This window comes from Mustela nivalis, assembly GCF_964662115.1.
Source record: "Mustela nivalis genome assembly, chromosome: 3".
Lineage (NCBI taxonomy): Eukaryota > Metazoa > Chordata > Mammalia > Carnivora > Mustelidae > Mustela > Mustela nivalis.
In genome coordinates, this window is record NC_139022.1 from 82,032,353 (window position 1) to 82,102,834 (window position 70,482).

The following is a 70,482-nucleotide window of genomic DNA, read 5'->3' on the forward strand; positions in this document are numbered from 1 at the left end:
AATCCCAGGACCCTGAGATTATGACCCGAGCCAAAGGCAGAGGCTTAACTGAGCCACCCAGGCACCCCGCTTAGTTAATTCTTGATCAGAAATGCTTCAGTCCAAAAGCAAATGTTGTACTGTTGATTGCTCTATGAATTATTATTATTTTTATTCATTGAAGAAATATCCTACAGTAGAAAGGGTCAAATTTTATATAAAATGAATGAGTCAATTACTCACCATAAAGATAAAGGGTTCACAAAGTTGACTTAGTCAACAAATACTTTCTGAGTTTCAATGCTAAATATTCTTGAGCAACAACTGCAAGGGGAAACTGGATGTTTTTCTTGTACATGATGTCACTATAACAAAATTAAATTTAAAAATTGAAAGAGGAGACTTACCTGATCACAGAGACTATAAACCATTCGAGTCAGTTCATTCACACTGATAAAAATTTTGCAGAGAGTAGAGAAAGAATTGGTTCTTACAAATTGATGTAGGAAAAAAACATCCTCTGCCAGAATGATCACTGCATACCTCGTGTCGGCAGCTACGATGATTTGCTCCGGCTAAGATCTCCACCTAGAACACCAGCTACAATTGAGTCACCACTGGATTAAATTTATACACAATCATTCTTCAAGATTCATCTGCCTTCTTTACAGGCCAAATAGGTGAGTTCAACAGGAATGTGAGAGGTATCATCACCTCTGCTCCTGCACCTTTGTCTTAGATGGTGACATTCATTTCTGCCATTCCCCCAAGAAAGTGGCATTACTTTTGTATTTCTTTCATAATAAGGAAGAACTTCTACTTGACACTTCCTCACTCCATAGGTTAGAGTGTCAATTGGGGGTTTGCCAGTTGCCACATATTTTGTGTTCAAGAACTAGTGAAATAAACGTGGATTAGACTCATGTAGACTTATAGACCCTATTGGCACCTTTTTCTTTTAAACAAGACAAAACTCCATGTATCACCTGACCATCAAAAGCCCCCCTCACCACTTTTGGACCACAGTGGCATTTTGGGTCCCTAGAAATGAGTGTCTGTTCAGAGTCAAGGTATATCAATTCCCAAGAAGTAAGGGCAAATGGCTGTAGGTCCTTGAGGGGGTAGTTGGAGGACAACTTAAGGAATATCCTTGATGGGGAGCCTGGGTGGCTCAGTAGGTTAAGCCTCTGTCTTCCACTCAGGTCATGATCTCAGGGTCCTGGGATCGAGCCCCACATCGGGCTCTCTGCTCAGCGGGGAGCCTGCTTCTCCCTCTCCCTCAGCCTACTGCTCCCCCTGCTTGTGCGCGCTCTCTCTCTCAACGACTTCCGTTTAAGAAAATGCAGAGGCAGTTTATTTGGGGGTGGTGTTCTCAATGAAGGCAATGGCTGCTGGAGACATTTCAGGACCCCCATCCTATTGCAGATTTCTGTGTCCATTGTTATGTGACCACCTGGGCATGTCCTCACAGACAACATTATAAACCGAAGCTGTCCCCTCTGGGCTCCATGTGCTCTGCCCCTCCCTCTGTCTCCACTTGCAGCAGACATGGGGCTAAATGAATCAGAGACAAAATGACTTTCTTTAAGATATAGGTCCAATGAAGTGGAGGTGAACCATGAGAGACTATGACTCTGAAAAACAATCTGAGGGGAATGAAGTGGTGGGGGGGTGGGAGGTTGGGGTACCAGGTGGGTGTGGTGTAAAAATAATGAATACTGTTATGCTGAAAATAAATAAATTTAATTATAAAAAAAAATAAATGCAGCCACTGGGGGAAAAAAAAAAGATATAGGTCCAATGACAAATGAAAACTAGTCAACTAAAACTAAGTGCTTTGAATAAGCAACAAGGTTGCTGAACAGGTCATTTAGCAGATCCGTTATTTGAGAAATTAACCCAGATTCATGACCCTGTTATGTATCTTTTGATAAGAGCTCTCTCTTTTCCATGAGGCTGACTCTTTCAACCTAAACTTTTCCCAGCCACATCTAGGGAACAGAGCCACCTCCTTCCAAAGCAGTCTTGACACTGACCTTGCGGGAAATTCCAGGCAATGTTTTATTTGCTGGTTTGATTGAGGTCTCTAATTACAATGGACTTTGCTTCTTAACACTTTGTATAGATACTTTCAGAGTTTTTTTCCCCCCTTACAACAAGCTTACACATTTTATGGATTTGAAATCACATTAATCTTTATTAGTCTTTAACTCTCTTTTTGCCTAGTGGCTCATGTCATCCTTCCCAAATCCATACAGTTTATTTTTAATATTCTCGCAAAAATGACTGCTTGGGGGCAATTACAGCTGGGAATTTCTGAAACATGATATTTCAAGATAGTAAACAGAGATCAAGGATTAAGCTCATTTTTTGCCACAATAATAATATCCTTAATCTGAATAGGAATCCAGGGTAAACAATTTTTAAAATTTGGTAATGCACTGTTGTGGCAAGAGTGTCAGAAAAGAGACCTCTTTAAACTGACTGGTGAGGTGTGCCTGGGTGGCTCAGTAGGTTAAGCGCTCAACTCTTAATTTCAAATCAGGTCATGATCTGAGGGTCATGAGATTGAGCCCTGAGCCAGGCTCCCCACTGGTGGAGTCTGCTTGAGACTCTCTCTCTTCCTCTTCCTCTGCCCCTCCCCCTGCTTGTGCTCTTTCTCTCTCAAACAAATAAATAAATGAAATCTTTAAATTGACTAGTGAGTACATCACTTGGTACAGCATTTTGAGGGGGGAGGAGAGCAATTTGGTAATATCTATTAAAATTTAAAATCCACATACGATTGAAGAAGATGCAAGTATTTTCTTCTCAGAATGTAACCTACATACATACTTTATACAAAAGAGTGTCTTCACAGACACTCTTTCCGTGTGATTTCTCCCATCTTGCTGCCTGGCTTTCAAGAGGGAGTGTTCTAAGAGTGAGCATTCCATGTGTCTCAGGTGGAAGGTGCAAGGATCTTGTGACCTAACTTTGGAAGCCCCAGAATGTCATTCCTATTTCATCCCATTGCTCAAGCAGGCTACTAAGCCAACACAGACACAAAACAAACCGAATTAGGCTCTTCTCTATGGGAAGAGGGTTGAGGTCACAGTGCAGAAGAGCCTATGGGATGGGAAATAATATTGCCATCCTCTGGAAATACAATCTGCCACAGAGAGATACTGACTTTTTCACTGTCTAGTCTACGATCCTTCTTGAGCTTTTGTCCACGTGGACGTCCAAGTGTGTTTCAAGATTTTAGACCAACTGCATTTGGATACTCATTCAGTTATGTTTCATTAATAACCTCATCCTTCTTCACAGGCAAGTTCTCCAGGGGACTCACAGGGCAATGCTGTCACAGTCGTCAATGATATCAAGTTCTAAATTTTCCTGGGCTTCCTTTCACATTTTTATGGTTTGTCAGACTTACCCATCATACTTCCTGTTTTTAACCACCAGCCCACATTCTCAGTTAAAAATTATAATTTTGAAATGATTATAGTTCGAAGAAATCAATGAAAAGTGATGCTAAAACCACAAAAACAGCTCTCAGAGGTTATCAGAGAACTATTGTGGGAAGTGAAACTAAGCATGGTCACGCATTTGTTAACAAAACATCTGATTGAACACATTGTGGGTGGGAAGGAAATTGCTTTGTGGGAGCTCGTGTGTGTGTGTGTGTGTGTGTGTGTGTGAGAGAGAGAGAGAGAGAGAGAGAGATCCAATGCCTGGAACCTCACCCTTGATAGATGAACCTGCACTTAAATGTCAGGTGTCTACAAATCAGTGGGAGGTGAGTATTTGGGAGGAATCTCAGTTTGAAGAATTCTCTACTGCTGACCTGTTTTATTTACTCGAATTACAGCTGGGACAGCAGGTAGTTCTATTCCTCTTTTACAATAAAAAGACACAGTGGTTGGATCATAGCTGTATGGTGGTCGTGCAGAAAATCAAAACCATCCCCATGTATTTTACTTTGTTACAAGAAGAATAAGAATATTTGGAGGGTGGGACAGTTGCCCTGTGGATTCTGTACATTTATCCCATCCTGTTGCGGGTGCTTCCTAATACCCACATGAGGAACGGTACCTCAGTTTTACGGATGATTAATCCCAGCAACAGGCAAGTATGTTATCTGACAGACCAGCAGTGTGGGAAGACGATCTGCTTTCCTCAACTGTTTTTAAACTGCTCTTCCGTGAAGGGCGCGCACCTGCTGATGAGGGATCGCTCTGTGTTCCTCGGCCAGGCAGCGTTGGCTGAGGGTCGCTGGGGCAGACCGTTCCTAGGATGGTTTCTCAGACAACTTTCACACTGCTTTTTCTGACTGAACTGAATGCTACCTTGATGGGGCTGGAATTTTAGGTGGCAGCCACTGAGTTTTTCACCAGGCAGGAAGGTGGGGCCCCCAAGGGCCCAGCTGCTGGCCTGAGGATCTGCTGAATGGGGGAGGCCTGCCTCCCGCCTGCTGTAGCTCCTTTCTAAATTCAGGAATTTATGGACTTGTGTATACCACCAGAGGAAGTTGTGGGCTTGTAAGGCCCCATGTGATTCAATTACACTCACCATTTTTTAGGTCACCTGTGCCATAACATAACACAAACACAGGAATGATACCACATTCCCAGGTTCAGGTTCATAAGGAGTATGGCATTCCTGGGTGGGTGGGGTGGGGTGGGGTGGGGGATTTTTTTTTTTTTTTTTTAAATCCTGACTATTTCTGGTTCTGCTGCTGGGAGTCAGAGAGAGGTATTTAAGAACAAGTGACTGAAATAAGAATGATACAGCAGGGGATGTAAGGCTTCATTAGCACTGCTAAGTATGTTTAAGTAACAATTGCAGTGGGTCTTATGGTCCCCTAGGTGTCCAAACTGTCCAATGCAGTGGTTCTCACAGTGTGGGCACAGGACCATCGGCATCGGCATCATCTGGGACCTTGTCAGGAATGCATATTGGAGGTCTCACCCCAGGCCTACTTAAGAAGGCACTCAGGGGGTGTGGTTCCCTAGATCTGTGTTTTAAACCAGGTGATTCTGATACTACTCAATTGAGAACTGTTTCTCTAAAACAAGTTCCCAGATTGTTTCTTTCTTTCTCTCTCTCTCTCCTTCCTTCCTTCCTTCCTTCCTTTCCATTGTGTGTGTGTATGTGTGTGTGTGTGTGTGTGTGTGTGTGTGTGTGTGTGTAAATCAGGCTATCTCTAAGCTGACTTCCACGTCCAACAGTCTGTGATTCTGTGATTATCACTAAAATGATTCCAGTGTATAAACCAAAGGCACATGTATACATCATCGTGTGTCTGTGTGGACGCCCATACATGGGCGGTGGTTGAGAGCACGAACTCTGGAGGTTCCTCTGTAACCAGATCCTGGCTCCACTAATCACTGGTGTGTCGCTGGGCCAGCTGTGTAGATCCTCTGAAGTCAGTTTGCTCATTTATTTATTTTTTAAAAGATTTTATTCATTTATTTGATAGAAAGATCACCAGTAGGCAGAGAGGCAGGCAGAGAGAGAGAGGTGGAAGCAGGCTCCCTGCTGAGTAGAGAGCCCAATTCGGGGCTCGATCCCAGGACCCTGGGATCATGACCTGAACCAAAGGCAGAGGCTTAACCCACTGAGCCACCCAGGCATCCCAGTTTGCTCATTTATATAAGAAGCAAACAGCAGTACCTCCTTCAGAAGGGTACGAGGACCCAGTGAGATCATAGCCTAGTAGGCTGCGTGGCTGTCGGATGTGTGATTCTTCCATCACGCTTGCTGCATTTCTTTTTTTTTTTTTTTTAAAGATTTTATTTATTTATTTGACAGAGAGAGATCACAGTAGACAGAGAGGCAGGCAGAGAGAGAGGAGGAAGCAGGCCCCCGCTGAGCAGAGAGCCCAATGCGGGACTCGATCCCAGGACCCCGAGATCATGACCCGAGCCGAAGGCAGCGGCTTTATCCATTGAGCCACCCAGGCGCCCCTTGCTGCATTTCTTTGAGCTTTCCCCTTGGGTACTTGAGGAACTGGGTCCCTAGCAAGGTTGGAGCCCCAGACTCTACATATCCGGAGACCCCAAAACCATGGCCTGAGTGTGTGGGCTTAGCTGCTACTAGGCCTGAAGGTGGACCTTCTCAGATTCCTAGGGTCAGTTTAAGCCTTACCCTGGCAGAGGGAGGCACGTAGGTAGAGTGCGTATGTAATTCTATGACTGCGTCTATCTCCTTCTCTGGGCAGCTTAAAAAACACCAAGAGGAAATGACATACTGATGTCAGATCGGCTGAAAAGGGGAGAAAGAGGCTGGAGACAGCGGGCCTTTGTGATCTCTGAAAGTCTGTTTTATGTTTGTTCATTTTTGTTTTTTAATGCTCTTGTGGCTTGTTCTGCCCCCTCCAAGGAGCAGAAGGAGTTAAGGTCTGGGTTAGAGGCAAGATGCATCTATGTGTAAAGTTTAGGGGAGGGAGGGTGTCATATGGAGAGACACGAAATACCCCTGCACACCTTGTCGCCCCCTGACTTCACAGACCCCAGCAGCTGAGCTGCGAGGGGTCTTGCCAGAGCTTCCTAAGAAGCCTGAATGGAGACAAAGCCCTTGTTGAGCCAGAAACGGGGAGAGAGGGGTGGCCCGACAGCCAGGTCTGCTTCCTCTGAGGGGGAGCTGCGTGCTGCTCAGCCTTCTGGATCGTTCTCAGCACACTGATGTGGGAGGGAAGGCAGAGGCCACCCAGTGTGAGTTGCTGCTGCCTGAAATGGAGCTCGTTCTCCCACGCGGAGGCAGGCAGTGACTTGAGAGGCTGCTCCCCGCAGCTGCTCCCCACCCGCAGCCTGTTCCCAGGCACCACATGGCTCCTTTGGCCTCAATGCCACCAAGAGAGTGGCTTAGCCTGGGAGACACCGCTCTGCTCAAAGCCACCAAGAACCACAGGAGTGCTCAGGATGGGTTGCTGGCTGGGGGCCTGTGCAGCCCTGGGAAGATGAGTCCGAGCTTGCAGTTATGAGCTCTCTTCAAGGCTGATCTCCGGTTGAGGTCCTAAGCAGCTGCCATATGTCCACCAGCTTTCTGCGGGAGACGAGCCTCCTCCCCTCACACCCCGCCCTGTGAGAGCTCCTGGGGCTGCAGATTTGCAAGGTACTGGGAAGACTCACCATTCAGAGTGAGAGGCCCAAAGGCACGCTCACAACTGCTTCAGCCGTCCCACACTTCATGTATTCCCCAGGAATGTGCTCTATGAATTAATTCATGTGGTCCCCTTCATGCAAGCCAAGGTTGAACAATTTGGGGGGCAACTAAATATACTTTCTTTTCCCCTCTGTTGCTCTAGAGAACCCATCAATAATTTGATTCCAGTTAGCTGGAATGCCAGAAAACAGAACATTCTGTAATATGAAACAATGTTAATAAAGTGTCGCGGTGGAAGGACCCTTGGAGACCAATATCCAACATCCTGAAGATATTTCTTAAATGGAGCAGAGTAAAAAAGGAGTAAAATGAAGTCTATAGCACAATGTAACGTATGAAAATTAAAAATCCATACACAAGCGCCCCCTGGGTGGCTCAGTCGGTTAAGCACCTTGCCATTGGGTCGGGTCATGATCCCGGGGTCCTGGGATTGAGCCCCAGGTTGGCCTCCCTGCTAAGAGGAGCACCTGCTTCTCCCTCTTCCTCTGCCCCATCCTCCCTGCTTGTGCTCTATCTCAAATAAATAAAATCTTTTCAAAACACCTTTATACAGAACAAAACTACGCCCTATTGAATGAAAAATATTGTTCACATTGATATGGTCGCCTCTTGGGAGAAAAAAAGATTAGTGCTGGGAATGGAGAAAGCAGGGAAAGGGGAATTAGGAGTGGAGGGAATAGGAAGGGGAAGGGAAGGGGGAGAGGGAACAGAGAGCTGAGGGGAAAACTAGTAATCAGGATGACAGCAAACCATGTCTCAAGGAGTAGGAGTCACTCTACCCTTTAGAACAAAGTTCAAACACAAAAGGTAAAAGAGGAAGCAAGCTGTGGTGTAGTTCCTTCACTTTACACTTGGAGAAACCAAGGCTAGAAAGATTAATTCTTTGGCTCTGAGGTTTCATTGCCATTAGCGGCAGAAGCCTGGTATTTTCACTCCAACTTCACCGCTCTTTCTACTATGTCAAACTGCCACACATGTATTTATAATATGTTGATCCCTACCCTTTTAATGAGTAATTCATTGAGTTATAGTTTTAACTAGAGAGGTTGATCATTGCTGGTCTAACTCATAGGTTCTCCTCAGAGAAGCTACCCCACACTCCCGAAAGATAGTAGCTTTGCTGGACACCAGCTGACCCAGCCCTCCTCCTCCTGCGGAGGGCATCTGCTCTAAGGGCAGCCTCTCCCAGACACGGGGAAGGGTGCCCAACCATGCTGGTTTGCTCCGGACCGAGGGGATTCCCAGGAGGCAAGACTTTCAGTGCGCACACAGGAAAAGTCCTGAGCCAACTGGGACAAGTTGTTCATCCCACCCGGAAGGGACTTAGGACCTGTGTGCAATCCGGTTCTCAGAAACTGGGAGATGGAGGCCGTTGCCTGAAATAGAAGCGCCGTGGTCTAGAAAGATGGCAAGGAGGGTTGAAGAGCTGCTGTATTGATCACATGTAAGCGAAATTTACAAGTAGAAACTATGAGCAAGTAGAGGACATTGATTATATTTTAGGAAAGCTGACTTTCAGTAGCTTCTTCCTTAAAAACCACCGTGGCTAATTGCAGATCCTTGTGGAGACTTTTTCCAGATGCTTCTGTTTGCTGTTGCTGCTGCTTATGGTTTTGTTGCCAAGGAAAGGGCCACAGCAGACTCTTCTCTTCTGTATTAAAGCTTATTCTCTCCAAATCATGATGCTTATCTTCCAAATTAAAAAGAAGTGAGTAATATCCAGCACATTCAGAAATCTCTAAGTTGGGAAATCCCAGAGCGACTCTTAATGGACTCCCACCTCTCCTCTTGGAGCTCATGAAGCTCTTAATCAGCCAAAGCTGAGGTGGCAGATTGTTTTTCCCAAAGGGAGCTATGGCAACATGTCCCATTTCTCACCCTCTTCTGAATTCTTACTTTGACACCCCGGAGCTACTGTGAATGTCGCTGCTAATGGCTTACAGCTGATCCCAGTCCAGAGACTTGCCCTTCGCCAGGGGGAGCCTTCTATCCCAGAGGATTAAGCCCAACACCAAGAGGACCCCCAGCCAATCCCCAAAAGCCAAGCTGACATGGGGACATAAGGCCAGTCAGGCTGACGTTGGTCTCCAGCTGAGGACACATCCTTGCTTAGCATTCCCACAACCTTGCCCTCCTCTCTCCTTTTCTCCTGAAAGTACTTCCCTCACGTATTGCATGGATAAGTATCTCCCACTCCAGGCTGTATCTGGAGGTCCCAACCAGGGACAGACTTCTCTTGGGGAAAGGAACATTTGTGGATGATTGATTGAAATCTATGAGTCATTTGTGTGATTGTGATTTTTTTGTGCTAGAAAAAGTGCCTTCTTTTTAGTAATGTGCTATACTGGTATTGGCTTCCAGACTTCTCGATGCATAAGCATTCATTCATTCACTGAGACTTTCATTTAATAGCATTTATTGGCCACCCATGATATGCATAGAGTATGGAATAAGACCTGTTTTATTTTTAAAGATTTTATTTTTTAATACATTTGAGAGAAAGAGCATGTGAGCAAGGGGAGGGGCAGAAGGGGAAGGAGAGGGAAAGAGAGAGAATCTCAAGCAGACTCGTGCTGTGTGCAGAGCCCCACTCCAAGCTTGATCACAGGAGCCTGAGATCACGACCTGAGCCAAAACCAACAGTTGGACGCTGAGCCACTGAGCCAGCCAGGCGCCCCCTGACCTGGTTTTCACCTGGTTAAGGAATGTATATTGTAGTAGTGTCACCAAAAACTCTAAGATAGAATAAAATATAAACTACAACAAAGTAGTAATCTACATCTAGAACGTAGAGAAAGCAGTGATTGATATTGACTTGGAAAATAAGGGAAGAAAGACACATGAGGAGGGAGCATTTCAACAGAGCCTCCGAAGGAGGTAGCATTTTGGTAGCTAGAGGGTGCAAGGAAGGTCATTCCAAAAACGGGACCACCATGTAAAAGGCACCCATTCCTGGGGAGACATGCTGTGTTTTCTGACGTTCCTGAGAAGCAGTCTGCCTCCCACTGTAAATGTGCTTTTATCTCTGTTCTGTTCAATATGTGTTGAATGGATTTTTTGGTAGGTGCCCTAGAGGGCAATATTATTTCTCTTATTTGTTTATTTCTGGAAGGAAGTCCTATGACAGCCCCAAGAGAGCAACATCACTAGGTATTACTTACAGCAGCCACCACAGGGATTTCCTAACCTTACGTGGTGACAGGAACCACAAGGGCCCTTGGCTGGCCATTTTAGCTTTAAGTCAGCACCATCTTCGGACAGGAGAAGCCCAGTCCGATGCCTCCTCTGAAGCATCCCTCCAGGTCATGACCACCTCTGAGCCCCCAAACCAAATCTCCATGGCTGTGTCATCTGCCTTTGACCCTGTCAGCTGCACCCCCAGAGAGCTGGCTCGCTACCACAGCACACTCACAGCCTCCCTCCAGAACCATTTGCCCCAGGGATAGAGCCTCTCTTATTCAGATTTACATAAGTATGGGTACTGTGATGGTGCTGCACAAAGGTGGTCAATTAATGTTTATAAAATAAACTTTGATCTACCTGCTAGACTAGTCTCTTCCCAATGAGAAGGGATCCCAATCAAGATAGAAGTGTTGTTAAAAAAAAAAAAAAAAAAGAAGTGTTGTTAAAGCAGGTGAACAGGACCAAAGGACACGTGTTGGCTCTAATGGCTACAAGCCCTGTGACTTTTCCCTAGCCACGCAAGGAAGCAACAGCAAGAAACTGAATAGACCCTAAAGGAGGTTATTATCCTATGAAAGTCAGCAATTCACCCAGAGGAACACTCCCAGTCTGCTTTGCCACGGAGGGGTTTGCATGCCTGGGTGACCTAACTATCCATCTCTCTGGTGAGTTTTCACAGGATCTTCCTTTGTATCTTTCTCTATTTTGCTACTTTTTCTATGTCTTTCAATCACTTTGAGGCTTGATTTTATTCATCATCTTAGACTCCCCATGTCTCTCTCTATTCTCGCCTTTTCCTTCTGACTTTCTTCCTGAATTAACTGGGATTAGGAGTACACCAGGATCTATAACCACACATAATATGAGGTTTAGGTTTTCTGTTCTTTTGTTTTTATTGAGGTATAATTGGCGTACAGCATTGTATGAGTTTCAGGCATACAGCATAATGATTCAACATTTGCAAAAGGATCGCCACAATAAATGTACTTCGTATCCATCACCATACATAGTTACACATTTTTGTTCCCTGATGGGAACTTTCAAGATTTAGTCTTGTAACTTTCAAATAAGCACTACAGTGTAATTAACTTTAGTGGCTCAGTTTTAAAGCCGTGCAAGTACCGTGCATAGTGGAGAAACTAGCTGGGTGTTACTGGTATTCCCCCCACTCCCTTGCTTCCCCTTCGTCTCAGGAAAGTCTCTTCTTGCTAAGCCTCTTTCCACATGGGTTATGATCTTATCCCCTGCCTTAACTTTCCCGTCTCCCTGTCCTAGCCTCCCCACTCAGGTCTGCAGACACTCAGACCCTCTCCTTCCTTCCTTCCTTCCTTCCTTCCTTCCTTCCTTCCTTCACAGCCATCACACTATTGCACCAGATTTCTTGAAAAATTGTTAACACGCCGTGCCTCGGTTCCACACTCCTGTGCAATCCCTAAGCTGTGCACCCCCCCATACCCCTCCATCCCTGCCTCCCACCCAAGGAAAATTACTCTGGCCCTGACCCTCAAACCAACAGTGCAGACTGATCCAGTGAACTTTCTACAGAGTGCTTAATTTCAGGGAGGGGACCACGCACCTGCATCCTTCAGGTCATCATTGCCCTCACCTGTGAAGGCGCAGACTTCCTCTCTCTCTCTCTCTCTCTCTCTCTTCCCCTGATACTCTGCTCACCTCCCCTCACTGGCTCCTCCCCCTACTTGTGAAAGGTCTGCTGCTTTCCTGAGGACAGGCTCCTGGCTTCCGGATTGCTTACCTTCCCTCCTCATCTCCAGGACCTCCCTTACCAAAGCCCTGGGCAGTGTCTCAGTGTATCACTGAGCCTGGGGTCTGAAGGGAGGCATTTTCATGCACAAATGTAACCTTTTGTAAGATGTGTGTAGCCTCCTATAAGGTGCTCCTGTTTTTTACCTGGTTTTCACCATTTAACAAATAGGGCCACCTGGGCCTTGTTGCTTCCTGGGCCTTGGCTCTGAGGCTTTGGGATTGGCCCACAGAACTCAGCTGGGAAGCGCCCTGTGCAGGCTCAGAGAAGGTTCAACCGTGGTGGGGGGCATGGGGGTAGCTAGTTAACCATTCACCTCCCTCCTACTGGGGGCATTGGCGGGGTGGCCCCAGCCCCAGTGCTCCTGACGCATGTTTGGAGCCCGTCCCTGCACCCACGTGGCCACGGAAGCCAGAAGCCTGCAGTGGCAACCCGGACTTCTCAACGTGCCTTGTTGCTGGGATTCTGTTCACAAGCACTTAGAAGAACTCCAAGAAAATCATGTCTTCTTAAGTGTCTTGTTCTAAGAAGAATGTGCGGATTTGAGAGTGAGCCATAACACCTTAACATGAGCTTTTTCCCCCCTAATTATTGTCATCATCATCATCATTATTATTATTATTATTATTATGGAATGTTGGTGGGAAATGTTGAAAAGTCAGGAAAGTTGAAAGTACAGTGAAAAGCTATAATCCTCCATCTTCTCCAACAACTATGAATATCTGCCAGCCTTTTTCATCTCTCTGTATCTGTGTGCATGTGTTTTTAACAATTCTGCGTATTACTCAGTGATCACCATGGTAAGGATAGTCGCCATCTGTCCCCATACAACCTTACTACATTATTATTGACACTGTTCCCTCTGCTGTACTTTTCATCTCTGTGACTTACTTATTTTATAACCAGAAGTTTGTACCTCTTAATCCCCATTACCTGCTTCACCCATCCCCCCACCACCTCCCTTCTGGCAACCACCATTTTGCTCTTTGTATTTATTACTCTGTTCCTGTTTTTTTGTTTTTGTTTTATTTGGGGTCCACGTATAAGTGAAATCATATGGTATTTGCCTTTTTCTGTCTGACTGCTTTCACTTAGCATGATGCCCTCTAAATCCATTCATGTTGCAAATGACAAGATTTCATCCTGCCTTATTTTTTTTTTAAAGATTTTATTTATTTATCTGACAGAGATCACAAGTAGGCAGAGAGGCAGGCAGAGAGAGAGGAGGAAGCAGGCTCCCCGCTGAGCAGAGAGCCCGATGCGGGGCTCAATCCCAGGACCCTGAGATCATGACCTGAGCCGAAGGATTCAGTAAGGCTTTCTACACTGGTTGATCAAAAACTCAAGCATCTCCCATCTCTGCATGAGCTCGAAACAGCTCTTATGTTTACAGTAACATGGTAGCCTTTCTTTCAAGTTTGTGACATCTCCCCCCATACATATAGAACTTAGTATTTAGCCAAAGACTCAGAGGGAATCCCACGGCCTGGAACTCTTTCTCTGGTTAATTTCTTCCTCAGAAATATTCTGCTATGGAAATTCCAGCTGCCCCAACTCGAATTACCTGTCTTGTCAGCTCTGTGATACCTCTGTATTCTGTTTGGGTCCCCCTGCCTGGGTTGGGAGATGCAGATGCCTCTAGTCGAAAGCCTGGGTGACTGTAGGCTTACCTTGTTTGTTTCCTTTCTCTCAAAAAGTCCAGCCCTGTGCCGCCAATTTTTTCATGTCTGTAAACAATTATTTAATGTTTTATCCAGGGTTCTAATGGTGTATGGCTGAATGGCTAGCCAGTACCATTTACTCTGTCATTGATGAAGGAGAAAAGTCACCAGTCTCTTAATTAAGAACAGAGGTCAGCAAACTTTTTCTGAAAGAGCAGGATAGTAAATACTGTAGTTTGCAGGACACACTGTTTCTGTTGCACTCACTCAGCTATGTCATCATAGCACAAAAGCAGCCACCCACGATACGTAAGCTAATAAGCATGACAGCGTTCTAGTAAAATTTTATTTACAAAAATAGACAACTGACTTGCAGGTCATGGTTTGGCAGCCTTTGATCTAGAACAGTCTCTCTGCCTATTTCCCCCTTGTCGTAGATTCTTTCAAGAGTCACCCCAAGTCATCTTCTGAATCCCCCAAATTCTGGGTTCAAGTACTTATTTTCTGAAGATACTGTGTAATACATTCCTTCATCTCCTGTGTTTTCTGTGAGCTGGTAGGTAGGACAAGAAGCTTTATAAGAGTGACGTTTGATATTTGGGGGCAAGAATTTTGTCTTAGGTAATGCTGGGAATATTAGCTTTTTTTTTTTTTTTTAAAGATTTTATTTATTTATTTGACAGAGAGAGATTACAAGTAGGCAGAGAGGCAGGCAGAGAGAGAGAGAGGGAAGCAGGCTCCCAGCTGAGCAGAGAGCCCGATGCAGGACTCGATCCCAGGACCCTGAGATCATGACCTGAGCCGAAGGCAGCGGCTTAACCCACTGAGCCACCCAGGCGCCCCGGAATATTAGCTTTTGACAAAGCAGCATCAAAGTCAGTGCAGTTGTGTTTCATTCATTGATGAATTCGGTCACTCAGCCATCTACCATCCTTCCATTGAGGATCTGTGGTGCACTCCCTCTTCGAGGTGCAGTGCTGAGTGTCCTGACACGCCCAGCGATGTTGTCCAACCTGCTGGCAGGACTGCTAAGGGGCAGAAAAGCACAGTGCTAAAAAGCCAGCCCCTTGCTCTGTCTTCCTGGCCCACTGTCAGAGGGCTACCATGACCTGAGGTAATTGTAGAAGTCCAGATTCATCAGCTCCTCAGACCCAATGAGATAGAAAGAACCTCTTGGTGAGATCCAGAAATCCAAATCCATACCCAATTCCATTGTTAAAGGAGGTCAAAGGAGGGGCGCCTGGGTGGCTCAGTGGGTTAGTCTCTGCCTTCGGCTCAGGTCGTGATCCCTGGGTCCTGAGATCGAGCCCTGCATCGGGCTCTCTGCTCAGTGGGAAGCCTGCTTCCCCTTCTCTCACTCTGCCTGCCTCTCTGCCTACTTGTGATCTCTGCCTGTCAAATAAATAAATAAAAATCTTTAATTAAAAAAAATAAATAAAAGGAGGCCAAAGGGAAGCAGATGTGATGAAGGTCACCTCGTCAGGGGGGAAGCTCTTCACCTGGAAGGAGGCTGCATTTCCTGACTTCCCACTGGGTCTACCAAGAAAGAAAGACATGTCTTGCAGCCCAGGGGTCAGGCAGCCCTCCAGTTAGAGGAGAAAAGGCTCTTGGTCTCAAGGACTGTGATGATTTAAAAATATGTCCACAATTCTTTGAGACTCCTTTGTTCCAAAGGTAGAAGTTGATGCCTCTCTCCTTGAGTGTGGGCCGGCCCTAGTGGCTTGCTTCTAGCAGACAGAATGGGGCAGAAGTGATGATGTTTGCCCTCAAGACTAAATCCTGAAAAACACTGCAGCTTCCTCCTGTCTTTCTCTGAGATCCCTCGCTCTGCAGGAAGCCAGGCGTCATGCTGTGCAGCCCTGTGCAGTCCTTGAGGAGAGGAACTGAGGTCTCCTGCCAGCAGCTGGCATCACTTGCCAACCCTCTCCTCCGCCCCCTGCGTCTCCAGCTGAGGCAGCCAGCTTGAAAATGACACTGCGCAGGGCCCCGCATGCTTTTCTGTTTGACACATGTGTCTTCTCAACCGGCTGCTGACCTCACAGTGAAATTCCCAGGCAGAAACCTACTCCAGGCCTCCAAGGAATTGGGACTTGGAACGTCCACCCCACCCCCGGGTGAACTATGTTTGGAGATGACGCTATTGCCCCTTCCTTCCCCACAGAGCACTCTTTGGAGGCTTCTGTCTGAATGGAAGGCAGCTGGGCGGCCCCTCTTCTGGCAGGGGAACAGCTTTTCTCAGTGCCGAGCCAGCAGCACGTATGGGTATCAATACTGGCACCTTTATTTCATTAACACCCTGTTCTAACAAAGCCAGCTGACTGACTATGATTTTGGAAAAATAGTAAGACAGCGCACTGATGCCAAAATACTGCAGTCAGGGCGCCTGGGTGGCTCAGTGGGTTAAAGCCTCTGCCTTCAGCTCAGGTCATGATCTCAGACTCCTGGGATCAAGCCCCACATCGGGCTCTCTGCACAGCGGGGAGCCTGCTTCCTCCTCTCTCTCTGCCTGCCTCTCTGCCTACTTGTGATCTCTCTCTGTCAAATAAATAAATAAAAATCTTTAAAAAAAAAAAAACAAAACAAAATACTGCAGTCAATTCAGTAGGGCCTGTGGAAAAAAAGTTAAAATGTAAGGACTCACCAACACCTCCTGGTTTAGAGTGAGTCTGGGAAGGAGGGAGCGAAGTACGGTGTTCTGGGGACCCCCCCCCACCCCAGATGGTCTGAGTTTGCGTTTGACATCTCTCCTCAAGGTAAGAGTGAAAAGTGACTTTGCTTGCCTCCACAGAGATTAGAGTTGATTTGTGTTTTTAATTAGATGACAACTGAGGAAATAATGTGCAAAATATATAAACAGTTCACTGAAAAAAAGATTCAAAAGGCTCCTAATATTTGAAAAGAATCCCAGTTCACTCATTAAAAAAATATAAACGAAAACTGCCCTAGGCTAGGATCTCTCTTATCAGACGGGCAAAAATCCAGAAGTTGGATTTGGGTAACACCTCTGTTGTTGAAGTGGTAAGGAAATAGGCACTTGTGTCTTTTGTCAGTTAGAGCGTGAGAGGCACCCCCCCCCCCGCCCTCTGAGGAACAGTTGGCATCATCTCTCCCAATCACACCCATGTTTCCCTGTTAAAGTGGCCGTGTCACGCAGAGCTTGCTCTGAACCTAGACCTTGTCTAATCAAAAACAACAGAAGCACAAGGGTATTCACTGGGGTATTAGTTATAATATTAAAAGATTAGAAACACACCTAAAGATCCATAATTAGAGGAAGGACTGAGCACATGGTATAGTCACACTATGGGGTACTAGGTAGCTATACCAAAAAATGAGAACAGTCTCTGCCTATGGAGTCATTGTCAGTAGATAGTATTAGATGAAAAAAGCAAGGAGCAGAGTAGCATGTATTTGTGTGTGCGCCTGCGTACATAAACACAGGCCTATAAAATTAGCAGTGTTGTATCCCATGTATCAGTATATATGTTGCAATGCATATTAGTGTTCATATATAAAATACATTATATATACATTATATGTAATGTATATACTATACATTATATAGAAAAGTACATTATAAAATATAAGAATCAAAAAGGAAACACCAGGGGGATACAACTGAAACTAATAAGAGGAATGATGACTTAGAGGGGTAGGTGGGACAGGGGAGAGGAGTAAAGATGGAACCACCCTTTATGTACACTTCTTAATATAGCATATATTTTTTAAAGATTTTATTTATTTATTTGAGAGAGAGACGGCGAGAGAGAACATGAGCGAGGAGAAGGTCAGAGGAAGAAGCAGACTCCCCATGGAGCTGGGAGCCCGATGTGGGACTCGATCTTGGGACTCCAGGATTGTGACCTGAGCCGAAGGCAGTCCAACCAACTGAGCCACCCAGGCGCCCCAATATAGCATATGTTTTATGTGTTCAAAAATAAAGTTAAATTGAGGCACCTGGGTGGCTCAGTGGGTTGGGATCCAACTCTTGATTTCTTTGGCTCAGGTCATGATCTCAGGGTTGTGGGATTAAGCCCCATGTCAGGCTCCACATTCAGTGGGGAGCCTGTTTGGGATTCTCTCTCTGCCTCTCCTTCTGCCCCTCCCCTTGCTCATGCTCTCACTCTCAGTCTCTCTGTCAAATAGTAAATCTTTAAAAAAAATTTAATTTAAAAACAAAATTAACCTAATATTAAATATAAATGGGGATAAATGACCCTAATTGTATGTCACATTAGTAATACAAAGAAAAATAATTATTTAAGTGACTTCGAATTTTCTACTTTAAGTTTACATTTGGGCTTAATGAAATATATCTTAAGGATTTAAAAAAACTTCAAAACTCTTTTCCTTTTCTCACTAATTTTATTAGTAGTAATATTGAATTATGATTCAAAGGGAAAAAGAATCCCAAAGTCAGTGGCCTACTATGGAAAAAAAGAGACTGTTTTAGACTTACAGACTCCAGTTTGAGCTCCTTTCCAGAGCTGAAGGGCACCCCAGAAACAGCCCAGCATGGGAACAGAGCAGTGACCTGCCTGTGGTCACATCTAACTGGGCATTATGAGCCCTTTGCAGTGCACAGCCACGAAGGACACAGGTCTGGTGAAAGCCATCAGGCTCTGCCAGACAGCACCCATGGGGCCTGTAGTAACTTGTCACTTCTCACAGAGTGGCAGGGAGGAGATGGCCTGTCACCTGTTGGAGCTGGGCTTCAACTCCAGCACTGCAGATTCCCCAGAGAGAGCAGCAGTGGGAGGGCGTTCAGCTCCTAGCAACTTTACTGCCTGAGCACCATGAGGTGGGAGGAAAGCTTGAGAGCCTGAGGATGAGAATCCAGGAGGTGAGTGAGTGCCTACAGGCCTTTAAATAAGTGCCCTTCGAGTGGTTGAGCACGCGAGAATGTGGTGGCTCATCTACCCCCACCAACCTACCTTACCCACCTTCTAGCCCCTTCAGGCCCAAGCAGCTTCCAGAAAGCAGATGGAGCAGTGAACTTCTAGCACTGACCCCATCTCAGCCCCCCACCCCCACCCCGCACTCCCCCAAGTGAGGTGAGGGACAGATACCCTTTTCAAACAATCACATGTGTCACCCAGCTGAAATCTGCCCCCTTCCCCACAAAGCCTTTTTCACCTGGGAAAGCTGCATCCAAGCCTCTCCTTTGCTCCTGTTGGGGCACTCGGGTTGGTGGCAGCCAACTCCAAGAATCCAAGGTATGCCAGATCCCAGGAAGGCTCGTGGCATGTAGACAGACCATGCCTGGTTCCCCACCAAGGGTCAGAGGATGCCTCACCCCTATGGCCCACCTACCACCCCTGCAGTGTGCTTCCCAACTTCTCTCTCCTTTGGAGAAGTTCCTACACCAGAAGCGCAAGGATCAGGTTTTCCTACATCCAGGGCGGTAGCAGGAGGAGCCTAGCCCACCCCTCTGACTGGGGGAGCTCTCCTAACTGAACCATTGGAGGCTGAGAGGCACTGAGAGGAAGGAAGTCTCATACTATTCTCATACTGTTACCCATTTGGACATTTTCAAGCATTTTCCATTTCAACCTGAAGAATGTTTTCTTCTGCTCCACCTTGTCAGGACAAACATCACTGATGCTCCCAGCAGTCCTGACTTCTCCCAACATAAAGAAACATGCCTTCCCGAATACATGAGTCCAAAGTCCCCCAGTCTGGAAATTCGGAAGGACCCCCCATATGAAAGAGGCAAGGGCCTCTGAATTGGTTTCCCCATGCCTCTGGGGTTGTCTCAAGCATCCCTGATGGAGTCGCCAGGAAGGCTCAACTGACAAGACTGTGAGAAGCCCGCATCCACACTGGGGTGCTGACGGCAAACCCACATTCTTTCCTTTTAGGACCCTTAGCATGGGCTGGGTTGTGTGAAGTCCTAGAAGTCACATGGGGCTCATAATCCCAGATAAATCAGCCAACATGGTGTGGCCTCTGCCATTTCTATTGTCTCAACAGGCAGTGTTTCCCAGGTTCCCAGATGAGAAGCACTACCCTCCTGGAGATGTGGATTTATTGGCCCAGTCTGCAATGGAACTCAGGATATTAACTTTTTCAACAGTTAATTCTGGTTCTTATCATTGTGGGACCTCATAGATCCCTCCAGACTACTGTCTGTCTTCTGCCCACCTGAGGCCACCTTCTGAGGTTCACTTCCTATCTTTAGACTCATTCCTTTCCTATGACTTGCCTGGAATGATGTCTCCTTCCAGGGCCACCCACCACCTGCCTGACCTCATTCCTCTGCAAAGCAACCATATCAAAGGCCAACAGACACATCACAGCAGGATGTCCCACAGGCCTCTCCCTACCCTACTGCCACCTCTCAGGTGGAAACTGGATGACCACATACTTGCTTCTTCCTCAGCTATCATACTCTGGAAACATGATTCCCTTGGCCTGTTGTGTTCCTCCTAAGCTTGTAAACTAAAGAAAGAACAAAGGGACCTTGCCTGGTCCAACATTAGCTTTCATTTCAGTAGAATTGGTTGATTCGGTTAGTCCACTTAACTGACCCCAGGAGAGGACAAAGAATTCACAAGAACAGGTTGTCGTGGCATGGAGGCAGTGTGGCCACACAGTGTGTCTGGCGTGGGTCGTCCCACCTGACCTCACAGAGCTCCTCACGGTTCTCCACAAGGTGGGTATCATGCATCCCAATACCACAGGAAGAGACTCAGGCACAAGATTTTCTATGCCACTGATGAGAATGTTTCGGTCTCCAAAAACCAAGTAACACATGTGGGAAGATATCCAATATGCTTAGTCACTAGAGAAATGGAAATGAAAACCAGAATGAGACACTATTTTATGCTAACTAGGATTGCTATAGTAATAATGATGATGGAGATCCTGGTGGTGGTGGAGACGGTGATGGTGGTGATGGTGATGGTGATGATAGTGCATTGGAACTCTCATACACGGCCAGGGGGAGTGGAAAAAGGTACGACCTCTGGGGGCAACAGTTTTCATTTCCTCAAAAACTTAAAATTAGCATACGGTCCAGCAATTCCATTCCTATATATGTAACTAAAAGAATTAGAACAGGCGCTCTAATGGATGCTTGTACACGAATGTCTGTAGCTGCACTTCTCGTAATAACAAAAAGTGGCCACAACCCAGATATCCACCAATGGGTCGATGAGTAAACTATGGCTTATCCATACAAGGCAGTATCCCTCCGCTCTAAAAAGCAATGAAGTATCGATACATTTTGTGATGTGGATGAATTTCAAAAAACACCATGAAATACCTGGAAAAGGTAAATCTACAGAGACAGAACAGATTGGTGGTTGCCAAGGGGTAAGGGGAGGGAGGCAATCGAGAATGACTGTTTAATGGGTTTTCTTTTGGGGAAATGAAAATATTTTGGAATCAGAGGAAGTGGTCATACAATGTTATGAATGTACCCAATGCCACTGAATTGTTCACCTTGAAATGGTTCGTTTTATGTTATATAAATTTTGCTTCAGTTAAAAAAAATGTTGGGGTGCCTGGGTGGCTCAGTTGTGGGGCATCTGCCTTCAGCTCAGGTCATGATCCCAAGGTCCTGGGGTGGAGACCTGCATCAGGCTCCCTGCTCAAAGGAAAGCCTGCTTCTCTCTCTCCCTCTCCCCCTGCCTGTGTTCCCTCTCTTGCTGTCTCTCTGTCATAAAGTAAATAAAAATCTTTTTTTTTTTTAAAGATTTTATTTATTTATTTGACAGAGAGAGATTACAAGTAGGCAGAGAGGCAGGCAGAGAGAGAGAGGAGGAAGCAGGCTCCCTTCTGAGCAGAGAGCCCGATGCGGGACTCGATCCCAGGACCCTGAGATCATGACCCGAGCCGAAGGCAGCAGCTTAACCCACTGAGCCACCCAGGCGCCCAAGTAAATAAAAATCTTAAAAATAAATAAATAAATAAATAAATAAAAATAAATGTTAACACATATGAACGAAAAATTGAGTGACTGTCCACTGGGGGGGTTTTCGGAAGCTGTCCACATTTGCCAGAACCTTGACAGGCATAGGATGCATCTTCCATGGCCAAATGATTTGCCCCAGCTCTGCCATCTGTGACTTCAGTCTGGCAGTAGACTTCCTCACCCTTGGGGACCTCTCACAATGCCCCAGGTTCTCCAGGCTCCATCTTGCTGAGCACTGTGGAGACTGACAGAGGTTGAATAGGCTTCTCTAACCAGAAGGTCAGACTTAGACCTGAGACTTTCTAACTGGATTTTATTTATTTCTTTCTTTTTAGGATTTTTAATTTGTTTATCTGACAAAGAGATAGAGACAGAATGCACACGTAGGCAGAGTGGCAGGCAGTGGGAGAGAGAGAAACAGGATTTCTGCTGAGCAGGGAGCCCGATGTGGGGCTCCATCCCAGGACCCTGGGATCATGACCTGAGCTGAAGACAGCCGCTTAACCAACTGAGCCACCCAGGAGCCCTCTAACTGCACTTTAATTTTATTAGCATACAAAGATAAAATACTCAGTTACAACCCCAGCTCTGAGCCATTGAAAGATCTTGGTTATTGAGGAGAAATCCTATGTGTTTAAAACTAAATCAGTCTACCTAGAAATGTCAGCTTATCATTTTAAACAAATAAAAGTAAGAGTAAGTGGTAATAATCCACCCTTTGTTCTAATTTTAAAATGTGAATAATTAACTTTCCAGGAAAAAAAGCAGCAGAATTTTAAGAGCAGTTCAATTCAATAAATGTCCAATTCAGAGAGAGAGAGAGAGAGCAGTGCTGTTGGTACAGACTGTTTCCCATGATTTATGGTGGTGGCAATTCCCATGAAATCAGTCATGACTTTGGTGAAACTAGTGGAGCATTAACGCCCTTAAGTTCTGCTTTTAGGCAATTAACTGCTGGGTAATACAGATTTTTATAGGGGCTATGGCTTATGTAAAGGCATAAAATGTGCACATTTTTGCTACATCAAATTGTGTTATCAACCACGCTGTTACTACAGATTTTCATTTTCTCAAAGTCAGTTTCTCACAGGTAGAACTGCTAACACTTAGTGGTTATTTCTGGTTTCTATCTAGAATTAAATACTTACCGTGCTGCCCATCTCTTTGGTTCATCAGTAGCCTCATAAGACTAAAAGTCCGTGGGCCACGCAGTCGGACCAGCGACCAGCACGTTGTAACAGAAAGGCATTACCTTCCTGGACCTCTCCAGGGGAACTGAGTTATCCCAGGAGCCCAAGAAATCTCTTTTCTGACATTGTCACTTCACTGTAAGGAGGCTTCCAGATATGAGTGAGCTGAAAATGCCCAGTGTAAAAGGCCTAGTTGCCTTCTTACAAAATGAAAGAAAGAAAGGGGAACGTGAGAGGAGGAAGAAGGAAGAGAGGGAGAGGGAAGAAAAGAAGAGGAAGAAGAAATAATAAAGAAATGAGAGTAATCTTGTTTCTCTGCCCAAAAGCAGGTAACACTGGAAACAGAACCTGGTTAACCACGAACAATGGCCTCTGGTCAGCCTTTGAGCAGCACAGGATAATAACTTCCAGAACCCTGCATGGGTTCAAAACTCAGCCTCACCATTTAGAAGCGCTGTGACCTGGAATAAGTTAAGTAGCCTCTCAGAGCCTTTGTTTCTTCACCCACCACTTCGAATGTAGCAGGTCTCAGTGAGAGAACCGACTATGGGTGGGCTGGAGGCACATGATGTCTCCTGTGGTCCAGAGCACGCTTGATCCAGAACATTCGCTACTGATGTGGATGCTGCAATGCCAGGGGAGTCAGAACAGAGCCGGTGCCGTCGCATTTTTTTTTTTTTATTAAAAAACAAATTAAATAAAATAGTGATCGATTTATAGAAAATGGAACCGGAGTCCACAGTTCATGGTGGGGAAGGCTCAGAAGATGGAGATGACATTGCGGTTACCACCATATCTTTTTCTTCATATCTGGGAGGCAGTTCAGAGAAGAGATGTGGAGTGATTGAGATCTCAGAGGACACAGCAGTCCCAGAAATGGTGTATATAGATTCACGATCTCTCTCGGGGGCCGTGCCTTGGCCCTCAGGAGTTGAAGTCCTTCTAAAAAGGAGGGAGAACAGAAAGGGAAGAGAGGGGGACAGTAACACACCATAAATATGAGGTTCTTTTCAAATGTTGGATTACATGAGTTTAGGAGTATTTAGAAATTACTAAGGAGTAATTTCTTCCCTATTCTGTTTCTTACAGATATGCCTTGATTCCCTTCCTTCTTTAGAGCCAACTGTCACATTAAGAGAGTCTCACCCCATTGCTGTTTCCCTTGTCATCGAGAAGACATGACGAGGTAAGAACGTGTCATTGCTGTCCAGAAAGCATACACGCGTGCAGAGTTACTATTCTCTACCTTTCTGTCTTTGGAGACAGCTCACATAAGGGAAACAAACTTACACAAAGAGAAAATTAAATCATAATCCAAAAACGTGAAGGGAGGCAAGAAAGCATACTGGTTCCCAGCGTGGGCTCTAGCAAAGGGCAGACCTGCCTCTGAATTGCCACTCTGCTGCTTTCCAGCTGTGTGATCCTGAGTTATCTCACCTCACTGAGCCTTGGTCTCCTCATCTGTAAAACGATGAGTGCCTTCTCAGCTACCCAGGAGAATTACACGAGAGAATGTGAGCAAAGCCAGGCTGTGGCACTCAGAAATCACAGTAGCAGCACATAGGAGTTTGTTTTAAGTTAACAGACATTTATTTAGGGCTCAGGCAAGCTCATCATTGGAGAAAAGAATACAAAAATTCACTAACAGAATTACGCAAATGTCCAGGACCTTATCTCCCCTTCCTCCAGGCAGGACAATTCCTAAATCCATCTCTGGATCTCTGGCCCACCACCCCGTCAACTTCAGATTGAGAGCAGAAGCCCAGCTTGGTCGGGTCGGCGTCACCCAAGTACCTCCATGAGATACTGAAACCCTTTGCATCTGCTGGAGGTCCCCTAGGACGGCCAGGTCTCCCCTAATCTAAAGTGGCAAAGCCTAACAGAGCAAGGGCCCTCCCAAGTCCTGCTCCGGTGCTCAGTCTGGCTAATAATGGGTTAAACATTTGGTGGATCATCCCTGCCAGTGGAAAGAGGCCTGGAGGAGGCTTCCTATCTAACCACTTTTGTAATTTTTAATGTACGTGCCACCCAGCATTTCTGAAAGGTCCTCTTAACGTTAAGGCAATAGTTCTGACATCATGTCGGCAAAAAAGATACTCATGCTCACATGTTTATTCCCGTATCACAGCCTTAAAGCCAATTTGGCCTGAGTTCAGGCACAGGCCTGAGAAAGTTAAACACGCCTACCCTTGACGTTCAAATGCAAAGCCTTACCCATAGTTAAAAATACTGTAATACGAAGGTGGATTTTCGCTGGGAAGCAAACCATTAGCCCCAGGACTCGGAGTTACTGTAGAAGCTGAAGACTCGGGAAAGTAAGGTGGTGGCGGGGGTGGGAATATTATCACGGCGTCACCTAAGGAAACACAATATTTCATCGAAGACAGATGAGTAATAAATGCAAGCCCATTAGCAGGAGTAAAATAAATTAATGACGTATCTTGCCCATGAATACAAAAGGTCAAACCACCTATGCTAACTCCAGAATTTAAAAGTGGGCCTATCAAATTCACAGAGAGGGAGCATGGAGGTTGCCAGGGGCTGGGGCGAGGCAGGAGGGAGGATTTGAGTGAGTGTTTAATGGGGGCAGTTTCTCTTTGATGATGACAAACCCCTAGAACTTGAGAGCAGTGATGGTTGCAGAACACGCCAAATGTACTTAATGTCACTCTCTGCTTAAAAATGCTTAAAATGTTAAGTTTTATGTTACGTATATCATACCACAGTTTTTTCAAACAGTGCGCCAATATTTTCCTACAGTCTGAGCTCAAGCACTTGCTTTCTTGGGAAGCACTTTCTTTCTTGGGATGCCTCCTGCTGCACAGTGTCTCTCCTTCGCAACTTGAAATTCTGAATCGCCGACCATTAGCAGTTCGATAAAGTGCCTGTTCCTTACATGGAGTTTCAGCCTCTGAGCAAAGGACAGGTGAGGGGACAGCGGATGTCTCTGTTACCGTGGTACCTGTGGTATATGCTCTTCTAGAGGCTTTTCTCTCCCAACATTTCACTCAAGCTTTACAAAAGGAAGTCACACTCCAAAATAAGCTTTTTTTTTTTTTTTTTTTTTCCCCTTTTCCTTTTTGCATTTCTGTTGCTGCTGTTCTCTCCAGAACACAGCCCACATTTTGGGGAGGAGAAAGAGACACCAGATACAAGCTCTCATTTGGAATATTCCAATACCAAACACACCACATGAGCTGCCTAGAACATTCTAGACTTGTGGCAGCACCCCACTCCATAGCAGTTTGAGGGTAGCCTCTGAGGAACTGGCAGCACCAAAGGACAAGGCAGGGAGAATGAAGGAGAGGACTTTAAGTCACAGCAGTGAGGCAGGCCATGTGTCCTGGCAGCGGGCATGAGCGGGCGTGTGACCCTCAGCTAGGTAAGCAGCCATCTGTCAATGACCAACTCAGTGTGGCCCTGAGTGAGTGATTTAACCCCCACAGGCCTCAACTGTCACACTAGGCACTTGCAGGCCAGCCGTAATTGTACCTGCCTCAGAGAACAGGCAGGAGGACGTCAAGCCTGGTGGTTACAACAGTGCTGGTAAGGGACCCATGAAGGTGCTTTCTGCATAAGCCACAGCCAGCCAGGGGCTTGGATTTGCATGTGCACATGTGGGAGGAAACCCTCCAGCTGGCAGCCCCTCTCCTGGCTGCCTCAGTGGCTCCCATGAAGATGTGTTAACCCTTTCTCTCCTGCAAGCGCATGGCAGTGAAGGTTTAAGACAGACATTGCTCACCTAAACTTGATAACGTCTACTGGTTATCTTGGGCTTCTTGTTTAATTTTTTTCACAGGTCTGGGTAGGTTAGAGGAAGTAAGGTTGACTGTTTACTTTAATTACAGTGTAGAACAAAGGAGCTGGGAATAAGCCTCCAGAGCAGGCCAGTCACCTGTCCAATGCAAACAAGGAAGTGCTCAGGGTCACCACCTGTCTGGGAGGCTTGTCCAAGCCTCTGCCCATCAGTTTCCGCCCTCCCAAGCCTTGCGACCTGCTCTCCCTAAAAGCAGTCCCATCCCCCCTCAGTTGCCCATTCACTATATCCTGAAGGACTCGATGTCCTCTGAGTTGACAGCAGACATCCCTCAAGGGAGAGCTATCTCGTATTCCTGCCTGGGTGTCCAGGATCCTGCACCGGGTGGGCCCAGGGTGGTGACAGCACACGTCTGGGGAAGAGGGGCTTCCAATCTAGGAACAACTGAATTCTGGGACTTCACCAAGAACTGCCTCTCATGATCCCAATCCCTTGTAAGGCAGAACTGACCGTTGCTAGACAATGTCTCAATTCTTATCAATTAGGCTAAAAGGCACGTTTCCTGAAAATTTCAATCCTATCCCATAATATCAAAGGAAAGAACAATAAGGAGTTAGGCTGCCAGACTTTCACAGGTTCGATGGAACTTATAGGGTTAAGCGGAAGAGATTTTAGGATGGAGGATAGAGTCCCAACATCAGGATGAGCACCCTCCTCCCCAACCCGGGAGTCACTATGTCCCAACACCAACTGCCCTGCTTTCTGCTGCCACCCAATTCCAGCCATCAGGAGGGAGGCTGGGCCCCAGAGGTCCCCTGATAGGACACCCAAAGGACACACGTTGAAATGCTCCCAACTATGCGGAACACTATAAGCGTCAAAAAAGTATACTTACTTGTCCCCACTGTGTTCCGCAAAAGGACTGAACACACCTATAACACAGGGCAAGCCCTTTGGTCAGGTAACAGCTAACCCACAGCACTTGGGGAAGGATGAAACCAGCAGGAACAGAGTTACAGCCACCTGCCCAAGGCCCTCCCGGGGCTCTGTGGGGACTGGAGTCGATGCGTGCCCTTGCCTGGGTTTGAGGCCTGGCTCTGCCCTTGCTAGTCTGTGCTCTCCCTGTGCCTCAGTTTCTTCACCCTCATATGGAGATACTAAGAGAATCTCATTGGGTTGTCGCAGGTGTGAACAACTTGGACAGAGTAGGCCCTTGTAGGGCATTGCATGGGTATCTGGCCCTGGAATGAGCCCTGTATCTGTGCTAGCTCTTATTACTGTATAACTAATATCGGTGTGGTCACCGCAAATATATAACCACACAAATAGTAGCATGGGAGTTTCAACTGCGGTTCCAGGATCGGTGTGTAAACCCCTCTGCCCTTGCTCACCGAGGGCGGGACTGGTGATACAGGGACCTCCCCCAGAGAGTAGTGCTCCTTCTGGCAGACAGCCCCAACCAGGAGAAACCTCTCATTCCCCGACTCTCTTCCCTCAGGCGTTTCTGCCCCATAATGCTCTATGCCTAGCCTTTTCGATGTCATGGCTATGGCTTCAGCTTTACCTTTTCAAAAGGAGCAGACTGGGGGAAAAAAGTGATTTTCAAAAACAAGCACCAGTGGGGTTTCTCTGTGGTTGTGTGAAACTGAGGCCCCAGCTACTGATGTTATGCTCTAGGGGGCCTGACCCCAGGAAATCGTCATCCATCTCTTCCACAGAACCCAGAGAACCCAAAAGTCATCTCTCGACATGTAATGGGGGAGAGAAGTGACAGGTGCGATCACATTTCATCGCTGTCTGGGTCACTATTTCCAAACTTTGCCTCCACCCTGAAGCCAAGGATAAAGTTACAGAAAGTGGAGAACGATGTGAGAAACGGTGTGGAAAGCCCCCTCACAACACAGAAGATCGAGGGACTTGGGGCAAACAGAATCCTAGAATTGTTAGTGCTGGAAGGGATCTTAGCAATGCAGTGCTCATTTTATAGATACATAAACTGGAGCCTAGAAGGGGTTAAGGACTTACGACGGACAGCTAGCCAGTGACAGCCAGGGATGAGAATCTACGTGTTCAACACAGTGCCCTAGCTTTCAATGTCACCTGGCTGGTCTCTAACATGACAGAAGGCTCCCAGGCTGTGCTAGCAATTTCTCTCACCTTCCTCTTAATTTGCTCTGTGACCTCAGTCAAGATCATGATTATTATCCCAAAGCTTATGCTCAATCACAAGGAATTTCTGGGAGGAGATGATGTGCACAAGGATTCTTACAGGGCTTAGCAAGCAGCAGCTCCATGTGCATGTGTGTGTGCGTGTGTGCACACATGCGTATGTGCATGTGTGTGTAAGAGCGAAAAGAGAATCTAGGCCAGGCCCAAAGATAACCCAGCGGAGCCCTGAAGCCAAAGCCACTGCAGTGTGAGAGTGCCCAGGAATGACAACCACATACCTACAGTGACCTGGACAGGCTCCATGCTCTGCGTCTGTCTGTCTTCACTTTCAGAGGCATCCTGGCCCTCATTCAAGTTGTTTCTCTTAACATGGGCCACCACAAAGAAACACAGTCCCATGAGTACAATCAAGGGCCCCATGATCTGCAGGGACAGGAATCCACAGATCTGGGGCTCTGTGTCAGCTGTGTCTGTCTCGTTCAGCGGTTCCTGTGCCCAGTCTGAGCCACACCCGGGGACCCAGATGCCCAGTATGCTGACGAGCATGCCACTCGTCAAGAACAGAAACCCAAAGATGAGGCACTGGGCAAACTGGCGGCTCTCTCCACAGATGAAGGCCCGGTCGGGGTCCACCTGCCGGCCCCGCAGGCGCCCCTCCCGGAGCTGAAGTCGTGCCCTTGAGCGGGCCAGGATCACAGCCCCGAGCCCGACTGCGGCACAGGCAGGCCCAGCGACCTTCAGCACCAGGCTGCAGTCTGGGAAGATTTTGTACTCGCAGGCCTGGAACCCGAAGATGGAGAGCAGGACTCCCACACATAGCAGGATGGCACCAAAGATGAAAAGGAAGAAAATGAGCTTGCTGACACGCCTGTCTCGCCGGTCCCCATCTGAGTCAGCAGCAGCTACAGGAGACATGGCCGGAAGAAGCCCCTTTCCCCTGAACCAGGCAAGATGGATTTCTTTCCCTCCAATGGTTTCAACAGCTCTGAAAATACAAGCAAACATCAAATTAAAGTGGGCACAGGTGTCCCGGACCCGCCCTGACCATTTCAGGAATCACTCTAGGATGAAATCATAGGGAATAGAACTTGGTGCAAGTGATACACTGTGGAACAATGAGCTGGTTTATGAGTCAGAAGCACTGGCATTCAGAAACTCCTGAATGTGTAATTTTATGAAGATAGTAGAGAAGAGGAAATGCAATTACCATGCACCTAAGAGTATCTTTTAAAAAACAAAACCCATACAAGAGAAGTAACTGGGTGTGGCTTTTCCTGTTATGAGTCTTACAAACTTACTTCCCCAGCAAAACAACACAAAGCAAAACAAACCCCAAAACAGTGGTGGGTAAAGGAAGAACTACAGGGATTATTTCTGATTTACAGACATCCCACTTTTCATCACAGCTGCTCTGAGCATTTCCGAGTCCATACATTTTCGTTCAGTAACTAACTTTCCATTTCCTATTTTAGATTGCGGCAACCTTCCATTCTCCTGCTATCTTCTAAGGCTAGGACACCTGCAGGAGGCGCAATTCAGCCGTTTCCACTGAAGGGGAAGGCAGTTCAGGAACACAGTGACTTTGGGGGATTTCAAGTTAACTCTGTGAAAATGTGATTCTTCAGTTCTCACATGGGCACTGGAACTCCCGGGCCCAGCTGACTGGGCAGGGGTAACCCAGGGGAGTCTGGAACAGGTCAGGCAAAGCCTTCCTCCCAGGTGTGCAGGCGGTCTGTCACGCACCCTCCTCCAAGGTGCCTTTCACTTTCACAAGAAGGTTTAGGCTTAGTTAAAAATAAGCAGCTGATAAAATCACCAGTTACAAAGCACACAACAGCAACAGATCTTGACTTTGAACGGAGAGTGTAAGTGAGATCAAGTGGGAAAGCACCTCCCCCAAGATCACCCAAGCCCTGAGCTGATATCATCGAGTATTAAGTGGACCTAAATCAGTTGTTAATAACTGTCTACTGTATGCAAATTGACTTTATTATCTTAGCTATCTTGTCTTACTCTCAGGAGTGGGGTATTTTACCAGGATACTTCAAGTTGGGGCAGTGGAAAAGACAACCCAAGTGTGAAGACCATTTTTAGTGGCTCAAAGAAAGAAAACTTAAAATGTTTTGTCCATATGTATCTGTGATCACATGAAGGAGCTCAGAATTGAGGCTGTAACCAAGGCCGTCCTGACAAACCCAAGTCACATCCAAGGAGGGTCAGTTTAAGTAAAGAAAACCAATAGCTGGTCTTGTACTAGGAAGTACTTTTCCAGGAAAAAGTGCGATCTAATCAGAAGGAAGTTGGAAAAAAAAGGAAATGTAGGAGGGAAATAAGCTTCCATTTTAAACCTGGACAAATTATATTCATGAAGATGGAATATTCTGAGACAAAGAAAATATTGCAGTGTAAAAAACAGAGATCTGAATCATGTCATCTCTTTTGCTGGTTCCAGAGATAAGGGTGATTCTCTGTTACAAAGTCTTGTCAGGAATTCACTGAATTCCTGGTACCTTCCACTCTGAAGTGAGTCACAAGGCTTTAGATGTCTTAAGGCGAATTCCCCAAATACTAGTAGAGTAAAAAGAAGCCAGAAACGGGATCTGTATCCATGGACAAGTGGACTAAACACCTGCCGTATGTACTAATCCCTCATCCATAATAGCAGGTGGGTAGTCAAGTCTGTCCGTCTCCTATATACATTCACGAACGGACACAAAAACATCTACACTAACAGAAAATTAAACCTTTTCCAAATACCAACCTACATTTAATTTCCCCGAAGCCAAATCTGCCTCTCCACCACTGTTTGCCAAAGGACATTTCCCAATCGCCAGCATCTCACCACGCCCCAGGTTCTGCCGCGTTTGGAGATCAAGGTAAAGCCAGCCCAAAGTCTTTTATGGAAAATCCTTTCATGGGTGTCAGGGAGCCCAAGGGCAACAACAGCCCCCGGCGGCCGGGCTTGCGGCTCCCACCCCCGCAGACTCAGCTCCGGATCCTCAGCACCCGCGCTGCTCGCGACACCAAGCCTTGGCCGCAAAAGCGCCGCGCCCGAGCCCGCACGGGAGTGCGGAGAAGTGCGGGGACCGGAGCGCTCACCTGAGGCTTGGTCCCGCGGGCGCGGTGCGTGCGCCGGCTCGCGTCCCGGAAGCCCGGCGGCGGCCTCGGGGTCGGCGCTCCGCCGGACAGCGCGGGCTGTGGGCACCCGGCGGGGCGCGGCCTCCGTGTGGCGGCCCGCACCGCACGCTCCCACCTGCGCGTCCGGGCGCGGAGGGCGGGCCGCCACTGTATTTACAGAAGGAGGCGGTGCCAGAGAGGGCGCGGCGGCGGGGGCACCGCGGGGCAGGGCAGACAGGCGGGAGCTGGCTGCCACCGGGCGCTGTCCTGCGGGGCCAGGGGCGCGGCCGTGGGCAACGAGGGGCGGCCTCGGAGCCCAAGGCCGGCAGATACGACCGCTTCGCCCGTGACCGTGCACGCTAGGAATCCGGGGGAAATGGGCGCCCCCGCCACTTCCCTGGTCCGCAGCCGTGCGGGGTAGGGGGTGGCCGGCTGAGGTTCTGCTCTGGGCCGCCCGAACTGCGCGCCGCGCGGGCCGAGATCCAGGCAGCAGGAAAGGAACCGGCTCCTTTGGGTGCTCAGGGCCCAGAGCTGGGGCGGGGGAAGCGCCTGGCCCCCTTTCCAATGTGGCGGTGGCCCAGGCAGGATGGGGCCTCACGTTCCTGAGGCCGCGCTCTGGTCTGGGACCTGTCTACCTAGCTCCAGGCGGCCCTCCTGCCGCTCCGGAGACCCTGACTGCGGTCCCTGGGGTGAGTCCCTCGCTGCCAGCTCCCCATCCGCGATGGCGTTAAGGAGACACCGGGTCACTGAAACGTGTGCCCTATTTAGAATGTGAGACAAGGTCCTCCATACCTGAGCCATTCAGGCGTGAGGTCCTCGCTCCAAGACTGAAGCAGGCCCTTGGCAGGTCAGCTGTGTCCTTTCTGCACTCACATGTCTGCTCTTTGTCATAGAACCCCTCTTCCTGCTCTTAATTGTTAATGGTCGGCAGCAATTAAAATGGTAACTTTCCCTGCCCTTGAACCAGGAGTTTCAGGATGGGTTTGCCAATCCGGGTACTATTTGTAACCTGCCTTGGGACACGTGACACGGAACCCAACTATGCCAGTTTCCACCCCAGAGGTGAGGGCATTGTGGAAGGTGAGTCAAGGGCTCAGCCCAAATATAGTTGTGTGGTGAAGCCCTGGGGACTTACCCATCCCCGCCACTTCTCCCGGCTTCCCCCGTCAGCTTTGCCTTAAACTGGGTCACAACCCCATGCCATGCTTTGGGCTTTTTAAAGGTGTGAATGCTTTGCATACCTAATACAGCAAGTTGTTCTGTAGGTCTCACTGAAGGTGAAGCATGAGCTGGGCTTAGCCAGTTACCAAGGGTGATATGGAGGCAAAGAGGGAAGGGTGGTTCCCTGGGCCTGAGCGCTGGATGGCTGGGTGGGTGATCTGAGGCTTCAGGAGGGAGGCATACTGGACAAGTTCCAGCGTTGCAATTTGCTGGGGGCCCTCGCCCCAGTAGCCAGATAGGGCCCTTTTCATAGGCAGAGTGAGAATCTCTGCCCTAACTAAATATCACCGATTATTACTATCATGAATAATACTGATGTCCCTGGCTCTGTGCCAGGCTCTGTGTTTCCCTATTTTACCTATAGCCTGTGGTACTTTAGTGTGGGTTCCCAGCAAGTCAGAGAAGGCTGCAGCCAGAAGAGAATGGGGGCTAAAAACCAGTCCATTTTCAGTTGAGGAAGCCAAGGCCCAAAGGCAAAAATCGACCTCCCCAGCTGATTAACGTGGAGCCTGGGCCCGAACCAGATGTACTGACTGTTCCTCCTAGATACACCTGTCACGCAGAGGACACACAATGCCATGAAACTCAGAAATGCCTTTTTATTATGTGGCTTTTTTTTTTTTTCTTAAGAGAGAGAGAGTGAGGAAGTGTGTGAGAGCAGTGGAGGGCCAGAAGGAGCAGGAGAGAATCTTAAGCAGGTACCATATAGGGCTCCCTGAGATTGTGACCTGAGCCGAAACCAAGAGTCAGACCCTTAACTGACTGAACCACCCAGGTGCCCCGGTATGTGGCTTTTTAGTCATTATGACAATATAGACGCAGTCTCCCAAGGACACTGTGGCCATCTAGGTCTGGGGTGGGGCTCTCCTGGTCAAAGTGTCAGTATATCCCAGGGTAGATATGAGACCTGGAAGGACGCATAGCTAACAAGCAGATAAGCAAGAGTGGTGATTGCACAACAGCCACTGACGTGGAACTTTCTAAGAACACAGGCCCTGAATGCAGAACGTGTTCTCCCTACAAGGCCTTTCTCGTTCAAGAGCTTTCCATCTCCTCTGGGCCCTCATGCTTTCCTTCTCCTGTATCTGAAACTCGATCTCTGATACGGAGTGCAGTGGGACCTGCAAGGGGCCTGTGGACACAGCTGCCCTTTGGGGCCACATGACTGCAGGCTGGCCACACATGACGGCCTTAAATGTGTAGACACTAAGGACAGATTAGCCTCAGCTCAGGATATCAGCTGCTTGGACTGTTTGTCTAGTGGAGCCTGTTTGACTAAACTAAAATCCTTGGAAATTGATCATCAGTCAAATATGAAAGACAAAACCACCAGCCTTCAAGGTGCTCAACTTGGGGGCAGACCTATTTTGAGGAGAGAGGCTGGGCGACCTCCTCCCTCTCTAAAACCCAGTGGCCTTTTTCAGCCTGTGTGGTCGTGAAAAAAAGATAAGACCAGACAGAATCCTTTACAGCATCAGAACAAGGTTTTAAACATGTATGAATCACTTGGGTAGCTCAGTCAGTGAAGCTCTGTCTGCCACCGGCTCAGGTCATGATCCCAGGTCCTGAGATGGAGTCTCATAAGGGGCTGCTTGCTCAGTGGGGAGTCTGCTTCTCTGTCTGCCTACCTCTCCCCATGCTTTTGCACGTGCTCTCTCTCTGACAAATAAATAAATAAAATCTTAAAAAAAAAAAAAAAAAAGGATGAATCTTGAATCCAGGAAGTGAATACGGATGGTGAAGTGTGACATACATTCATTTACCCATTCAACAAATATTTCCTGAGTGCTAACTGCAGGCCAAGAAACAAGACACAGGATCCTTTGACCTTGTGGAACCTATATTCCAAGGAAAAGGAGAAAGACATGCAAGGAACCGTTACAGGGTATTAGAAGGCGTTAGGTGCTGTGGAGAATAAAAAGACACAGAAGGCAGCTTGGGGAAATTCTTCTTCTGAGAGGATGGTTAAGGAGGACATCTCTGGGGGCACCCACTGGTGGCTCAGTGGGTTAAAGCCTCTGCCTTCGGCTCAGGTCATGATCCCAGGGTCCTGGGATCGAATCCCGCATCAGGCTCTCTGCCCAGCAGGGAGCCTGCTTCCTCCTCTCTCTCTCTTCCTGTCTCTCTGCCTACTTGTGATCTCTGTCAAATATATAAAAATCTTTAATAAAAAAAAATAAATAAATGAAAACAAAAGAAAAAAGGAAGGCTTTTCTGTGAACGGGACACCTCAGCAAAAGCTTGAAGGGGATGAGGAAGCAGGCTTATTGATTATCTGTGATTGCATAACAAAGGACCCCCAAACTTAGAAGCTTAAAGCAACAAAGATTTATTATGTCTTGCAGTTTCTGAGGGTCAGGAATTTCAGAGCAGCTTAGCCAGGTGGTTCCGGCTTGGGATCTCTCAGGAGGCCACCGTCCAGCTGATGGCTGGGGCCACAGACCCTGAAGGCCTGCCGGGAGCAGGAGGGTCTGCCTCCCTGGTGGCTCCCTCCAGTGACTCGGGATAGGAGGCCTCTCTTTCCTGATTGTCCTCATGATGCGGAAGCTGACTTGCCCTCAAGTGCGTGATCCAAGAGAGAGCACCTGAGCGGGGAGAGGCAGAGCCTTCGAGGATGCAGTCCCTGAAGTCCCATATCCCAACCCTCTACTTGATTCTCTTCCTTAGACTTGGGTCACGAAGTCAAGGGGAGGGAAATTACGCCCCACCTCCTGAAGGGGGAGACTGTCAAAGAGAGGGTGAGCTTCTGGTAGAACCATAGTGATACTTTGGGGAGGAAGGAAAGGGCCCTTCAGACCAAGGAAATAGCAAGCGCAAAGGTGCGAAGGCCCTGAGGCAGAAGCAGGGATGGCTATTCAAGGAGGAACAAGAGGCCGGGATGACTGGGTGAGCAAGGGGATGGTAAATAAGGAGAGGAGGTCAGAGAGGAAAGGGGTGTGTGGGGCCACATGTACCAGATTACCTAGAGCTTCATGAGCCGTTGTAAGTACTCTGAGTGGAGATAAGGAGACGTTGGAAGGTTGTTTTGTTGTTGTTGTTTTAGCTGAGTGTGATGTGGCCTGACTTACACTTTTTAAGGCAGCAGTGGCTTCCAGGTGAGAATAGTCTGAGGAGGGGGAAGGGTGGGAGCGAGACACTCAGGAGGCTATTACAGTAACCCTGGGGAGAAATGGCTGTGGCTTGCGTTCAGAGGCAAGAAAGCAGTGGGACTCTATATATATCTCGGAGAGAGAGTCCTTGGACAGGATATGGGTTTGGACGTGTAGGTTTTTGGCCTGAGGAACTGGAAGGATGGTTCTGGCACTGCTCAGAATGGGGGAGAAGGAAGGCAGGACAAGACTGAGAGGGAAGCTTTGGGGCACAATAACTTTGAGATGTCTCTCTCTCCATCCAACTCGAGAAGGTGAGTAGGCAATGGGACATCAGGGCCTGGCGTTAGGGAATTCTGGGAAGAATACGCTCCTGTGCTCTGGCAGGTCTGGTTGCTACAGAATCAAGAAGCCCAGGCCCCCCATTGGGAAGAGTTTACATGTAGACGTGGCTATGCCTGCATTGTAGCGATCGGTGCCACGGAGGGCTCCCAGCAGGCACAAAGCAGTGGGCAGGCGGGTGCTCTGGGATGCAGGGATTTCTGACATTTCCAGGGGGCAGGAGACAGTAAGTGGCCATTGTGGCTAGGAGGGATGAGTTTCTGCTGCTGCAGGGGCTTCTGCTGCTCTGTTCCCAGAGCAAGGCCCTAAGGAGCATGGATCCTCCCTAGCAGTGACACTGGGAGCTCTGCCACGCTGAGAAGTGCCTGGGGGCCAGTGGTATGGATTGGCCTGTAGAGCTCAGTGTTAACCCTTTCAGGATTCACAAGACTAGGGCAAGACAATTAAGTAACCAAGTGTGCCACCTTCTCATTTCTCTTTCCTTATTTGGTCTCTCTCTGGTTCTGCCTCAAATTAACCTCAGCGCCCAGAAGCATGCATCCGTCTTTCCAATTCCTGATGTTTCCTGGGACTCAGCTGAGGCTGGGGTGCGGGAATTTGCTCTTGAGTGCTTGGTCATGGGCCCTCATTTCCCAGCTCTGAACCTAGGTGGGTGCCATCCAGCTGCCTGCCCCCCATGAAGGCCGTGGTGGTGGGGAGAGGCAGAGTGTCCTACGGCATTTTCCTGCTCCAAGTCCCCAGTGTTGGACTCCAACCAGGCATTAGAGATAGGATGGGTGGGATTGGCTGACTTGGCAAGCTTGAGTGGAGGGTTTGTACTGGGCCCTTTAGCTGACCCCCAGCGCAGGATGGGTGTTGTGCAGAATCATTTGATCGCCTGGAACGATCCTGCTGATTTCGCACCAGTGATAACTACTTGGCTTGCGTGCAGCGAACTGGAACCATGGCTAGGAATGTGGGGAGTTGTTTCAGAGAGAGTGAGTGAGGATTTGCCATGGTCTTGGCAGAGGCCTCCACCTTGCCAGAGAGAGAGAGAGGGCAGTTCAACAGTGGTGGCAGCTGGCTCGAGGAGACACCAGTGCAGAGACAGCAAGAGTTTACTGGAAACATCAGTCTCCTGGAGGCTTGCTTTGCTGCCATCAGCGCATGAATGGGTTGCAAAGAACAAAACATTTCTACCCAGTATGTAAAAACGGCATAAATGGATAGCAGTTGAGATCCTGGCTTTGCCACCTAGTAGCGGTGTGACCTTGGGCAGGTAAGCAAATTTTCTGCACCTCAGTATCCTCATCTATAAAATGGGAATAAGCAGACCTACCACCAAGAATGTCTTGAAGAATAAATTTCTGGCACATGGTGGGCCACCAATCAATGTATTTGCAGCTGGTCACCTTGTCTTCCATTTGTGCCTCCTTCCTGGCCCACAGTCTTGAGCAAGGCTGATCTGACCCAACCATGGGGAAGGTAAGGGGATGGATGAGGGGGGAGGTTGGAATGCTGTGCAAGAGGAAACTGAGGCACTATGACTTCTCTTGCTCACTTGCAATGGTCTGAGCCACTGCCAGCTTCACTCCAGCACAATTTCCCAGTAGCCAGGGTCCAGGGTTCTACATGCCCATTTCCACTCCCTCACTAGCCCCTTAGTTTTAGCCCTCCACTTCCGGCCTGCCACTGATGATTCCAAAAGGGAATCAGTTCAGATTACAGTGCTCCAAAAATACAGCCAGTGAAGTAAATCTGAAAACAAAGGAGAAGATGAAAGAAAGAAGAAAAGGCTGGCTGTCCTTCCTGCCTCATTCCAACAGCTTGTGGTGATATACAGGGGACAGGGGGGAGTCCCTTTGCCATTATCCATACAGGGATCTTAGCTGTTTATGATCCTATGGGGACACTTCTCTGAGACACTAGAGGTGACTCTCAGCAGAGTCCAACCCAGACCCCTGGGAGGGGCCATCTGACGGCCAAGGTGCTCTCCGTGGGGACCCTGGCACCCAGCAGGGGCCCGGCAGGCAGGGACCGTCTTCCCAGGTGGTCCCCTCACGGACACAAACTTGAACACTTGGCTTCTCCCATAACAGCTGCTGGCCTAGAAACTGAAGCCGTAAGAATCTGAACACCTGAGAGCTCGGCATCTGATCATTTAAAAGGCAGTTTGGCAGGAAGCCACCTCCAAAATGCCCCAGATTTTAACAAAAGGCCCCTTGTTGCAGCCCCAGAATGCAGGTAAAGCTGGGGCTGAAGACGGTGTTGATTCAGAAAGAAGGAAAAGAAAACTGCTCTGCGGGTTTTTTTTCATGTGAACCTATCTCACAGAGTTATTGAAGGGATTAAATGAGTACAGAAAGACCTGCTGTAATTTGTGCTTGGATGCCATTCCGGAAGAAATAATTTCTCTCAATAATAATAATTGCTAACTCCTACATAAAGCACGCTCTGTGTTTAGAGCAACGCACTCCTCTTACTCACTTGCATTGCATAAAAGCCCTGGGCATGACTATTGTTGTTCCCCATTTTACACATGCAAAGAGGGGGTGAGCAGCTAGGACCTCAGCCTGCCAGGAAGCACCGTACTTGTCTCTTCTCCTATAGGAGCCTGAAGCTCTGCCCACAGTAGCTTTATTCACTGCTAATGGGAGGTGGCTTTGGCTCTTTTTCCATGTCAGTCTTGAGTCCCAGGGGTCAAGCTAACAAACTCCCCTTCCTTTTTTAATTCTCAAATTGAAAGTTATTTCCCCGGAGAGCCCCTGGATCTGAATCAACCGCCCCCCTCCCCCATTCACACACTGCCTGGTGATTTTCAAAGTCCCTGGTATGTTTCCTTCAGGGCACTTGCCACAAGTGTAATTAGTGATCCCTGTGAGACCCTACCCCCCCCACCCTTTGTCATTTACACCACTCTGCCACCCTCTGCCCTTCTTGTTGCTGTGATCCTGGACCTCCCAGACCTCTCACCGCCCAGCTCAGGTTCGGGCCGTGGGGCTCAGGTCTCTTCCATTTCAAATCCTGCCTTACTTAATCCCAGGTGCCTTCATTCTCACAGCGATGACCCAGGCGACATCCAGACCTGCTCCTGTCCACCTCTGCTGATGCCTCCTTGCAGCTCACGCTGGACCTGTGATGATCTGAAACATCATCCTGCAAAAGCGTAAGGAGCTGGAGCATCTCCCTCCTGCCACGTGCCCCACCCACCACTGTAGCTGCACCATCCTTCACTCCCCCTGGACCCTTGGCTTGCTGCAGTCCACACTCTTCCCCTCTTTTTACGTCTTCCTTGCATAGCGCAGACTCCCCAGCCTATGCATGTGGTGGCATTCTCTCTGATTCCCTAAATTCCAAGGCTGTGTCTTTTCGTCCCCACATCTGGCAATGCTGCCTTTGCTTCCCTTTCTCAGCCTGTACCGTGGTGGCCGCATGCTGCTGGTAAGACAGGACCACAGGGTCAACCACTGTCTACATAGATCAGTGTCCTCAAACTGAAGGGCCCTCAGCTGTGCCCAGCAACCGGAGGCAGTTTTGCTCCCCAACTCACTTTCCATATGACTGTTTCGGCAGGTGGCCCAAAGCCCAGTGAGCCCTGTCCTTGGCGGTGGTGGCAGGTCTAATCCCTACCTGGCCAGCATGGCTTTTCAAGTGAAAGCAATCCTAGGCCAAGTGTGCTCCACCTCTCATGCCCCTGGCTCCGGTCCCTGGCTTATCATTCTTTAATTTTCTCTTGAAGTCTTAACTCCCAAAACCTAATGGTTTCTAGGCCTAATCAGGCAGCTTCCAGTCGTTGCCTCCTGCTGTGCCAAAGCCAGTTTTCCTTTTACCGTGACTTTGCCCTGATACTGGACCCATGCCACCATTCCAGGCTCTCTTCCTTTATGGCAAACTCTTCCTGGAGGGTTCCCAGACTTCATGCCAAAGGCCCAAGTCAGAACCACTTCCATCCATCTCCAAGGTGTAGGAGAGGATAGAATTTTCCCTCTACCTTTCTGAATTCTTGACTGAAATCTTTTTTTTTTTTTTTTTTTTTAAAGATTTTATTTATTTATTTGAAAGACGGAGATCACAAGTAGGCAGAGAGGCAGGCAGAGAGAGAGAGAGAGGGAAGCAGGCTTCCTGCGGAGCAGGGAGCCCGATGCGGGGCTCGATCCCAGGACCCTGAGATCATGACCCGAGCCAAAGGCAGCAGCCCAAACCACTGAGCCACCCAGGCGCCCCTGAAATCTTTCAGTACGAGACAAATTAACCAGAGAGAAACAGAAACTTACTAACATGGATAACCTCGTATACCTCGTATTCTTCTTTAAATTTTTTTCAACCACTTAAAATGAGTAACTCTACACCGTGGCCTAGAATTCAGGCTTAACATATCATCTAAATAGGGAAACAACGTGAAGGATGGTGACCTCTTCAGGAGAGTAAGTGATTTTTAGGAAAGATGAATGGGTCCTTGAAGATCCGAGGGAGGTATAATATTTTCTGACAAAGTCTAAATGTGATATCAACTTCTGTGTCAGTTTTCAGCCTGCTCTCCTGTGGTTAAGAGTTGATCTTCCCAGGTTGATGAGACCCCCCAGGGAGAGCACTTATGACAGTTGAGATCCTTTTGGAGAACCCAACTTCAGGCAGACAAGAGCAGTTCAGAGAAAACCTCTCTCTATGTTTGCTGGTTTTCAAGTGTCCACAGCTCAAAATAACTGCCAAATCAGCACATTTTGGAGTGTCTTATTCTGCTGCCCTCCCAAGGTTTAAAATACAGTTGGTAAATATATTCTGTAAAGGGCTAGATAATAAGTGATTTTGGCCTGCAGGACATTTGAACTCTATTACAACCCTCTCAGGCCCGCTGTCAGAGCAAGAAAGCAGCCTTAGACACAGACAATACTTAAACAAATGAGTTTGGCTCCGTTTGTATAAAACTTGGCATATGGACACTGAAACTTGAATGTCATACAATTTTCACGTGTCACAAAGTATTCTTCTTTAAATTTTTTTCAACCACTTAAAGTATAAAAATCATGCTTAGTTCATGAGTTACACAAGAATAGGAGGCAACCAAATTTGTTCCGTAGGCTGTAGTTGGCTTATTCTGCCCTAAGCTCTTGACACTGTACTATTTTCTCTGATTATGCTCAGTTAACCTGGACAAGGATAATGCTGAGAGGGATCCAAGCAGGAGGGTCCCTGATGGCTCTGAGCTCGCCTTACCCCATAGTGTCACCACCTTCCCCAGTCCATGATCCTCTGGGCTACAATGGGACCTTTTTATATATACTTCAAATTCTTTCCCTCTGGAACCCCCTCCCACACTTTTTTACAGCACAAACCCCTCCCCCAAACTCTGTCAGGTTCAAGGTAGAGCTATTATTTCTAGTAATAGTTTGCTTTTGCATTGAATGGTTACCAATACTTCTAATATTTCATATCTGATCAATTAGTGCTAATAATAATTGTACTGATAATCCAATCAAAAATCATTTTAATACCTATGGTTATAGGAAACTAAAAAAGTTACGTATGTGCATATTTTCTTGCAAGCAAGATATATGCATCTCAAAGAAGTATAATAAGGTGATTAATAAGAAATGCTTTTGCATAAAAATATTGCATCAGGATAAAATTTTCTGGGGAAGGGAGCACCTCGGTGGCATGGTCACTTGAGCCTTGAGCCTCTGCCTTCTGCTCAGGTCACTTTCTGGGGTCCTGGGATCGAGCCCCGCATCAGACTCCTTGCTCAGCAGGGAGCTTTCTTTTCCCTCTACCTACCACTCTCACTGCTCGTACTCTCTTTCTCTGACCAATAAATAAATAAAATTTTTAAAAAAAAAAATCCTATGGGGAGGAAATTTACAATAAAAATACATAAAGTGTATTACCATTTTTTTTTTTAAAAGCTGGCTAATTAAAAAAAGTAGATGATGGTTATGTCATGAACTAAGCTAAACCAAATTAGTCATATCCCACTGCCTAGATTGTTTTCCATAGCTACCAAAGATGTCTGCATTAACCGAAGCCTAGTGACTCTCACATGGTCTCGCTAACGGGGGGGAAAGCAAATGTCTCAAATATCTCAGATCAATTCTACTGGATATACAGACGCTTATTAAACATTATTAACAAACGGGCACAAAGCCGTTTATACAGCTGCCCTGTCCCATGAGTGTGAGTGATGACCTTGACCTGAGTGGAGTCAGCACCGCGACATTGCTGAGTGTGGGTTCTCCAGCACTCAATAGGCACCGGACCACTGGACAGCTTTGTCCCATCCATGGCTGCTGACTGGCCTGTGAGGGGATGTGATGAGCCAATGGTGCCCTCCCTGCAGGGAAACTGTTCCCCTGAGTCCTATGAGGGTGAGGGATAGTACCTCAAAAATCTTGTTGACAACCCACGTCTTAAATACCCCTAATCCCTTGAAAGTCAGCCTGCAGCTGCACTCGCCTGAGTTCCCAGGCCCCCATTTCCTCTGCAGAACTTTATGCTAATTAGCAGCACCCCAGGGATAGATTGAAATGAGGAGGACAGGTAGAGGCCCCAGGCCTGTGACCTTCCCAATGTTAGCCGACTGCCCAGGCTCCGTAGTTTAGAAATTCTTGCTGACCTGGTTATAGTTTAACCCAAGTAGCACAATATTACACTTGGGCTGCAGAATTTGAAGGTCAAGTACAAATGTCTAGCAGTGAGTGTCGGAACGCTAACGTATTTCTATCCCATTAGGCATCTTTAAAAATGACATAGGCTTTATTTTAAAATGTCAATATTTATAACATGCCATAAATGCAAGTCCTTTCTATTTAAATGTATGAGGAAAGTTTTGAACATCCGCTTAATTTTTTTAGTTGTTTTTTTTTTTAATCTATTTCACATGTCAACTCTCCAGTAAACAAGAGGGTAGTTTTTACAAATCCTTTGAGCAGTTATGATGAGGGAGCAGGAGGCTGGCTGAGGACAAAGCAAAAGCTGGCGCCTTGCACCCCCTCTTCACCCTTTCCCCTCCATAAGTGTAGCATCCCTCAGGCAGCCCTGACTGCCAAGAACAATAAGCAAAGAGTTAACTTGCAGAGCTCACAATCCTGCTAGACAGGAGTCTCCCTTGGCTTACAAATGTCCTAAATCTCACTAACAAAGACGATTGATAGCAGGATTGTGAGACCCCACCAAAAAGTCTCCCAAAGATCTTAATGTTAATGGCTGGTCTAAAGACAACATTGATCCAGCAGCAAGGGCAAGGCCTCCGGCAGGCCTGGAACATCCTGGCACCTTGTAGGCCCTCTTTAGCATATGAAAACTCCACTGAAACCTCCCTTCCCCTCACCTTCCCCCAACAGCAGGGTACATAACCTGCCATCCCTCACAACCCGGGGCAGCAGCTCTTCCTGCCCACGGGTCCTGTCCCGTGCTTTAATAAACCACCATTTTGCACCAAAGATGTCTCAAGAATTCTTTCTTGGTCATCGGCTCCGGACCTCAGCCCACCAAACCTCACCTAGGTTCTAGAACTTCATCATATGGCGCCTGAACGTGGGGCTGTGAGTCTTTACATTTGGACTCTGAGCTTCGGTGCAAAATTGGTGAGTACTTTCTTTCCATTTACTCTGATTTCAGGGGCTTTTCAAGGAGTATGGTCTTATTGGAAGACTTGCATGTCAATTGCTCAGGCTGTAATCCTCTAGCCCGTGGCTACTCTATGGGGAGGAGAGCGTCTGCCTTTTGGCTGTAAGCTAGTACCCTGGCCGGAATGGCAATAAGACCCAGAAACTTGATGGCCTCACTCTATTCCTGTTCTTATAGAAAGTTGTCTCTCTTGGGCACGGGACAGCCAATTAAGTCACCAGGACGGCTGCCAATCTTAAGACTCCCGTGTGAGGTTTCCTCCTGAATGATCTAATGTGATCCCCTCCACATGCCCGGTCTAGCCACTTCTGGCCGCGGGACCTCCACTGGGAGCCGGTTGAAACCAGTACCCGATTGAATTAAAACGCAACCGGGGACCGTTTCCTAGGGAAGTTGGCTGCAAGGACCACATGTGTTGGAATGTCGCATAGACCATGATGGATTTCAATCTTTACTGTTTCTCATCAGTGTCTTCTGCAAACCGCCTAAAGCTATGAAATTGGGTAATTTCTCCTTGCCAAACTTTTCTAGTATTTCCATGGGTTAATATGACAAAACAGTATGCAGTCTTCAGGACATACGATAGCATGGCACAAGCGTTTTAGTCCATTCACCAGGCACCCATCAGCAGCCTAGGATGCGATGGGGAAGTGGAGGGACGCCGGCACCCCTCCAGGGCCTTTTATGGCAGGAATGTATTCCCAGGGAAGGCAGGATGGTGATCAATAGTGATATCTTGAGGGACGCCTCTGGTCGCTTTTGACACACAGGAACCTCTGACATATCCTGCGTGGGACGCTACCCAGGAGTCAGGGGGGATTTGGTAATGGACCTTCTTTACTTTTATGGAAGCATGGCCTCAGTAGGCTTCTTCAGTTCCCAAGGACTCTACCTTGGGGTGCCTTTTAACCCACTGGAAATAATTTGGATTGCAAAACTTAGGAAAGGACTGAGCTCCTGTAACACTGCATGGCCTCAGTGGGATCTATCAGTTAGATCTCCTCTGCAGGAAACAGGGCAAATGGACCTAGGATACCTTCACTGCTCATACCTAGGCCTTTATTGCTCTATACCAGGACCCCAGACTAAGGGGCTTTTGCGAAATGTGTTTGCCCAAATGAGTCAGGTAGTAAACTTTCTCCTGACATATTGGATGGTAATTACGTAAATAAGCCTTCTTCTAGTAAACCCAGGTTGCTGGGCCATCCCTAGCAAAGGGGACTCTGGCTTTATTTCTGTTTCTCTTAATAGATGTGGGGGCTTCTCCCTCACTCACGTCCCGTGTTAATGGCTATAACTGGAGCCAACTGGGGTTGGTCTAACTCGAGACAGAGACTATAAGGAATATTCCCAAGCAGCTGCCGAAACTCTCTTTGTTTCGGGGAAGTTTCCCTGTGTTCTCCGGCCTGACTTGGACTGCCTAACCCCTCCCCCCTTGCTGGTGGGAAAGCATGGCGTCTGCTCCTCTGGGGCTTATGAGCTCTGAAACCGGGAATCCCTTCTCTGCCTCCTGGTAGCACTTTTGTTTCCTCTGTTTTCCCCTTCTGTTTCTGCACCAAGGTGCGTGCAGCCTGCATGACTAGCTTCTAGATCATGCACCACGGCTCCTTCTCTTCACTGTGAAGGAGCAAGAAGAGTACCCCCTGGACCTAACCTACCCACTCCAGATCTTCCCACGCCTGTCTCAGGTAAACAATCAAATTGGAGTGGGCCCAGGTGGAACGTAAATCAGTATTGGAACTAAGTTAAGTTTGTTGGTTTAATTAAGATAAGACGTGTCTTTGAAGTTACAGCAGTAAATGTGAAACTTTTATTCTATCAAAGTTTACTGAAGGTCAGATAAGCTTGTGTTATTAAAATTTGTTAGCAAAGAAATGACTAAACTGGTGGTTAATTGTCTATCTCAAAGTTCTAATGGGTAATTGCTGAAGTAACTTTAAAAGTCTTTGGTAACCTGAAAGTTTTTTAAAGTTTTGCTTGGATGACCAATGGAATTAAATTGTGGACATCTAGGTCCTAACCAAACAGGATAAAATGCTAAGTCGTTAATTACTGGATGTAGGTTTGTGCTTTTGACTTCTTACTGCAAAGAAACTAAGAGTATTTAAAACTGTTGGTAAACGTGTTTGGCACTTTTCATAAATTTGCACTGTTTCATAAATTTGTCATCTAAAGAATTGTTGTAACAGTTCACAATTGGATAATAACTAAAGGTGTTTCTAAGAATAAAAAGTTCTGCTTAGTGTAACTAAGACTGATGGAAATCAAGGGAAACTCTGTATGTAGGAAAGTAGGAGATATGTAAGAAAGACTTAAGGAATGGGAATACATTTTGTGGAAGGTAAGGGAAGGTAATTTTGTCCTAAATGAGATGGTTGTTTAGAAAGAAATGACTTGGGACAAAACCTGAATGCAAAGGGAAGTTGTAGAAGGTTTGTGAAGGGAAATCTTCAGAAAAGGAATTTTAGCTATAGTCAAGAATGAACGAAGATTGAAATGAATGGGTTTTAAAGGTACGTTGGTACAAGACTGAAATTGTCTCTGTTCAAAAGGACAATGTTTTCTTAGATCAATTGATCTGCTGTTAAGAAAATGTAAATGGGGGCGCCTGGGTGGCTCAGTGGGTTAAGCCGCTGCCTTCGGCTCAGGTCATGATCTCAGAGTCCTGGGATCGAGTCCCGCATCGGGCTCTCTGCTCAGCGGAGAGCCTGCTTCCCTCTCTCTCTCTCTGCCTGCCTCTTCGTCTACTTGTGATTTCTCTCTGTCAAATAAATAAATAAAATCTTTAAAAAAAAAAAAAAAAAAAAAAAAAAAAAAAAAGAAAATGTAAATGGTTTTCTCTTTGCCTGCCCAGAAAAACCAGTTTCTATGCTTTATCAGGTGTTTAACATCCCTAATTATATTTAGGCATGTGCTTCAACACTTTTTAAGATTTTAGCAAATGTTGACAAGATTTAAATTGTAAATCTCTTTAACTCAGGCTTTTCCTTGGTATGTGAAGTTGCTCATGAAGTACTACTGAACCAGTGACAAACATTGGGTTACATTTGGGAAAATACTATAACTATTCTAGAGATTCTACGCACTTCCTAAAGTTTTAACGTTTTGAGAGATCACCGCTTGATACTGTAATTATGGGAATGTTATGTGTCACAGAAATTGTAACCTGATTTCCTTGCAGCTAAATTGTATAAATTCTCCTCATCAACTCTAACCATATCCATTCTGAATTTTTGTCATTTATAATTGTTTTAATTCTCTTGTAAAATTATCTTCAAGGAGATTCCTGTAAAGGACTTTCAGGACAAATATAGATATTTGATATGCTTGAAAATCCTAAAACTGAAATGGGTAAGAATTTCCAAAACGGACTAAAGCCGCATTCACCAGAATTAGTAACCTGGGACTAAATGAATTAAAGATTATAGTGTTGTGTCTCTTAATGTTTTGTCTTACTTTAAACATTGCTGGTTCTCTCTAATGTTTGCTCTTCCAGACTAGGGATACTTTTTCTTAAGTTATCTGTAACTTTACAGAGATGTAAAAGTGCTCATTTGTAAAAGTGCTCAAAGCATTCACCTTTTCTCTCTATCTGAACCCTCTGAAACCAAAAGGTCTCAGTTAAGTATTCTTTCTTCCATGGCAATCAGTCATTTGCATAAATTCAATAAGAATCTGTTCTCCTTTAACATGACACCATTGGAAACATGGGTTATTTTACCAAGGCTTTGGCTGGAATGTCATATTTGAGAAAGACATGCATAGACTCAGATATGACCAGACAGCTTTAAAGGAACTAAGGTTGATTTTATGAAACCTGGAGCCATAAAGCCCCTTGGGACTGTTGGCCTGATTGATACCTTGCTTACAGAGTTCCCAGCAGCCTCACCAGGTGAGTAAAGAATGTCACTCTTTGGTAGGTGCGGAGACTCAGAAGAGGCATTCGCCCAAATTAACAGGTATTGCAGGCATGCCTGATGGCAAGTATGTGGCTTGGCTTCTGGCCTGGAGAGGCTACTAAAAGTTCAACCTAGAGATTCCTTATACAAAGTTCCAGCAAAGCAGATTCTAAAAGATCTATTGATCACACTCACTGTTCTTGCTGAGCTTATGTAAATAATAGGCCAAGTTTGTTAAAACTGGACTTGTTTCACAAGTGAATTAGTCCTGATTTGGCTATCTCTGTAAATGAGGGTTATTTTATTTTATTTTATTATTTTTTTTTTTTAAAGATTTTATTTATTTATTTGACAGAGAGAAATCACAAGTAGATGGAGAGGCAGGCAGAGAGAGAGAGAGAAGGAAGCAGGCTCCCTGCTGAGCAGAGTGCCCGATGCGGGCCTCGATCCCAGGACCCTGAGATCATGACCTGAGCCGAAGGCAGCGGCTTAACCCACTGAGCCACCCAGGCGCCCAATGAGGGTTATTTTAGAGAGAAAAATTGTTTTAGTAACACCTTTATGGATGTTAAATTCTAGATTTGATTGTCTTTAAATGTTTGTTTAAGGTGCCTCGTTAGCGCAGTAGGTAGCGCGTCAGTCTCATAAATGTTTGTTTACCTATGCTAAACAATTTGAGGTAAACTTCAGAAAAGTTGCACAATAGCTTCTTTAGTCAATCTTATTATTTTGTGGATATATGAACAAGACCCCACAGCACATGATTAAACAACTGGAAAATGGGATTGATTCCCCTACAATTGTATAACTTAACTAACCCCTTATGTGTGGCTGGGATAATGAAATTGACTAAAAGCCACCATACCACACTCCATAGGATTAACTATGGACTTGTGGAGATAATGGATGACCCCACTTTCTTTATGAGTGGATTGGATGATGCATGGCAGACTCCCCTTATCTCTTGACAAGTTTTCTCACTTGCCAGTGATCCTCTGTAATCAGGATATTGTTAAGGCTGGACCACTCAAAGGTCTTATTGGTTTTATCCCTTAGTCATATTTATCTTAGAAGTCACCTCTGTTGAGGTGCAATTGCAAACAGATGCTTTAGCGAAACTTAGAACAGCCCTCCTCATAAAAAGAGCCTCAAAGCTCACTATGGGACAGTCCTTGACTGTAATGATGTCACACCAGGTCCAGATTTGTCTTAGAAGCCAAAGACCACCAATGGATGATGTAGGCCAACTAATTAAATATTGGACTATATGCCAGAAATAATACTTAAAATTTGTCAAACTTTAAACCTAGTTACCTGTATGCCTGAACCTGACCTGTACTCCTTTCTCTATAGAGCAAAAAAGGTTATTGATCTTGCTTACTCTATTTGGCCAGATTTAAGATGCCCCTGTTAAAAATATGAATGACAGTTGGTTTTCTGATGACAGTAGTTTTCATAGAAAAAATAAAGAAAAGCTAGGTGTGCCAAAGTGCTCACTAGCACTTTTCAGTTGCCAAAGCCTAAAAACATTAACACTGACTCCAAATATGCCTTCCTGGTACTACATGCCCATGGAGCTATTTGGAAGGAAAGGGGATTGCTGTCAATCCATAACTCCCCAATCCAATATGGGCCCAAGTTCCAAAACCCTCCTTATTGCTATACTAAGGATGGCCTTAGATGTCCTGACAGCAGCCCAGGGTGGCACATGTGCAATTATCAAGACAGAATGTTGTGTGTACATTCCAGACTATCACAAATGTCACAGGACTAATAAAAGACATGAATACCCAGATTAAGGCCCTACAAGATCCTTCTCTCTCAGTGAATGGTTAAGTTCCTGGTTTGAAGGAGGACTATGGCCAAATCTCCTTTTTGGGCTTCTCATTCTTATCGCCTTATTAACTTTAATATGTTGCTTTGTTCCATGTGTCTCATTGCTGCAATGACTTCACCACGACAGATGATCCTTACCACGCGCAAAGACACTCTTTCACTGTCAGCGCTGGATTCGGCTGCCTCCACCTTTCGTAACTCCCCTATACATTCCTCCACTGATCAATATTGACCCCAGTAGGTAGGGACAGCTCTACGCCCCTATTCAGCAGGAAGAAGTTACAGAAGATGAGACCTTCCACCTTCAACCACCTTAAAGATTTAAGGGTCAAAATTGTTCAGGGGGGAATGATGAGGGAGCAGGAGGCTGGCTGAGGACAAAGCAAAAGCTGGCGCCTTGCACCCCCTCTTCACCCTTTCCCCTCCATAAGTGTAGCATCCCTCAGGCAGCCCTGACTGCCAAGAACAATAAGCAAAGAGTTAACTTGCAGAGCTCACAATCCTGCTAGACAGGAGTCTCCCTTGGCTTACAAATGTCCTAAATCTCACTAACAAAGACGATTGATAGCAGGATTGTGAGACCCCACCAAAAAGTCTCCCAAAGATCTTAATGTTAATGGCTGGTCTAAAGACAACATTGATCCAGCAGCAAGGGCAAGGCCTCCGGCAGGCCTGGAACATCCTGGCACCTTGTAGGCCCTCTTTAGCATATGAAAACTCCACTGAAACCTCCCTTCCCCTCACCTTCCCCCAACAGCAGGGTACATAACCTGCCATCCCTCACAACCCGGGGCAGCAGCTCTTCCTGCCCACGGGTCCTGTCCCGTGCTTTAATAAACCACCATTTTGCACCAAAGATGTCTCAAGAATTCTTTCTTGGTCATCGGCTCCGGACCTCAGCCCACCAAACCTCACCTAGGTTCTAGAACTTCATCAGTTACTCCTGGCAGAGCTCTCTTTAGTGGCAGGAGAGAATGTCTCCTTGGTCTTCATGCGTGTTTGCTCACCCTCTTCCTGGAGCCCTCAGGGCTCTGCATTCCAACGGTTTAAGTGGACTGGCTGTTACAACACAGCCAAGTTCCTGTGACACCTTCTCCCAGGAAGAGGGTGTCTTTCGGCCTTTTGGTTTATAGTTGAGTGAGGCTTCTCAGGAGATTTTTCCAGAATGAAGAAGGTCCACCCCAAGGTGATGTGCTTATTCCCTTTAAACTGAGAAGCACTGGTAACTTAGCACCTTCTCTCTTTAAAATGAAATTAAGTTTTCCTTTATGAGCATCCTCTTCACTGCACGAATGTGCATTTATTTGTTTTGGGCATTTGTGTGCCTTATCAGACTGTAAGGACCATGATAGCAGGGATATGTCTAAATGGTTTACTGCCAAGTCCCCGGTGCCTGGCCAAGTACCTGGCGGTCCCATGGCAGGTACTCAGAAAATATTTGCTGAATGATGAGATGAGACAAGCTGCAGAGAGAGGGAAACAAAACAGAAGCAGAAGATACCCACTATCAAAACTGAAGAGGAACTAGGCCAGCAGTCAGCCAACAGGATACAGTAGTACGAAACTGCACTAAAGGACAAAATACAGAAGACATAGACCAGCCATGCTGGGATCCAAATAAAGCAAGCCAGAGTTCATAAGGCTGAGCCTAGGTATAAATTTACATGACTGACCTCTGCCATGAATAATAATTTCATTTTATTTGCCCCTGTTGCCCATGCTGGGCCTCAACATTCCCTACAGTGACTCGTTCCAATTCTCTTCTCAGCTCATCTCTTTGCCAGCTCATCTTTCATGTCTTACTTTCTTATTAGCCTTACCATGAGCTCTTGCTTGTCCTCATTCTGTTCTTGTTTTCTGGAGTAAGTCCTTCTGGAAATGTTTAAATTTGTGATTTTATATTTGGTCCCATTTTGCACCTGTTCCATGGAGAGAGATTTCTGGTGAGTGTACTTCATTTGCCACTTGATTTTTCCTGTCCTGTCTCTCAGTCTTTTGTTCTATCTCCTTTTCATTTAGCTAGTATTATACAAACATTTTAAATTATGACCCTTTGGATAAGGTGAGTGCTTCATGGCAAGATAATTTTAGGAGTTGTGCGTGGGGAGAGGTCAGGCCTGCATTCCAGGTCATTACAGTGATTCTCCTTGGACACATGTGGGACACGTGTGGGACATGTGTGGGACACGCTCAGGAGAATTGGCCAGCATTGGAAAGCCCTGCAGACTGCCCTGTGCCCCGTGACCAAGGGCCCATTCTCTCTTGGGGCATGTCATGGACGGCCGGAAAATGCGCCGAAATGATGCAGCCCAGCCGGGTGCCCTGGCACAGGGGAGCTTTCCTGGGGCAGAGTTGAGGGAGGGGTTGTGGCTGGCCATCTGCCTCCAACTTTTTGGGGTGCTGGGACGCCCAAGGATGGGGCTGGCCTCAGAGTGGGCACAAAGGTTATTCTTGCTCTGAGGATTTTCCCCTGCTCGGAAAGGTACCCTATGCGCCAGAGTGGTAGGGGGACTCGTGGCGCGGGACTCAGAGTTCCCCAATGATAGGCCCCAAGGGACAGGACCCTGGAAACAGAAGGCTGACATAGTAGGCGAGGGTTCATGCCTGGGCCTCTGGGTGGGCTGGGCCCCATTGGCCAGTGCCAGGGAGGGGACCCCCAGAAGCTGAGGAGCAGGAGGTGTTGGCCTCGCTAGAGCCTGACTCCCAGAGGGCTTTCTTGTGGGGTTCATCCATGACCCCTCTCGATCCCTGGCCAGGCCCAGGAGGTGGGCGCCTGAAGCGAGATTGCTGGACGTTTTCCAGCCAATTCTCACGAGCGTTCTGCTCTTGAGAATTGGCTGGCGTTGGGCAGCCCTGTGGACTGCCCTGTCCCCCGTGGCCGAGGGCCTTTTCACGCTTGGGGCATGTTGTGGCCACCTGGAAAACATGCCAACACGACGTCGCCCACCTGGCACACAGGAAATTTCCCGGAGCAGAGTTGAGGGAGGGGTTGTGGCTGGGCATCTGCCTCCCACTTTTCGTGCTGCTGGGGTGTGGATAGTTTGGGTTGACCTCAGTGGAGGTACTAAGGTTTCTCTCGCTCTGAGGGTATTCCGCACCATTTCCACTTGGGTGGCCTGTGGACTGGTGGGGTTGGCCTAGATGTCCCAATCTGGAGGGACAGTGTCAGTGTGGCTTTAGACCTGTAGAGGGTTTGGGAGCTGCATTGAGTTTTGGAAGGCTCGGCAGTGCAGATTTATGCCACTGAGCGCGTGTGAGCTGTGGTGAGCAAGAGCATGGTAAGGTGCAATGCTGCTTGCCACGCTGGAGGCAGCGGTGAGATGCTGTGGCAAACACACCAGAAGAAGAGTCTGTGCAGCCCCGCTGGCTTTGAGAGCAGTGGTGAGGTGCTGGGTGAGAGACCCAGAAATCTGAGGCACTGCAGCTTATTTTTCCAGGACAGAGCTGAAGACTCTGTTTCCCCAGGCTCAAGAGTGGTGGTAAGAATTGCTGGAGCAAGGCCCCCGTTCAGTCAGCACTGGGCCCTGTTGCCCCAGGTTGGATGGGAATGTGTTGTCAGGATGGTTCAGGATTGTCCTCCTGGTGGGGGAACAAAACTTTCATTCCCGGAGGAACCCAACTCAACTCATGGTGCCTTTGGAACCGAGGAGTTGAGTTTCTGTTTGGAAGAGTCTATTTGCTTCTCCAAAAAGGGCAAGGGCATTGGCCAGCTTGAGAAGGAAGTGAATTACCACTTAAGAAATAAGCATGTGTCTCTCCTTCACCCAGGAATCGGAGCAGGTGTGTAGGCTTTAGGTGGGAGGAGCCTTCTTATCTGCACCTGACAACCCATCTTCGCTCTGGCTCCACGAGACCTGAAGTTTGGAAATCAGCATCTGAATCTGTCATGCAGCTTGTCCCAGGACGTCAGCATTCAGAGAGAACAGCAGGCCTGTGGGGCACAGTGGCACATCCATGCCAGCATAAGAGGTAAAACTTCTCTTTCACCCCAAACGTACTGGTTTTTCTCTCATCTCCAGTGGAGCCAAAAAGTCACGAACGCAGCTGTCAGCCATGGAGTGTGGGTGCTAGGGTTCCTGAGTTTCCTTGCAAGGAGCACCCGGCAGGGGATCTCATTTTCTCTGCCTGTTTCTGGCTCACAGAGGTATTTGGAACATCTCTTTCCTAGGCAATCCCTTGGATTTGAAAAGGAAGATGAGATGGACTTAGTGTGTGTTTTGGACCTAGGAAGTGTTCCTTCATCGAAGGATGAAGTGTTGATTCCATGAGTCCTAGCCTGTGGTGGAATGGCCAGCATCTAGAGTGAGGTGTCTGTTTGTGGTCAGAGAGAGGCTTGGAGTATGGCTTCTCCTTTGTCCAAGGGGATGGATCCTAATGGATCTGTCTTTTTTATCCAAAGAGTTCTGAGGAGGGCAGAGGGAACGTTCAAAAGGATTCCAAGGAGCCTTGGACGATTGAAAAGGGAAGCTTGACTTTCTAGTTTCACTCAGTGGACACTCTAGAGAGTTGGCCATGTCATCCTTTCTCTGCAGTTTCATGGGTGGTGAAGTCAAAAGGCGAGTCTTTGGGAATTCCACTGGATAGAAGCATTCTGATGGCTTCCCAGGGCATGACATCAGGAACCCTGGGGTGAATTTCTGGGTCTGCTTGCCAGCCGCTGTCCAAGTCACGTTATCCCCCAGGTTTTCTGTTTCCTCCTTAGAAAATTGCTGGCAGGGAATGTTCTGCTTCCAGTGGAACCTTCCTGAACTTTCAGTGGGCTTGCGGGTTTTTGCAGCCACTCTGGGAAAGAGCATGGTGGTTCCTCCAAATGCTAAAAGCTGAACAACCCTAGGATACAACAGCTGCCCTCCTAGGTATTTCCCTCAAGGGCACAGAAATGCACATTCAATGGGTTACAAGCACTGTGATATGGACACCAGCATTTTCAACCATAGCGAATCGATGGAGGGAGTCCCAATGTCCATTCGCTGATGAACGATCTATCTATCTATCTTTCTATCTGTATATGTATATATATGAATGTAGATATCTAATCTGTCACATATTCTCAATGGAATAGAATCCAGGTTCAGAAAGAATGAAATCTTATCATTTGCAAGGATGTGGATTTGGCTAAGCCATATCAGTAAGAAATGACCCATAGCCTATAATTTGACCTCTGTGAAATTTCAGAAAGAAAACCTAGTGAGGTGAGAAAGAAAGGTCAATGAGGAAAGAGACTCAAACATAGAACACCAACCGAGGGCAGCTAGAGAGCAGGGGTGTGGAGGGGAAGGATTCAATGGGTGATGGCTCTTAGGGAGGGCACTCGTTGTGATGAGCTCTGGGTGTTCTGTGCAGGCAAGGAAATCCTACCCCTGAAGCAAAGGAACAAACACTGCATGGAAATGAATTGGAATTGAAGTGAAGGAAGGAAAGAAGAAGACCATGTTCTACTTTATGAAGAGGGAGGTAAAAATGGAGTGATTTTCGCTCTCTTGTTCTCTTGATGATCATTTGCAAACACACTGTGTTATGAAACACTAGATTCTGTTTGCATAAGGAGCCCTCAGAAAGCTGCCAGGAAGATTCAGATGTCAGAGCATGTCCATGTTTCATGGATATGTTCCTTTCAGTTTGCCCAGGTACAAAGGTAAGTGGAGAGAAATAAGGCAGAAGAGGAAAGGGGCTGTTAAGCTGTCAAGAGGTAGCCTTCCCCCTTTGTCAAGGAAGCCTTGGGCTGATGTCCATCGAGAAGAAGGAGAGGGGATCCCAGAGCTTTTCCACAGGCAGGGGATTCCAGATCTGCCTAGAGATGACAGGGGTCCCTGAGGAGAGCTGAGGTAGGGGTGTGGCATGCTGGAACTGTTGATCTGTAAGTTGGATTCCCGAGGAGCCGAGTTGAGGATGGTGGTCAGGTGGCACATCATGCTCCAGGGGGCAGCAGAACGTTGGGGAGTACTCATGGGGACACACAATATTTCACTGGCTCTGATGGCCCCGTGCAGCTGGTTACCTATGAGGTGGCAGGTGGACTCCTACAGTGTGAATTCAGGGTTCCCAAGCCAGAAAGATTGTGGGACAGGCCCCTGTTGAAGGAAGATTGAGAACGGAACATAGGGTTAGGGTTATGGCTTTGGGGAATGGCTGCTCCAATCTGCCAGCACCGAGAGGGCTCCCATCAGGATTGACTTCAGGAAATGGGTCCTGCAGTACAGCAGAATCTGGGTTTCTGCCCACGGTGACCAATGAGGGTGGGGGTGGTTTACAAGAAAGACCAGGTTACATCCGCTCCAAAATCAGGATCAACTAGGAGAGAATGCTTGTGATAATTGCCAAGAGTTGAGTGGTCCTGAGGTCGGCCCTATCTCTGGTGGCAGAGTTCCTTTCAAACTTGGGGCAGGTGGCGTACACCAGAATAACACACCAAGACGATGGTGTAGAGGAGCTTTTAAGGATCACAATAGAGACAGGGGTTGTGGCCAAGCATCCGACAAGGATTTTACAAGCCAATGGGGTGGCCAAGGATGGGGCTCACCTCAGTGGGGGCACGAAGGTTTCTCTCGCTCCCAGACTTGTCTGAAGCGCCGAAAGGCACCTTTGGCGCCAGGTGGGAGGGGGAGGCGTGGCGCGGGACCCAGGGTTCCCCAGATGGAGGCCCCGAGGGACAGGACCCCGGAAGCGGAAGGCTGGGGAAGCAGGCAAGGTTTCGAGCCCGGGCTGCGGGGCGGGCCCGGCCCTATGGGACAGCGCCAGGGAGGGGACCCCCGCCGGCCGAGGAACAGGAGGCATCGGCCTCACCGGTTCCGCTTTGGTGGCCTATGGATTCGTCGTGTTGGCCTCGAAGTCCCCATCTGCAGGAACAGAGTCAATGTGGTTTTAAACCTACAGAGGCTTTTCGGAGCTGCCTTAGGCATCTGTGGTATGCTCGGCAGTACCGATTCATGCCACTGGACGGCGTGGTGAGTTGTGGTTCCCGAGAGCATGGCAGGGTGCAATGCTGCTTGCCCCCAGCGGGGTCAGTGGCGAGCTGCCGTGGCCAACATAACCAGAATAGCTGACTGTGCAGCCTGCTGGTTTTGAGAGCAGTGGTGAGGGGCTGCAGGAAACATGAGGTACGGCTGCTTGTTGTTCCTGGACAGAGTGTTGAGCTGAAGCCTCTGTTTCCCCATGCTCAGGAATGGTGGTAAGAATTGCTGGAATCAGACCCCTACTCAGTCAGCACTGTGACCCGTTGCCCCACATTGGAATTGGAATGGAAGTGAAGGAAGGAAAGAAGAAGATTGTGTTCTACTTCATGAAGATGGAGGTAAAAATGGAGTGATTTTCGCTCTCATTGTCTTGATGATCATTAGCAAACATACTGTGTTACGATCCACTAGATTCTGTTTGCATAAGGCGCCCTCAGAGAGCTGCCAGGAAGTTTCAGATGTCAGAGCATGTCCATGTTCCATGGATATGTCCCTTGCAGTTTTCCCTTGTACAAAGGTAAGTGGAGAGAAATAAGGAAGAAGAGGAAAGGAAGTGTGAAGCAGTCAAGAGGTAGCCTTCCCCCTTTGTCAAGGAAGCCTTGGGCCGATGTCCATCGAGGAGAAGGAGAGGGGAAGGGGAACCCAGAGTTTTTGGCAGACAGGGGTGTTCCAGGTCTGCATAGAGCTGACAGGGGTCCCTGAAGAAAGCTGAGGTAGGGGTGTTGCATATCCGAACTGCTGATCTGGAGGTTGGATCCCCAAGGAGCCAAGATGAGGATGGTGGTCAGGTGGAGCATCATGCTCCAGGGGGCAGCAGAACGTGGGTGAGGACTCATGGGGACACGGCATTTTTCACTGGCTCTGATGGCCCTGTGCATCTCCAAACAGACTGGTGACCTGCTAGGTGGCTGGCGGACTCCTACGGTGTGACTTTAGGTTTCCCAAGCCAGAGAGTTTGCGAGACACGCCCCTGTCGAAGGAAGCTTGAAAACACGACTTAGGTTTAGGGTGATGGACATGGGGAATGGCCGCACCATCTGCCAGTGCCGAGAGGGCTCCCTTCAGGGTTGACTTCAGGAAATGGATCCTGCAGTGAGGCAGAATCTGGGTTTGTGGGCAGGGAAAACAACGAGGGTAGAGGTGGTTTACAAGGGAGACCAGGCTGGTTCTGCTCCAACTCGGGATCAACATGGAGAGGACGCTCGTGGGAATTGGCCAGAATTGAGGGACCCTGAGGACCAACATGACGCCAGTGGCCAAGGTCACTTAAATTTCAGGGCAGGTGGCATCCGCAAGGAAAAAAGGCCAATACATAGGGGTAGGAGAGCATTCCTGGAGCAGAGTTGAGGGACGGGTGGCAGCTGGCCGAGCGACTGTCTATTCAGGTGACAAGGGCGCCCAAGGATGGGGCTAACCTCAGTGGGGGCACGCAGGTTTCTCTTGCTCCGAGGCTTGTCCGAAGTGCCAAAAGACACCGTTAGCACCGGGGTGGGAGGGGGAGGCGTGGCGCGGGACTCAGGGTACCACAGATGGAGGCACTAGGGACAGGACCCCGGAAGCGGAAGGCTGGGGTAGCAGAAAGGGTTGTAGCCCCGGCCTCGGGGTGGGCCCGGCCCCATAGGACAGTGCCAGAGAGGGGACTGGGATTGGTTTGGGCAGAACACTCATGAGAAATGGTCGGTGTTGGGCAGCCCTGCGGACTGCCCTGCTCCCCGTGGCCCAGGGCCCTTTCTCGCCCAGGGCTTTGGGCGGCTGCCCGGAAAACGCGCCAAGACCACGCGGCCCACCCAGGGGCCCAGCGCAGGGGAGCGTTCCTGGAACAGAGTTGAGGTACGGGTGGTGGCCAGGCGTGCACTTCCAAATTTTTGGGCAGCTGGGGCGCCCAAGGATGGGGTGGACCTCAGAGGGGGCACGAATGTTTCTCTCACTCCGAGGCTTGTCCAAAGCGCTGAAAGGCACTGTTGGCACCGGGGTGGGAGGGGGAGGCATGGCGCAGGACTCAGGGCTCCCCAGATGAAGGCCCTGAGGGACAGGACCCCAGAAATGGAAGGCTGGGGAAGCAGGCAAGGGTTCAAGCCGGGCTTTGGGTCTGGCCCGGCCCCATGAGACAGCCCCGGAAGCCAAGGAGCAGGAGGTGTTGGCCTTGTATCAGCCTGCCTTGTGGAGGGGTTTCTGGCGGGTTTCGGGCGTGAGTGCTCCCGATGCCAGGCCAGGCCTGGGGGTGCGGCCCTGCAGATGTGCGGCGCCCGAGCGTGTTTGCTGGGCGTGTTCCGGCCAGTTCTCATGAGTGTTCTGCCCAAACCTGGACCGGTTTGGGCAGAACGCTCCTGAGAATTGGCCGGTGTTGGGCAGCGTTGCGGACCGCCCTGCTCTCCGTGGCCCAGGGCCCTTTGTCTCCCGGGCCATGGGGTGGCTGCCCACTAAATGCTTAGAAATGACGTGGACCACTCGGGGTCCCCGGCGCAGGGGAGCATTCCCAGAGCAGAGTTGAAGGATGGGTGGTGGCTGGGCCTACACCTCCGTCTTTCGGGCGCATGGGGCTCCCAAGGATGGGGCTGACCACAGTTGGGGCATGCAGGTTTGTCTCGCTCCGTGGCTTGTCCGAAGCGCCGAAAGGCACTGTTGGCGCTGGGGTGGGAGGGGGAAGCGTGGCCACGGGACTCAGGGTTCCCCAGATGGAGGTACCGAGGGACAGGACTCGGGAAGCGGAAGGCTGGGAAGCAGGCGAAATTTCGAGTCCGGGCTTTGTGGTGGGCCCGGCCCCATGGGACAGCGCCAGGGAGGGGACCCCCGCAGGCCTAGGATTAGCAGGAGGCGTCGGCCTTACCGCAGCCTGCCTCACATAGAGCTTCCTGGTGGGTTCTGGCGCGATTGCTCGCAATGCCAGGCCAGGCCGGGGGGAGGGGAGCGGCTGTGCAGTCGTGCCGCACCCCAAACGAGTTCGCCAGGTGTTTTCTGGCCGGGATCGGTTTGGGCAGAACGCTCGTGAGAATTCGCCAGCATTGGGCAGCCCTGCGTACCGCCGTGCTCTCCGTGGCCCAGAGCATTTTCTCGCCGGGGGCATGGGGGGGCCGCCCGGAAAAGGCGTGGAAACAACGTGGCCCATGTGGGGGCTCCATCACAGTGGAGCATTTCCGGAGCAGAGTTGAAGGATGTGTGGCGTCAGGGCGTGCGCCTTTGTCTTTCAGGCTGATGGGGCGTCCAAGGATGGGGCTGACCTCATTTTGGGCACGCAGGTATTTCTCGCTTTGGGGGTTGTCCGAAGCGCCCAAAGGCACCATTGGCGCTGGCGTGGTAGGGAGATGCATAGCCGCGGGACTCAGGGTTCCCAATATGGAGGCCATGAAGGACAGGACCCCAGAAGCAGTAGGCTGGGGAAGCAGGCGAGGGTTCGAGCTCGGGCTTCGTGGCAGGCCCGGCCCCATGGTACAGTGCCAGGGATGGGACCCCCGCAGGCTGGGGATCAGGAGGCATCAGCCTCTTCACAACCGGCCTCGTGGAGGGATCCTTGGCGAGGTTCAGGGGCAGGCTCTCGCAATGCCGGGCCAGGCCTGTGGTGGGGGGGAGGCCTGCGGACGTGTGACGCCCGAAGCGAGTTTGCCGAGCGTTTTCCGCCTAATTCTCTCTAGCGTTCTGTCCAAAATGGGATTAGTTTGGGTATATCGCTCGTGAGAATTGGCCCGCGTTGGGCAGCCCTGCGAACTGCGCTGCTCTCCGTGACCCAGGGCCCTTTCTCGCCTGGAGCATGGGGCAGCTGCCCAGACACAGCCCACATGGGAGCTCCGTCACGGAGCGTTCCTGGAGCCGAATTGAAGGACGGGTGGCGGCAGGGCGTGCACCTCCTTTTCGGGCGGATGGGGCACCCAAGGATGGGGCTGTCCTCAGTTGGGGCATGCAGGTTTCTCTCGCTCTGAGGCTTGTCCGAAGCGCCAAAGGCACCGTTGGCGCCGGGGTGGGAGGAGGAGGCGTGGCCGCGGGACTCAGGTTTCCCCAGATGGAGGCACCGAGGTACAGGGCCACAGAAGCAGAAGGCTGGCAAGCAGGTGAAATTTCGAGCCCGAGTCTCGGGGCAGCCCCAGCCCCATTGGACAGCGCCAAGGAGGGGATCCCTGCAGGCCGAGGAGCAGGAGGCATCGGCCTCTCCACAGCCTGCCTCACGGAGGGTTTCCTTGTGAGGTTCGTGCGTGAGCGCTCAGGCTGTGGGCCAGGCACGGGGGGGCGGCCCTGCAGACAGGCGGTGCCGGAAGCGAGTTCGCCGGGCATTTTCCCACCAATTCTCATGAGCGTAGTGCCCAAACCGGGATTGGTTTGGGCAGAACGTTTGTGAGAATTGTCCTGCGTTGGGCAGCCCTTCGGACCGCCCTGCTCTCCGTCGCCCAGGGCCCTTTCTCATCCGGGGCATGATGCAGCCGACCCAAAAACGCACGGAAACGATGTGGCCCACCCTGGGGCCTGGGCGCAGGGGAGCATTCGGGGAGTAGAGTTGAAGGACGGGTGGTGGCCGGGTATGTGCCTCTGACTATTCGGGTGTTTGGGGCGCTCAAGGATGGGGCTGACCGCAATGTGGCACGCAGGTTTATCTCGATCTGATGGATGTCCAACATTCCGAAAGGCACCGTTGAGCCGGGGTGGTAGGGAGTTGCGTCACCGCAGGACTCAGGGTTTCTGATATGGAAGCCTCAAGGGACAGGACCCCAGAAGCGGAAGACTGGAAAGCAGGCGAGGGTTCGAGCCCCAGCTTTGTGTAGGGCCCGGCTCCATGGGACAGTGCCAGGGAAGGGACCCCTGCAGGCCGATGATCAGCAGGCATCGGCTTCATCTCGACCTGCCTCACGGAGGGCTTCTTGGCGGGGTCCGGGCGCAAGTGCTCGTGATGCCGGGCCAGGCCCGGCGGGGCAGCCGTGATGACGTGCGGTGCCCAAAGCGAGTTCGCCAGGCGTTTTCCGGACAATTCTCATGAGCGTTCTGCCCAGTTTGGGCAGAACGCTCGTGAAAATTTGCTGGTGCTGGGCAGCCCTGCGGACCGCCCTGTTCTCCGTGGCCCAGGGCCCTTTATCGCCTGGGGCATGGGACGGCCGCCGGAAAAGGCGCAGAAACGACACAGCCAACCCGGAGGCCTCGACGCAGGGGAGCGATCCTGGAGCAGAGTTGAAGGACCGGCAGCGGCCAGGCGTGCACCTCCGAATTTTCCAGCAGATGGGTCGCCCAAGGATGAGGCTGACCTCAGTGTGGGTACGCAGGTTAATCTCGCTCTGAGGGTTGTCAGAAGTTCTGAAAGGAACTGTTGGTGCCCGGGTGGTAGGGAGATGCCTGACTGTGGGACTCAGGGTTCCTGATATGGAGGCCACGAGGGACAGGACCCCGGAAGCAGAAGACTGGGGAAGCAGGCGAGCGTTTGAGCCCGGGCTTCATGTCGGGCCCGGCCCCATGGGACAGCGCCAGGGAGGGGACCCCCGCATGCCGAGGTGTTGGCCTCACTGTAGCCTGCCTTGCGGAGGGCTTCATGGCGGGGTCCCGCCGTGAGTGCTCGGGATGCTGGGCCAGGCCTGTGGGAATGGCCGTGCAGACGTGTGGCGCCCAAAGCGAGTTCGCCGGGCATTTTCATGCCAATTCTCACGAGCGTTCTGCCCAAACCGGGATCGGTTTGGGCAGAACGCTCGTGAGAATTGGCTAGCGTTGGGTAGCCCTGCAGACCGCCCTGCTCTCCGTGGCTCAGGGCCCTTTCTCGCCCGCGGCATTGGGCGGCTGCCCGGAAAACGCACAGAAATGACGCGGCCCACACGGGGCCCCGGCACAGGGGAGCGTTCCCGGAGCAGAGTTGAAGGATGGGTGGCGGTCGGGCGTGCGTCTCCGTCTTTTCGGGCGGATGGGGCGCCCAAGGATGGGGTTGACTTCACTGTGGCATGTAGATTTCTCTCACTCTGACGGATGTCCATTGGGCCAAAAGGCACCATTGGCCCGGGGTGGGAGGGTGAGGCATGGACCTGGGACTCAGGGTTCCCCAGTGGAGGCCACAAGGGACAGGACCCCAGAAATGGAAGGCTGGGAAGCTGGCGAAATTTCGAGCCCTGGTGTCAGGGCAGGCCCGGCCCCATGCACAGCGCCAAGGAGGGGACCCCCGCAGTCCGAGGAGCAGGAGGCATTGGCCTCGCCGCAGCCAGCCTCACAGAGGGCTTCCTGGTGTGGTTCATGCACGAGCGTACGCGATGACGGGCCAGGGCCGGGGGTGCAGCCATGCGGCCGTGCGGCACCCGAAGCGATTTCGCCGGGCATTTTCCAGCCAATTCTCATGAGCCTTCTGCCCAAACCGGGATCGGTTTGGGCAGAACACTCGTAAGAATTGGCCGGTGTTGGGCAGCCCTGCGGACCGCCCTGCTCTCCGTGGCCAGGGCCCTTTCTCGCCGGGGCATGGGGTGGCAGCCAGGAAGACGCTCAGAAATGATGCAACCCACTGGGGTCCCTGGAGCAAGAGAGCGTTCCTGGAGAAGAGTTGATGGCTGGTGGTGGCCGGGCGTGCGCCTCTGACTTTTTGGGCAGATGGGGCGCCTAAGGATTGGGCTGACTTCAGTGTGGGCACGCAGGTTTATGTCGCTCCAAGGGTTGTCCGAAGCGCCGAAAGGCACCGTTGGTGCCGGGGTGGAAGGGAGATGCGTGGCCGCGGGACTCAGGGTTCCCTAAATGGAGGCCACAAGTGACAGGACCCCAGAAGCGGAAGGTTGGGGAAGCAGGCGAGGGTTCGAGCCCGGGCCTCATTGTGGACCCGGCACCATGGGACAGCGCCAATTAGGGGATCCCCACAGACTGAGGATCAGCAGGCGTCGGCCTGCCGTACTCTGCGTCGTGGAGGGCTTCTAGGCAGGGTTCGGGCACGAGTACTCGCGATGCAGGGCAGGCCTGGGGGTGCGGCCGTGCAGACGAGCAGCATCCAAAGCAAGTTCGCCGGGCGTTTTCCGGCCAATTCTCCCGAGCGTTCTGCTTAAACTGGGATTGGTTTGGCAGAATGCTTGGGAGAATTGGCCGGCGTTGGGCAGCCCTGCGGACCGCCCTGCTCTCCCTGGCCCAGGGCCCTTTCTCGCCCGGGGCATGAGGCAGCCGCCCGGAAAATGCACAGAAACGACGTGGCCCACCCGTGGGCCCCAGCACAGAGGAGCATTTCAGGAACAGAGTTGAAGGATGGGTGGAGGTCGGGCATGCGCCTCCGACTTTTTGGGTGGATGGGGCCCCCAATGATGGGGCTGACCTCAGTGTAGGCTCAGAGGTTTATCTCGCTCCCAGGGTTGTTTGAAGTTCTGAAAGGAACCGTTGGCGCCAGGGTGGTAGGGAGATGCGTGACTGCGGGACTCAGGGTTCCCGATATGGAGGCCTCGAGGGACTCGGCCCTGGAAGAGGAAGGCTGGGGAAGCAGGTGAGCGTTCTAGACCGGGCTTCGTGTCGGGCCCAGCCCCATGGGACAGCGCCAGGGAGGGGACCCCCGCAGGCCAAGGATTAACAGGCGTTGGCCTTGCTGCAGCCTGCCTCGCGGAGGACTTCCTCGCGTGGTTCTATCGTGCAGACGTGCGATGCCCGAAGCGAGTTCGCTGGGCGTTTTCCGGCCAATTCTCACGAGCGTTCTGCCCAAACCGGGATCCTTTTGGGCAGAACGCTCGTGAGAATTGGCCGGCATTGGGCAGCCCTGCGGACCACCCTGCTCTCTGTGGCCCAGGGCCCTTTCTCGCCCGGGGCATGGGGTGGCCGCCCGGAAAAGGTGTGGAAACGACTTGGCCCACGTGGGGGCCTGGCGCAGAGGAGCATTCCCGGAACAGAGTTGAACGACGGGTGGCAGCAGGGCGTACACCTCCGTCTTTTCGGGCAGATGGGGCGCCCAAAGATGTGGCTGACCTCAGTTGGGGCATGCAGGTTTCTCTCGCTCCGAGGCTTGTCCGAAGCGCTGAAAGGAACCATTGGTCCCGGTGTGGGAGGAGGGGTGTGGCCACGGGACTCAGGTTTCCCCAGATGGAGGCACCGAGGGACAGGAATCCCGGAAGCGGAAGGCTGGGAAGCAGGCGAAATTTCGAGCCCGAGTCTCGGGGCAGCCCCCGCCCCACGGGACAGCGCCAAGGAGGGGACCCCCAGAGGACGAGGAGCAGGAGGTGTCAGGCTCGCCGCAGCCTGCCTTCCAGTGGGCTTCCTCGAGAGGTTCGTGCACAAGCGTTTGCAATGTCGGGTCAGGCCACTTCGCCCTGCAGAAGCCTGCAGAAGTGCGACACCCGAAGCGAGTTCGCCGGGCGTTTTCCTGCCAATTCTCATGAGCGTTCTGCCGAAACCGAGATCAGTTTGGGTAGAACACTGGTGAGAATTGACTGGCATTGGGCAGCCCTTCGGACCGCCCTGCTCTCCATGGTCCAGGGCCCTTTCTCGCCCGGGTCATGATGGGGCCGACCGGAAAATGTGCGGAAACGACCCGGCCCTCCCGGGAGCGCCGGCGCTGTGGAGCGTTCCCAGAGAAGAGATGAAGGACGGGTGGTGGCCGGGCGTGCGCCTCCATCTATCAGGCAGATGGGGTGCCCAAGGATGGGGCTGACCTGATTGTGGGCACGCAGGTTTATCTCACTCCGAGGGTTGTCCAAAGTGTTGAAAGGCACCGTTGGTGCCGGCGTGGTAGAGAGATGCGTGGCCGCAGTACTCAGGGTTCCCGATATGGAGGCCACGAGGGACAGGACCCCGGAAACAGAAGGCTGGGAAGCAGGCGAAATTTTGAGCCCTGGTCTCAGGTCAGGCCTGGCCCCATGGGACAGCGCCAAGGATGGGACCCCCACAGGACGAGGAGCAGGAGGCGTCGGCCTCACCGCACCCTGCCTCGCGGAGGGCTTCCTGGTGTGGTTCGTGCACGAGCGTACGAGATGATGGGCCAGGTCCGTGGGTGCAGTCGTGCAGATGTGCGGCTCCTGAAGTGAGTTTGCCGGGCTTTTTCTGGCCAATTCTCACGAAGGTTCTGCCCAAACCGGGATCTGTTTGGGCGTAACGCTTGTGAGAATTAGCCAGTGTTGGGCAGACCTTCGGACCACCCTGCTCTCCGTGGTTCACTGCCCTTTCTTGCCCGCGGCATTGGGCGGATGCCCGGAAAACGCCCGAAACAACGCAGCCCACAGGAGGCCCCGGTGCAGGGAAGCGTTCCCAGAGCAGATTTGAAGGACGTGTGCAGCTGGGCATGTGCCTCCGAACTTTTGGGTGGATGGGGCGCCCATGGATGGGGCTACCTCAGTCTACGCACGCAGGTTTATCTCGCTCCGAGGGTTGTCCGAAGTTCCAAAAGGCACCGTTAGCGCCAGGGTGGTAGGGAGGTGCATGACCGTGGCACTGAGGGTTCCCGATACGGAGGCCTCGTGGGACAGGACCCCGGAAGCGGAAGCATGGGGATGTAGGTGAGCGTTCAAGCCTGGGCTTTGTGTCAGTCCGGGCCCCATTGGACAGCGCCAGGAAGGGGACCCCCACAGGCCGAGGATCAGCATTTGTCAGCCTCGCCACAGCCTGCCCTGCCGAGGGCTTCCTGGCGGGGTTGGGGCGCGAGCGCCCACGATTTTGGGCCAGGTCCGGGGGGGCGGCCTTGCAGACGTGTGGCACCCGAAGCAAGTTCGCCGGGCGTTTTCTGGCCAATTCTCTCGAGCGTTCTGCCCAAATCAGGATCGGTTTGGGCAGATCGCTCGAGAGAATTGGCCGGCATTGGGCAGCCCTGCAGACCGCCCTGCTCTCCGTGGCCCAGGGCCCTTTTTCGCCCGGGACATGGGGCGGCCAGCCGGAAAACGCATGGAAACGACGCGGCTAACCCGGAAGCCCAGGTGCAGGGGAGCATCCCCGGAGCAGAGTTGAAGGACGGGTGTTGGTCAGGTGTGCGCCTCTGTCTTTTCGGGCGGATGGGGCGCCCAAAGTTGGGGCTGACCTCATTGTGGCATGTAGATTTCTCTCACTCTGAGGGTTGTCCATTGGGCCGAAAGGCACCGTTGGCCCAAGGTGGGAGGGTGAGGCATGGACGCGGGACTCAGGGTTCCCCAATGGAGGCCCTGAGGGACAGGACCCCAGAAGCGGAAGGCTGGGAATCTGGTGAAATTTCGAGCCCTGGTTTCAGGGCAGGCCCAGCCCCATGGGACAGCGCCAAGGATGGGACCCCCGCAGTCCGAGGAGCAGGAGGCATTGGCCTCACCGCATCCTGCCTCACAGGGGGCTTCCTGGTGAGGTCCATGCGCAGGCGCTCACAATGCCAGGCCAGGCCTGGCGGGGTAGGGCGGGGGGGAGGCCGTGCAGACGTGCGACGCCCGAAGCGAGTTTGCCAGGTGTTTTCCAGCCAATTCTCACGAGCGTTCTGCGGTTTGGGCAGAACGCTCGTGAGAATTGGCCAGCGTTGGGCAGCCCTGCGGACTGCCCTGCTCTCCATTGCCCAGGGCCCTTTAACACCTGGGGATTTGGGCGGCTGCCAGGAAAATGCGCAGAAACAACGCAGCCAACCTGGAGGCCTCGGCGCAGGGGAGCGTTCCCGGAGCAGAGTTGAAGGACGTGTGGCGGCCGGGCGTGCGCCTCCATCCTTTCGGGCTCATGATGCGCCCAAGGATGGGGCTGACCTCAGTTGAGGCATGTAGATTTCTCTCGCTCCAAGGGTTGTCCATAACGCCAAAAGGCACCCTTTGCGCCGGGGTTGGAGGGGGAGGCATGGCCGCGGGATTCAGATTTCCCTATATGGAGGCCCCAAGGGACAGGACCCCTGAAACGTAAGGCAGGGAAGGAGGCGAAATTTCGAGCCCTGGTCTTGGGGCAGGCCCGGCCCAATGGGACAGCGCCAAGGAGGGGACCCCCGCAGGCCAAAGAGCAGGAGGGGTCGGCCTCGCCCAACCCCGCCTCACGGAAGGCTTCCTGGCGTGGTTTGTGTGCGAGCGTACATGATGCCAGGCCAGGCCCGTGGGGGCAGCCGTGCAGACCTGCGGGACCAGAAGTGAGTTCGCCGGGCGTTTTCCGGCCAGTGCTCACAAGCATTCTGCCCAAACCAGGCTCGGTTTGGGCAGAACGCTCTTGAGATTTGTCCGGCATTGGGCAGCCCTGCGGACCACCCTGCTCCATGGCTCAGGGCCCTTTCTCGCCGGGGCGTGGGGCGGCAGCCCGGGTAACGCTCAGAAACGATGCGGCCCACCGGGGTCCCTGGAGCAAGAGAGCGTTCCTGGAGAAGCGTTGATGGCCGGTGGCAGCTGGGTGTGCACCTCCGACTTTTAGGGCGGATGGGGCGCCCAAGGATTGGGCTGACTTCAGTGTGGGCACGCAGGTTTATCTCGCTCCAAGGGTTGTTTGAAGGGCCAAAAGGCACCATTGGCGCCGGGGTGGAAAGGAGATGCGAGGCCACAGGATTCAGGGTTTCTTATATGGAGGCCACAAGGGACAGGACCCCAGAAGCAGAAGGCTGGGGAAGCAGACGAGGGTTTGAGCCCGGGCCTCATTGCGGACCCGGCACCATGGGACATCGCCAATTAGGGGACTTCTGCAGGGCAAGGATCAGCAGGCATTGTCCTTACCACAGCCTTCCTTGTGGAGGGCTTCCTGGCATGGTTCGTGCGTGAGCATACAAGATGCTGGGCCAGGCCCGTGGGTGCGGCCATGCAGATGTGTGGCGCCCAAAGCGAGTTCGCCGGGCATTTTCCGGCCAATTCTCATGAAGGTTCTGCCCAAACCGGGATCGGTTTGGGCAGAACGCTTGTGAGAATTGGCCAGCGTTGTGCAGCCCTACGGACCACCCTGCTCTCCGTGGCTTAGGACCCTTTCTCGCCCGTGGCATTGGGCGGCTGCCGGGAAAACGTGTGGAAACCGCGCGGCCCACATGAGGGCCCCAGCGCAGGGGAGCTTTCCCAGAGCAGAGTTGAAGGACGTGTGCAGCCAGGCGTGTGCCTCCGACTTTTCGGGTGGATGGGGCGCCCATGGATGGGGCTACCTCAGTCTAGGCACGCAGGTTTATCTCGCTCCGAGGGTTGTCCGAAGTTCCAAAAGGCACCATTAGCGCCGGGTGGTAGGGAGGTGCGTGACTGCAGCACTGAGGGTTCCCGATATGGAGGCCTCGTGGGACAGGACCCCGGAAGCGGAAGCATGGGGAAGTAGGCGAGCATTCAAGCCCGGGGTTTGTGTCAGTCCGGGCCCCATTGGACAGCGCCAGGAACGGGACCCCCGCAGGCCGAGGATCAGCATTTGTTGGCCTCGCCACAGCCTGCCCTGCGGAGGTCTTCCTGGCGGGGTTGGGGCGCGAGCACCCGTGATGCCGGGCCAGGCCCAGGGGGGCGGCCTTGCAGACGTGCAGCGCCTGAAGCGAGTTCGCCGGGCGTTTTCTGGCCAGTTCTCTTGATCGTTCTGCCCAAACCGGGATCGGTTTGGGCCGAACGCTCATGAGAATTGGCCGGAGTTGGGCAGCCCTGCGGAACGCCCTGCTCTCCAAGGCCCAGGGCCCTTTCTCGCCTGGGGCATGGGGTATCTGCCCAGAAAACGCGCGGCAAAGACGCAGCCCACGTGGAGGCCCCAGTGCAGTGGAGCGTTCTGGGAGCAGGGTTGAAGGACGGGTGGTGGCAGGGCGTTCGCCACCGTCTTTCGGGGGCACGGGTCGCCCAAGGACGGGGCTGACCACAGTTGGTGCATGCAGGTTTCCTTTGCTCTGAAGCTTGTCCGAAGTGCCGAAAGGCAACGTTGGCGCCGGTGTGGGAAGGGGTGGCGTGGCTACGGGAATTGGGGTTCCCCAGATGGAGGCACCGAGGGACAGGACCCCAGAAGCGGAAGGCTGGGAAGCAGGCAAAATTTCGAGCCTGAGTCTCTGGACAGCCCAGGCCACATGGGGCAACGCCAAGGAGTGACCTTCACAGGCCGAGGAGCAGGAGGTGTCAGCCTCGCCACAGCCTGCCTCGCAGAGGGCTTCCTAGTGAGGTTTGTGCGGGAGCGCTTCTGATGCCGGCCAGGCCTGGGGGCGGGGGGCGACCCTGCAGACATGCAACGTCCGAAGCAAGTTTGCCGGGCGTTTTCCGGCCAATTCTCACGAGCGTTCTGCCCCAACCGATCCAGGTTTGGGGCAGAACGCTCGTGAGAATTGGCCGGCGTTGGGCAGCCCTGCAGACGGTCCTGCTCTCTGTGGCCTAGGGCCCTTTCTCGCCCGGGGCATGATGCAGCGGACTGTAAAACGTGCGGAGACAACCCGGCCCACCCGGGGGCGCCAGCGCAGGGGAGCGTTCCCAGAGAAGAGATGAAGGATGGGTGGCGGCTGGGCGTGCGCCTCTGCCTATAGGGCAGATGGGGCGCCCAAGGATGGGGCTGACCTCATTGTGGGCACGCAGGTGTATCTCGCTCCAAGGATTGTCTGAAGCGCCGAAAGGCACCGTTGGCGCCGGCGTGGTATGACATGCTTGGCCACGAAAATCAGGGTTCCCTAATGGAGTCCATGAGGGACAGGACCCCAGAAGCAGAAGGCTGGGGAAGCAGGTGACGGTTCGAGTCCGGGCTTCGTGGCGGGCCTGGTCCCATGTTGCAGCGCCAGGGATGGGACCCCTGCAGGCCAAGGATCAGCAGGCATCGGCCTCGCCACAGCCTGACTCACAAAGGGCTCCTTGGCGGGTTTCGGTAGCAGGCTCTCGCAATGCCGGGCCAGGCCCGGGGTGCAACCCTGCATTCGT

The 70,482-nt window shown here is 50.3% G+C and overlaps 1 protein-coding gene across 7 annotated transcripts; it reads right to left on the reverse strand.

Moving 5' to 3' along the window:
* Positions 1–23,499: 23,499 nt before the first annotated feature.
* TMEM171 (transmembrane protein 171) lies at positions 23,500–32,856 on the reverse strand. Of its 7 annotated transcripts, XR_014309930.1 has the most exons (5): positions 31,530–31,799; positions 29,047–29,753; positions 25,057–25,198; positions 23,989–24,127; positions 23,697–23,784 (listed from the first exon to the last, which is right to left on the reverse strand). XR_014309930.1 is itself a non-coding variant. In XM_082724260.1 (4 exons), the coding sequence occupies exons 2-4, from the start codon at positions 29,681–29,683 to the stop codon at positions 23,586–23,588; spliced, it is 978 nt and encodes a 325-aa protein (XP_082580386.1). In that variant the 5' UTR covers positions 29,684–29,753; positions 32,678–32,856; the 3' UTR covers positions 23,500–23,585. The 7 variants fall into 7 exon arrangements, 6 of the variants coding, with proteins under 6 accessions (XP_082580386.1, XP_082580387.1, XP_082580388.1 ...); XM_082724260.1 differs by lacking the exons at positions 23,989–24,127; positions 31,530–31,799 and adding an exon at positions 32,678–32,856 and having other exon boundaries at positions 23,500–23,784; XM_082724261.1 differs by lacking the exons at positions 23,989–24,127; positions 31,530–31,799 and adding an exon at positions 31,868–32,025 and having other exon boundaries at positions 23,500–23,784.
* Positions 32,857–70,482: the final 37,626 nt, after the last annotated feature.

Bases quoted from the DNA above. Each gene is read 5' to 3' on its own strand.
- TMEM171 (XM_082724259.1), bottom strand. From the start codon at position 31,588: ATGTCCTTTGGCAAACAGTGGTGGAGAGGCAGATTTGGCTTCGGGGAA. The intron at 25,199-29,046 runs GTATGTGGTTGT...GTGTTTCCTTAG, and splicing joins GCCTGTCCAGGTCACTGTAG to GTGACGCCGTGATAATATTC. The intron at 23,785-25,056 runs GTAAGGCTTTGC...CCTCCTTTTTAG, and splicing joins TACAGTATTTTTAACTATGG to AAGGACTTCAACTCCTGAGG.